We start from the raw sequence: 72089 nt of genomic DNA, 5'->3' as shown, positions 1-72089 counted from the left end.
AACTTTGTCGAGGCGTTGTTGGGTAGAATCTGAAGTTGAGTTTGTGGTCAATGAGAGTAGGTATCCCCGAGCTTGACCGGGACATTATTAGGTAGAGCTCAGGATCGTCGTAGTAGGGTGTTTCGAACCGGTCCGGGGCGTTTGAACCGGGATAGGCCTCCGAACCGAGTCGGAGGGTCGTGTGCGAGGCCGAGGGTGCTCGGGCTCACAACTGGCTCAACAGGACGTCCCGACCTTGGTCGGAGGATTCCGAGCCTAGTCGAGACCTTGTTGGGAATACACACGATAGGTGGGCCCCGCCCGATGATCGTTCTGCAATATAACCAAGTAAGTGCATAGATGTAGATGCCGAGTAGGATATACCTCTCACACAATCGGAGCTGGATGGGTGTCCTGGGTTGAGCTAAGCGACTCCGCTTCGAGGTTGACTTTCAGCGGCGTTCTTCGGCCTGTGGTCGACCCGGCGTGATGCCTTTGTTCAGATTGGGGCATATTGCTATAAGGGGGTGTCGAACAGTTGCGAATGTCGTCGAAGCATTGTGGAGATGTCGCGGAGATGTCGCCGCGAGGTCGAGGGAGACTTGGCTCGCGGTTGACTTAGCATTGTTCGACGTTGCTTCCCGAGGTCGAGGGAGGTTGGGCTCGCTGTCGACTCAGCGGGGCATCCCAATCTTGGTCGGAGGATCGTGCATGAGGTCGAGGGAGCTCGGGCTCACTGTCGACCTCGCAGCGCTTTCCGAGATCGAGGGGAGCTTGGGCTAGCTGTCGACTCAGTGGGGCATCCTGACCTTAGTCGGGGGGACCGGTGCATTAGGTCGAGGAGCTCGGCTCACTGTCGACCCTGCGACGCTTTCCGAGGTCGAGAAAGCTTGGGCTCGTCGTCGACTCAGCGAGGCATCCCGACCTTAGTCGGGGGACCGTGCACGAGGTCGAGGGAGCTCTGGCTCGCTGTCGACCCTGCGACGCTTCCCGAGGTCGAGGGAGGCCTGGGCTCACTGCCGACTCAGCGGGGCATCCCGACCTTAGTTGGGGGACCATGCACGAGGTCGAGGGAGCTCGGGCTCGCTGTCGATTTCGCGACGCTTCCCGAGGTCAAGGGAGCTTTGGGCTCGCTGTCGACTCAGCGGGCATCCCGGCCTTAGTTGGAGGAACCGTGCACGAGGTCGAGGAAGCTCGAGCTCGCTGTCGACCCCGCGACGCTTCCCGAGGTCGAGGAAGCTTGGGCTCGCTGTCGACTCAGCGGGGCATCCCGACCTTAGTCGGAGGACTTGTGCATGAGGACCGTGCACGAGGTCGAGGAAGCTCGAGCTCGCTGTCGACCCCGCGACGCTTCCCGAGGTCGAGGAAGCTTGGGCTCGCTGTCGACTCAGCGGGGCATCCCGACCTTAGTCGGAGGACTGTGCATGAGGTCGAGGGAGCTCGGGCTTGCTGTCGACCCCGCGACGGCCTTCTCGAGGTCGGAGGGAGCTCGGGCTTGCTGTCGACCTCGCGACGCTTCTCGAGGTCGATGGAGCTTGGGCTCGCTGTCGACTCAGCGGGGGCATTCCCGATCTTGGTCGGGATCTTTGATGGAGATCGAGATTGAGCTCGACGTCGACGCAGCGAGGCATCCGAGCCTGGTTGGCATCCTGGAAGTTTACAAGCGTCCAATATCAGGAAGAGTATGGAATAATTAAGAGAGAGCTGCAAATAAATTAACATAACGAGGGAACGAGAGTTGTGTTTTCCAATCGTCGAGGACCCCTGGGGGCCTCTACTGATAACACATCTGAAGGTTTTTGAAATTCCAGCTTCGTGGAATGAGGGTCCCTTTGAGAGACTCCAACTGTACGGCGTCCGGACCGCTGGACTCGAGCAATCCGATATGGGCCTTCTTAGTTCGGGGCAAGCTTCCCCTGCTCGGTAGGCTGAGAAGCTTCAGCTCTCCTAAGGACGAGATCTCCCACCTTGAAAGCTTGGCCTTTACTTTGGAGTTGTAGTACTGTGCCGCTTTTCGTTGGTACATCGCCATGCAGTTTCAGGCGGCTTTTCTTGTCTCCTCGACGAGGTCCAAGTTGTTCCTGAGTTGAGAGGAGTTGGAGGCTGCATCGTAGTGCTCTACTCTTGGTGAGGGGGAGTCCGATTTCTAGGGGGATGACGGCTTCCGTTCCCGTACGCCAGGTTGAAGGAGATCTTGCCAGTGAAAAGTCGGAACGTGGTTCTGTAAGTTCTAGAGAACATTGTATAGGTCTTCGACCCATTGCCCTTTGGATCGGTCGAGCCTAGCCTTGAGCCCCTGAAGAATGGTGCGGTTCGTCGCCTTGGTTTCTCCGTTCGTCTGTGGATGGGCGACCGAGGTAAAACGGTGGTTTGATGCCGAGCTCGGAGCAGAATTTTCTGAAATGGACGTGGTCGAATTGACGACCGTTGTCAGATATAAGGATGTGGGAGAGTCCAAATCTGCAGATTATTGGACTTTCAAACAAAGTTCCGCCATCTTCGGCTCGGAGATCCGGGCCACTGGTTCAGCTTCGACCCATTTGGTGAAGTAGTCGATGGAGACAACCAGAAATTTTTCTCTGCCCAGTGGCTAGAGGAAAATGGTCCCAGGATGTTAATCCCTCATTGGGCGAATGGCCAGGGGCAATGATCGAGGTCAGCGGGGCCGATGCTAAATGTTGGCGTTCCGCTGACACCGATCGCACATTCGGACGAAGTCGGATGCGTCCTTTTGAAATGTGGGCCAGTAGTATCCTTGGCACAGAATTTTGTGGGGCCAGTGCTCGGCCTTTCAAGTGGTTCCCGCATATTCCTTCATGAACCTCTCGCATAGCTTAGTCTGCCTCTGACGGGCGGAGGTATTTGAGGAGGAAGAGGTGAACGACCTGCGGTAGAGCTTGCCTTCATATAAGATATATTTGGAAGCTCGGCGCCCAATTTGGCGAGCTTCGAGCTCGTCACCGGGGAGGATTTCGTTCTGCAGATAGCTGACGAACGCGTCCATCCACTTGGCTCAGTCTCAATGCAGAGGGTTGGCTCGGGCTCCTCTGTACTGGGCGTTTGGAGGTATTCAAGCACTGTTGTTTTAGGAAGCTCGCTCATGCGGGAAGTCGTCAGCTTCGACAATTGGTCTGCCCTTATGTTCTCTGCTCTGGAAATGTGCTGGATATCGAAGGAGCCCAAGATGGACGTGAGGTCTCGCACCTTTTGGAGATATCGTTGCATCGATGGCTCTCTCGCTTCAAAGTCTCCCAAGATTTGGCTCACGACCAACTGGGAGTCACTGAAGACCTTCAGGTCCTCCACTTTCAGCTCCTTCGCAAGTTTTGAGCCCGGCAATGAGCGCCTCGTACTCCGCTTCGTTGTTTGAGGTAGGAAACTCGAAGCGTAGAGCCTGTTCTGGCCCATCCGGGCTAGTGAGAATGAGGCCTGCTTCGGTACCCCCCGAGGTTAAGGAGCCATCCACATGCAAAACTCATGGTTGCCTTGGGGTCTCTTCCGCTGGTACGAGCTCGGGCTCGGGATCGTCTGGCAGGGTGCACTCCACAATAAAATCAGCGAGCACTTGAGCCTTGACTGCTGGCCTTGGGCGATATTCGAGATCGAATTCTTTGAGCTCAACTGCCCACTTTGTGATCCTCCCCGCACGATCCGAGCGTTGCAGAATTTGATTCATAGCTGGTCGGTAAGTATGGCCACAGTGTGGGCCTGAAAGTAGGGTTGGAGCCTTCGGACTGAGGTGACCAGTGCGTAGATTATTTTTTCCAGTTTAGAGTATCGGATCTCAGCGTCCCTCAGGACCCGGCTGGTATAATATATCGATCTTTGAAGCTTATTTTCTTCTTGGACCAGGGCCGAGCTTACCGCGATCGGGAAGACGGACAGGTACAAATAGAGGTGCTCGCCTTGCTGGGGCTTTGTGAGTAATGGAGAGGAAGCAAGAAGGCGCTTGAGCTCTTCGAAAGCTTGCTGACATTCCTCCGACCATAGAAAGTTCTTCGGCCGCTTGAGGATTTTGAAGAACAAATCTTTCCAGAGCCGCGACCCGCCCAGTGAGCCGTTGTACCTCTTTGACTGTCTTCGGTGGCACCATCTCTTGCAGTGCTCGGATCTTCTCAGAGTTTGCTTCGATTCCACGTTGGGTTACCACGAACCCAAGGAACTTGCCCGAGGTGACTCCGAAAGCGCACTTGGCAGAATTGAGCTTCATTTGGTACTTCCTAAGGGTAGAGAATGCCTCGTTGAGGTCAGCTATATGGTGCTCTGCCATTCGGCTCTTCACCAGCATATCATCCACATAGACTTCCATGTTTCGCCCTATTTGATTTTTAAAAAACTTTGCTGACCAGCCTTTGATAGGTCGCCCCGGCATTCTTCAGCCCAAATGACATCATTTTGTAGCAGTAGAGGCCCCTGTCAGTGATGAAGGCTGTCTTCTCCTTATCCTCGGGCGCCATCTGGATCTGATTGTACCCCGAGAATACGTCCATAAAGTCCAGCAGCTGATGCCCTGAGGTAGAGTTGACAAGCTGGTCGATGTTGGAAAGAAAAAAGCTGTCCTTCGGATAGGCTTTATTCAGGTCGGTGTAGTCCACGCACATGCGCCATTTTTTATTAGCCTTCTTCACGAGGACTACATTGGCGAGCCAATCTGGATAGGAGACCTCTCGGATGAAGCCGGCCTCGAGAAGTTTGTCCACCTCCTCGGCCGCCGCTCACTATCGTTCTGGCGCAGAGCTCCGCTTCTTCTGCCTTATGGGCTTGCAAGTCGATTTCACCTGGAGTCGGTGGATCATAATCTCGGGATCTTTCCCCGGCATGTCTGCGGGCGACCAGGCGAAGACGTCTGCGTTGGACTGAAGGAACTCGACCAGGTGGTTCCGCTTGCGAGAGCTCAGGCCGGAGCCGATTTGCACAGTCAACTCTGGACGGTCTTTTTCCAAGGGAACTGGGATGAGGAGATCACCGGGTTCTACCCGTTTTCTCTTTGGTTCGTCTCGCACCTCCAGGGTCTCGATAGGCAGCGCCCGATCGAAAACTCGCGCTGAGTCTTCGATCGATGGTCCTGCTTGGCTTGGCTCTTTGGTCGGTTGCTTTGCTTTGGGGGTGGCGATGTAGCATTGCCTGGCCGCCATCTGGTCCCACGGACTTTGCCCACTCCTTGTTCGGTGGGGAACTATACGAGCAGGTGGCGTGTCGAAACCACGGCCCGAAGAGTGTTGAGTCCCAGTCGCCCGAGGATGGCGTTGTAGACTGAAGGAAGGCGGACCACATGAAAGCCTGTCCTCACGGTGCTCTCTCGAGGGGCGAGCCCAACCGTGACAAGAAGGCTGATCTCACCCTCAACCGGAACCGAATCTCAGGTGAATCCAACCAATGGAGCATTCATTTTTCGGAGCTGGCTCTCTGTCATATTCATTTTTGGAAAGGCATCATAATACAAAATATTTGCTGATCTTTCATTATCAACCAAGACATGCTTTACATCAAATTTATTTATAATCATGGAGATGACCACAGCATCATCATGAGGAGTCTCAACTCTTTCTAAGTCCTCGTCCGAGAACGAGATAGCTTCGGAAGTACGTGGGCGCTTCAGAGGGGTTCCTCGCCCGGTTGGCTCTTTAGCCGAGCTCCCTTCGGCCGAGCCTCTTCCGATGGTGTTGATGGTGCCGGCGATGGGCCTGTTGTCATTTGAATTTTCGGGCGGTGCGGTATTTTCTACCGGCCTTCTTTCCTCATGCCGGTTCTGCACAAACCGGTTGAGTACTTCACGGAGAATGAGCGCCTCGATCTCATCTCAGAGCTGGAAGCACTCCTTCGTGTCGTGGCCGTGGTCCCGATGGAAGCGGCAATATTTCCTAGGGTTACGCCGAGCCCCTATTTTCCGCATCGGGGGTGGGGGTCGGAGATAGTTTTGGCCTTCTATCTCTATAAGGATCTCTGTCCGGGGTGTATTGAGGGGAGTGTAGCTCTCGTACTTCCCTGGGGGCATCCGTGGCCGCAGTGGAGATCTCGGTCGAGGTGGGAACCTCGGTTGGAGCTGCGCTCGCTGTTGATGTAGATTCCTTAGCCGAGGCAGGTTTTTATCTTGGCGGGGGGATCGGCTTCTCGGTGGTGCCCCGCCTGGAGGCGATAGCCTCCTCGGCCCTCGCATACTTCCTTGCTCGGGCCAACATCTCAGTGAAGTTGGCGGAAAAATTCTTCTCAATAGAGAAGAGGAACCTGTAGGATCGAGTCCCAGTTTTTAATGCTGATATGGCTATTGATTGGTCGAGCTCGCGGACCTTCCAGGTGCGGCGGTAAAACAGTCGAGATAGTCTTTCAGGGACTCTTCCTCCTTCTGCTTGATGTCAAGGAGGGAGTCCGACGTTCGCCGCTGGCATCGGCTGGCAGCAAAGTTGATGGCGAACTGCCTGCCGAGCTGCTTGAAAGAGGATACCGTGCTCGGCTTCAGTCCAGAGAACCAAAGCCGAGCCGTTTCTCGAAGAGTTGCTGAGAAGGCCTTGCAAAGCACAGCTTCCGAGGACCCCTGCAATGCCATGAGGGCCCGGTAACTTTTCAAGTGGTCGAAGGGATCAGTAGTCCCATTGTAGGGCTCCACTTGGGGCATTTTGAACCTTGGTGGGACCGGTTCATCCTCGATCTGACGGGAGAAAGGTGACTTGGTAGTAAACTCAAAGTCACCCTCGTGCCTCGCCTTCCGACTATGGAGCGCCTCGATCGGGTGCTCGAGCTTCTCGACCTTCTTATCGAGTTTTCTGTCCTGGAGGATTGCCACGGTAGTCTGCTCCGATGCGGGTTGACCCGGGGTTGACTCGGCTTCTGATAGTTACGGCCTTCTATCTAGGCCTCTCCCTAGCGGCTCTCTCCGGGGAGATGCTCGGGTTGAGCCTTAGTAGCAGCATTGTTCTTCATTGTTGGCCCTCGAGGAGCCATGGAGATTTTGGCCTTGGGGTGCCGGTTCGTCTGGAAGGAGCACTGACTGGACCTGGACTTGTGGAGGCGGCATAGGGGGGGCTCCACATGTTGCAGGGCCTTGGACCGCTGCAGCCAAGGCTTGAACTTGTTGCACCAGAATGTTGAACTGTTCCGGCTGGACTTGGGGAACTGGGTCCATCGGAGGTCTTGGTGGTGAGTTTTGGACTGAGTGTCCAGAACTTAGTGCGGGACGCCCGGAGGCATTGGAGGCTCCTTTGCTCCTTAGCTTCATGGCCGCAATTCGGGCCCTTCCTCTAGCGTCAACTGTTGCTGGAAATTGGACCCGGGGGCGACCGCTCGACTGAGAAGGAGGAGCTCCGGCGGGCGGTATGGTACGTCAATGAACTGCATCCTCCGGGGGACCTGCAAAAAGCCGGTGGCCGGGGCTTCTGGCACCGACTCTCTGATGCTTAAGTCAGAGGGGGCTTAGTTTGAAGAAGGACGACCAGTATATTGTCACTGGGAATCAACGGGAAAAAGACCCTTTTCAAGAGGAAGAAGTTCCCCTTTTATAGGGGGAATGCAGAGTTACCTGAGATGTGATTAGACGAATTAATGAGTTACCATCATGATTCCGCATGATCGTGTGCATTAATGAGTTGCCGTAGATGATTGAGCAGGGAGGCGTGAGTCAATGAGTTGCTGTGGATGGCCTGAGATTTTGAGTAGGCCGGAGATCTGTAGAGGCCATGCGCATTAATTGTTAAGTAAGCCGGAGATCTGTGAAGGCCATGCGCATTAATTGCTGACAGTTGCTCAGGGCATGGTCCTAAGTTGACATGTTGTGGCATGGCTGGCGAGCTAAGCATGGTGTGGCGAGGTTGTCGCAAGGCGTGGCCGCAACGTATGGACGGCAAGGTCGGCCTTCTGAGGCTGGCTCGACATTTTGGAGTCGGAGATGACGAGATCGGGCGCCATCAGGTTGGGCGCCTTCAGGTCGGGCACCTCCAGATTGGGCGCCTTCAGTCACATGCTGGTGATGCGTTCACGTGTTTCGACGCGATCCATTTTTACTCCAACAGGACACACCATCCATGCTCGTGCCTATTCATTGGGATTCAAGATAAATACTAACCCCAAAATGATAAACACTTAGACTGTGCAAATAATTACAAAAATCATAAAAATAAATAAAAAAATCTGGCCACTATCGATCAGGTGAGGATGTGTCATAGTAAACAACAATTGAGTAGGATAAATAGAAAATTTGGAGGAAGTAAATACCAAGTGCTCAAAAATAAACACTAATTTGATAGGAGTAAATACTAACCCCCGGTGATATATACCTAGTCTGTGAAAATAAACAAAAATTTTATTGAATTTTTTAAAAAATCTAGGCTAGGGCGGGGCAGAGAGAGATGTTCTGAGGGATGGGCACGTGCGTCACGGTGCTTCATTTTTCATACCATTAAAGCCCTGTTTGGGGGAGCTGTTGACAGTGGAGCTTTTGAAAGTAGAACTGTCGGAAGTAGAGCTTTTATAAAAAGATGTTTGCTGTTGATAACTATATTTCTAAAGTGCTGTGGCACTTTAACATATATTTGGTAAACAAACTGAGAAAGTATTTTTGTATAACAAAATGACCATAAAAGACATTACAAAGAATTATGCAACAGAGCACAATAAAATATAATATGTATTAATACATAAATATATGATATAATATAATATTATCTTAATGTAATATAATATATTATAATATAGTACTATAACATTATATACTATAGGATAATAATTTAATATAATATTTAATTATTTAATATAACATATCAATGTATTATGATATAATGTAATATAATATTATATTTATAGTATAATACAATAATAAAGATATAAAATATTATAATTATAAGCGTAAATTAATTTTCCATAATATAACATAATATTAAATTATTTAATATAACATATTAATATATTATGATATAATGTAATATAATATTATATTTATAGTATAATACAATAATAAAGATATAAAATATTATAATTATTAGTATAAATTAATTTCTCATAATATAACATAATATTAAATTATTTAACATAACATATTAATGTACAATAATATAATATAATATAATATTTATAGTATAATACAATAATAAAGGTATAAAATATTTTAATTATTAGCGTAAATTAATTTTTATTCTTCTGATGACCATTTATCTCTCTAACAAATTTTCTATCAGATGATAAAATTGGTTAAAACAATTACTAATATTTATTTTTATTTATTTATTTATTTTATCTTCTCTATTTTTTTTCATTTCCTTTTCTTCTTTTTTTCTTTTCTTTATTTTTCTTTTCTTCTTTTTCTTTTCTTTTCCTTCTCTTCTTTTTTCTTCTTCCTCCTTCCCGAAGCTCTTCTCCTCTCCCTACTTCCTCCCTTATCTCACTTCTCCCGCGCGGTCATGGAAGGGGCGATCAAGCTCCCGGCGGGCGCGACGACGGGAGGATAGGCGGCGAAGTCGGAGGGAGAAGCTTCGGGGGAGAGGGAGAGGCGGTCGGGGGAGGGAGAAGAGGTGAAGGGTATCGAGGGTGGCGGCGGGGGAGAGGGAGCAGCAGAGGAAGAGGGCGTCGGGGGAGGCGGCGGGGGAGAGGGAGCGGCAGAGGAGGGAGCGGCAGAGGAGGAGGGCATTGGGGGTAGCAACAGAGGAGAGGGAACGATAGAGGAGGAGGAAGAAAAGGCGGAGGGCATCGGCGGCGGTGGTGTGGGATACAGAGCAGCAGAGGAGGAGGGAGAAGAGGGGGAGGGCGTCGCGGGCGGCGGCAGGGAGAGGGAGAGGAGGGGATGGGTGGAAGAGGAAGAGGCAGCGGGATGGGGCATTTTGGGAGGAAAAAAGTTTTAAATGGGGGTATTTTGATCAAAAAACAGCTTCTTGACAAAGCTGAAAACAACTTTTCGAAAAGCTCCAAAATAGAGCTTCTCTCAAAAAGCTGTTTTCAGCTTTTTGGAAAAGCTAAAACAGTTTTTCGAACTTTTTATCAAACACTCTTTTTCATTCAAAAGTACTTTTGGAGGGCCAAAAAGTGCTTTTTGGCCCTTCAAAAGCCTTCCCAAACAAGGCCTAAGACATGAGTGTTATATCGAAGAGAGGAGGAAAAGGCATGAATTCTATCCTATTCTATTAATGTAATACCACTTTTTATTTTTAATGTTTTGGATGTAGCTGTGGGGGGCTGCTTTTAATAGCTAATTTTCAGGCTTCAGAATGCACATTAGTCGAATGGGGCTACACTCGAGTGTAGCCTAGTGTAACAACCCAGGACCTCATCCAAAATGGCTAGCCGAAAGGTATTGTTTGGGTTCCTTGATCCTGTATAAGTACCCAAGATCTACCCAGCGAATAACTGATGTAGGACTAAACACACGCCCGCACGGGTCCTCACATACTCCTCTTGTTCAAGCCCTGACGTCCTCGTCAGGCTAAGGGTTCAAATTCATTCAAATCTAATCACAAACACCACGATCGGTCCGTGGTCAACCCCAATGGATCTGTGCTGCAGTGTTCCCTAGTCCACATAAGTTATGGGTCGGGTCCGCTCTGATACCATTTGTAACAACCTAGTATCTCACCCAAAATGGCTAGCCAGAAGTTATTGTTTGGGTTCTTTGATCCTGTATAAGTACCCAAGATCTACCAAGCGAATAACCGATGTAGGACTAAACACGCGCCCGCACGGGTCCTCACACCTAGTCTACCCCTCTCCCTCTCTTTCTTTGTATACACACGCACATACAACAATTTTTAAGCCAATACTAGGAACAAATTTATTATCCCAAAGCAACATAAATAGGAGGAAATTACATTTCCAAAAAGATGGATTTTATTTCAAGAAGTTGAGCCTGAGAAAATATAGGAAACTGAAATATAAAAAAAATCCTTAACCCCCGGAAAAGCATGTTGAAATATATTTCTTGTCTAACAAAAGAATATTTATAGATGCCCAAGTCTCTTCTTCTTTTATATCTAACAAAAGGTTTAAGCTAAGCCAACAAATATTGCTTATATTATTTATGTAGATAGCTTTAAATCATCTATCATAGATTTTGAAATAAATGTCAAATACTAATAGAAGAAACTTAAATTGGTAAAGGACTTTTCAAAGGGAATTTTCATTCTGAAGATGATCCGATTGGGCAAAAAGAAGAATTTCTCAATCTGCTCAACTCAAATCTTTAAAAACATTAGAAGAAGGTAAAAAAAATTGCGAAAGTCGAAATTACATCACCTTTTCTTTCATTGGTAACAAAAAACCAAGATACATAATCACTATTTATAATGGTGAGATCTATTTTTATACAATTTAGATCGAATTTCTCTCCTAGTTTTAATAAGATTCACTTTCCTAAAATAAACATGATTAATAAAAATAAACTTATAAGAGCTAAACTTCTACATGAGGTAGATCTCGACTGTTACAGTAACTTTGTCTTCTGTCGTTTTATCTAATTCTTCTTCAATTAGGAGATACGTTAGGTTAAAATCTTTTTTGAAAATGAGATTTTTGGTTTGACCGACTCGTTACAAGATCCAAATGATGGAATTTAAGTATGATTTTTTCGGACACAACTAGGAAATGGCGTCACATCGTAAAGCTCAAAATATTATCCGATTTAAAAAAAAAAGAGATCATCTTAATTGGGCGTCGTATGACTAAGTCATAGCCTCCAGAAATTTGGCTCATCTCGGCTTCCTGATATGGTAGATCTTGCCCCTAGACTTTATCAGCCATATTCATAGTGGCCAAAGTGGTCGATATTGAGTCTAATGATCCTCTCGAATAAAAAAAAAATGAGGATAAAAGGAAATGATTTTTCAAACATTATAAGGAAAAGAAAAGATATATGGGGAATGTGATACAATCAAAGAAGACAAGAGGAAAGAAACATTTTTCTTTAACTGTTCTTGAGTCTATGCTTGAAAATTTGTCCCGATAAAAATAAGTGATGATGATAAAAAGGTTTCCTAATACTTGGAAGACCGCTCTAAGGGTGGAAGTGGAGTCAATCTATCCACCCTTTAAAACTACGCAGATAGTGGAAGAGTTAAAGCTAGTCCTTTAAAATTATTTTCAAAAATCTCAGTGAAGATGTTAAGGTTGAAAATTTCAAACAATTATATGAACAATAAAACTTTACCAATTTAACTATTTAATCTAAATGAAAACAAATAGAGAGAATAAAAATTATTTGTTAGAAAGAATGAAGAGAGAGAAAAATCAGTCCTAAACATATTTGCAGTGACAAAACGGCCGAAGTTGAACAAATAAAGTTATCTAATCCAGTAAAACAGCATCCTCGGCTAAAAATATCCCTCCCATGTTCACAGTCCATGAGATGGATCCAGATGCCAAACTAGGTAAATCTTTTTTAGATGATGTAGTAAAAGAACTAGTCGCTAGCTAGATTATCATCTTTCAAAATTAAAGACTATTAATCATATATCAAATAAAGACTCTAAGAGAAATTCTGATTCTGCTTACACCATATATATCTAGGCTAATAATCAAGAGATATGGACCGGCCATATACAAATTTTGTGACGTCAACAAAGAAAAGCCAAGAAGTGATGAATTCAAGAAAGGATGTGAACTGCCACGTATTTAAAGATCTTGTCCGTAGTATGAAAAGTGGGAGCCCAAGGGACAAGCATAGAAGGTGTACCAAGCAGAGGCTAGGCACCATGTGGCAGATTGAGCATGGATCGAGCATCAGAGTATACACCGAGCACAAACCAAATACTGAGGAGATCGAGCATAATTCACATATAAAATGATAGATTGAGCATGAAGTGCCAGAATGCAGACCGAGCATGAAGTGCCAGAATGCAGTTATGAAGTGCCAGAATGCAGACCGAGCATGGAAAAATACCATGCTTGCCGGCCGAGCATCGATCAAGTGATAGGATATGAAACAATCCCCAAAAAGATTTGATTACAATTAAAGAAGACAAAATACCCCTAGTCGGATAAGAACAAGTCAGAAAAGAACAAAGTATTCCGATGAAAAGGAACAATTGATAATTGGTAACGAAGATAAAGATTGTGAGCAATAGAGAGTAAAGTGATGGGAGCATGAAATGATATATAGGGGCATCTGTTAGAATAGAAATGGACCGTCTATCCTAGCAGTTATAGAAAGGGATGTATAAATATTAGATTGTAACTGTGAAAGTGGGATTTTCAATGAAATTTTTATCCTTATTTTCTAGTGAAGTTTATGTTTAGATTGAATTCTTAGTTCATTACCTAATCTATTATCGTCGCTTTCTACGAGTGGGCAGCATCCTAGTGGTAAAAGTCTCTGAAGGTTTAAGGTGATAGAATACACAGTTTCTGCATCGCCTTTCCGGTGAGGATCGGTGGCATGCCCGAGCATTTATTTAGCCAATTAACCTACTGCACTCTTATATCTACAAAAAAGCCCAACAAGTCTTCTAGCACGCCAGGAGGGACCCGGGTAACTATTAAGATGCTGGCCTAGGAAGAAAAGAAAAAAAAAATCAACCATTGCCCAATTATTCTTAGACCGGCAGGTTTGGTGGTGGTGGTGCTGCTGTTGATGCATAGCCAGCATAGCAAAGTGAACCATCGGGACATAGCCTACAGGTTCCCCAAGGACAAGTGACTACCCTTGGTAAACAAACCAATTTTAGCCTAATAGGTGATCGTAGTCCCAAAAACAGGTTCCCCATGCAAAATCTTTTTAGTGGATGACAGTGAAATCCTATGATTTGTCACACAATTCAAGTTTCATTTGGATGAGAGCTAACAAGATATGTTGGGCATAGTGACTAGCCAAGGGGATACGGTGTTAAGGCAATTTGTTGACCAACATGAGACTTCTTAGCTATCGTTATGTAGTTTGTAATGTTTGAGAGGGGTTTTAGTCCCACATTGCTTATGTAGAGTTTTTTAGATACCTTTATAAGCATTCATATCCTACACATGTTCAAGTAACATTTTGGTGAAAATTTGTGGAGGGAAAGCCAATATTATATTAATCAAAGATTGGCACTTTGGCACTTGGAAATGGCTATTTCTCAGCCTACGTATATTAATCAATATTATATTAACCAAGGTGACTGCATAAAAATGTCAGTTTATGCATGCTCCACGCTCTACGCACTATGCAGCAGTCCTACGTATTCTTCAGTACGTTAAGGTATATTGTTTCACGGTCTTCATTTCTCAGCCTACTCTACTTTAGATATATAGGCCTATTCTGATGCTGATCGCCGTTCTACCACAGGCTATTGTTTCTTGCTCTGGTCATCTCTTATCTCTTGGAAAAGCAAGAAGCAAATAATTATCTCTCGCTCCAGTACAGAGGCTGAGTATCGTGCACCGGCAAATACTACCTCTGAGTTCTTGTGGCTTCAATGGCTACTGCATGATATGGGTGTTTCTTTGACTAGCAGTTTTTCTTTTTGTTGTGATAATGTAAGTGCCATGCAGATTGCTCGTAACGATGTGTTTCATGAGCGAACGAAGCATATTGAGATAGATTGTCACTTTATTCGGCATCATATCAAGCAAAGTACTCTTCAGTTGATATATGTTACTTTTGCGGATCAGCTTGCTGATATCTTTACAAAGGCACATCCACCAGGGTATCATCGTGATTTGGTTCGCAAACTCAAGATGACATCTTCACTCCCATCTTGAGTTTGAGGAAGGATGTTAGCTTAGCTGTACATTAGCTTAGCTAGTGACGTGATTGTATATGACCTGATACTATAGCCGTTGTAACTGTATGCGATAGCCACCTTCTCCTTATAAAAGGTGGGCTATAGCTATTTCCTAATGTAACAAGGAAGGATCTTTTTCTTCTCTTCATCTCTTTCTCTCCTCCCCCTCTTTTTTCTACGGTTGTGTTGATATGCTGAGGACTTGCTAGTTTAGAGGTGGTTTTGCTTCATGACCTAGATGACATGGCCTAGTTATGCTTTCATACTTGACCATAAATATTGTCAAACTTCATGAATTAATCTGATTAGTGCTTCTCAAATTATTTCAGAGACACTGAAGGTGCCAACCAGGACAATTTTTATTGATGATCTGATTCATACAGTTTCAGCGTAAAAGAGAAGAAATAAAAGAAGATGGTGAGGACATATTTCCTCTCCGAACTCTTTCCATTAGCCTCTGAATTTCATTTTAGTCGGGACAAAAGAATGATGCTTTGCTTCCCCTACCACCACCCATTTTTAACATGGAGAACTGTCTAAACTTTCTATGTTATTTTGCAAATTCGAAAGTTAGTCATTAATTACTTATTCTATTACAATATTATGAACTATTTGCCATGTTTTGCTTGTAGTTATTGCTAGTTTCTTACGCCCTATTGAAAGCAAAAGTGTCGGTATTAGGGCAGGAGATAGAAATATAAAAGATAGAATCTTGTTCAACTTGGAGTAGGAGACGGAGTCCTCCATCCCAATTTCTTACGGAGCTAGAAAATTTGACCTCCCATGGCTATTTAAAGACCCCACACCCTACTGACAAGTTTTGTTGATCACCACTATTGAACCATCATTAGTTCCTTCTCCTTCTTCTCTTGACTTCCAATGGTCTTAACTCACAGTGTTTATTGGAGATTTCAGTCTCTTGACTTTCAATTGAATCTTGAGTTCTAGGATGGATTGTCAAAATTATTTGGACTTGTAGTTTGGTTTTACTCACAAAGTAATAATCTGCCTTTTCTAAATTTTTTATTTATATAGTATTATTTTTATATCAAATAAATTGTTAATCAATTTATATATGATTTATAAATTTTATGAGAGTGTATTTAATTAAAAATAGATATATAATTTGGAGTAATATTTTTCGGATTATTGTTATATTATTTATTGATCTTACATTGTATATGCATGTTTTGATTGGATTATGATGTATATGTTATTTTGTAAAAATAACTTTAACATGTATTAGATTTGAACCCTCAGTCTAACTATGTATTGGACCCTGGCAATTGGGGACGAGCTCATTGATTTTGCTTCTAGCCCTGCTGTAAGGTACAAATATGATATTCTAGCCCACTCCACAGGATATAAGTGCAGTATTGCAGCTCACTCCACAGGGTATAAACACAGTTCTATTTCTGACCTAGCCATAGGATAGAAGTGTGGCCATAATTAAATACTTTTGAGTTGAATGTGATTTGTTTCGAATCAGATTTATGTATATAAATATTTGAAAGATATAAATTTGTGTTTTGAAATGAAAATGATTATGTCCTTATATTGATTTATTGTAATTTGTATTTTACTACTGGATCTTATGCTATTACATGAATTATCTAGTTAGGATATTCATTTCTTATTTGGCTGTCGACCTTATTGTCCCTTTCTTTTTTTTTCAGATTCTGAGAATTAAGCTGGTACAAGATTATGATCAGAAGAGTGACCAAATGCAAAGTTTGACATATTTAGTTTAGGTCAGAATTTGGCTAGAGTTTGATATAAAACTATTTAAATAATGCTAGTCCTGTAAGACATTAAAATTAGATTTTAGTTATTTAAATTAAAGTTTGAACATTACTTATTTAAACTTATTCCGCTGCTTATTATAATATAATGATGAGATGCCTTGCATGTATGTGGAGAGAGTTCTCATTGAATATGCGGCGATCACGACCCCAACTTGCGATTTCGGGTCAAGGGTGTGACAACACCAATGAAAATTTCTCTACTCAGAACTCAAGCAATTAGAGTGCAGTTCTTGTACTAGCTACCTTGGGGGTTCTGACCAACATTTTTTTATATATAAAAATTATATTGGAGGGGAACCCACCCAATTCTTTATTCGATCTTCAGTTATAAGGCGAAACTGACTAAAATGCGCTCATCTGATTGTAGCCCTCTCCATCTTTTATGAGTCGGCAGACTGAGAAGTCTCAACTGACTTTGAATATCACCAATATTCTGCTGCATATTATCATATCACGTATATAACTATATATGTTTTTTACCTGTTCTTCCCTACAGAGTTTGGGCAGTTTTCTGAGTGACTGTTTCTTATGCCTGTTGGTAAATAACCAAAATCAGCAAGTTATGCATGAAAGGAGTTGCACTCTTTCCTGAATCAAAGTGGGGAATGTTTTTTTTTTTCTTCCAGTTATTGCAATGAAAGGCCTGCATGACTGGACTGGACTAATGCAGCGGAGGAAGATGTATTCATGCTCATTGAGGGCTACCATTTCTTGGACCGCCCTGGTATATATGGACATATCTCATGATGAGATGTTCTCCTTACTGCAACTCCCAGCTCCTGTTCTGGAGCTTTGCATCCAGGCTGATGTTCGTAACAGTATGACTTGTCCGACCCCAAGCCTGATAGATTTAAGAAGCCAATTCTGATGCATCTCCACCATCTATTGGCATGCAAGGTGACCGCTTCCCTTGCGGAGGACGGGAGCTGAGAGACTGATGAGGAAGTATACAACAAAGGTGTGCAGGTACCGTCCGGTGAACGTAGGAGCCAGCAGGCACAAGGCACAAAATTATGGGGCGTACAAGCACCATGTCAGTCATAGTCCCGGATCGTTTAATAAGAAGGGCTCCACGTTGAGTTCATTAGTTTATTAGCCTCATGAGCAGGTCCTCCGTCCAGAGAACTTATAAGAACCAGCATCATCATCTCCGGTGAGCGGTGTATTTTACGCGTGGAGCGGCAGCGCCAGAACCTACCATGGCGCCAGACGTTGGCATTCCAAAACTCAAGATCAAATCAAGCATTCTCATTCTTAAACAAAGCTAAAAATTTTATACATGACATGATTTAATTCATAATTCCTAAGAAAATTTTCAAGAAAGGTGTTCATGTCCATATTTGAAACCACCACAGTTTCACCACAATCTCAAACCAACCATGCAAGAAAAAAGGAATTGTATTCGCATGGAGAGAATTATAAACAATCTTATTCTTCATAAAACATAGGTAAACTTACACATAACAAAAGCTTCCATTGCCAACCTCCAATCTCTAGAAGAGCATAGAGGGGTGGTGGGGTGGGGGCTATCTGAAGGAGAGTAGGGGGAGCTCAGGGCACAATTAGTTATACATCACTCGCTTCTCCATCAGCAAGAGGTCTTTAGGAGATAGAAATCGATGGTACAATGGATCATGGAGGGAGATCAGAATACTAAATTCTTCCATCAATCGACAAAGGAACAAAATCATAAACATCAGGGATAGTAGTGGTCAGATGACAGATGACTCTAGTACTATCAGGGTGAAGCTTCTGCAGTTCTTTAGATCGAGATAGACGGATTGAATTGGTAGTAGTAGGTCGCCTTTCGGGCCAACACCGATGGAGAGGGTATCAAAAGAGGAGAATGCTATACTAGTCAGCATGATTTCAACAAAAAAAGTCCAGAAGGCTCTTTGGGCCTTGGGCCGAGGATAAGGCCCCGATGTCGAATGGTTTTTCTCCAGTCTTCTTCAAAATATATATTGGTTCATTATTAGGCAGGAGGTGACCGCGGCCATTCATCAATTTTTCAAGATGACCATGGTGCCCAGGGCTTGGAACATGACCTTTACTCTAATCTCAAAAAGTAGGACGCCATGGAGCCGAGCCACTATAGCTTGATCAGTCTATGCACTACCTTGTACAGGGCCACTACAAAAATTTTGGTGACTAGGCTGAGGAGTGTCTTGCCCTAGCTCATTAGCCCTGAGCAAGGGGCCTTCATCGGGGGACCTAGTATCTCTGACAACATTCTCATTGCTCGGGAGTTTATATTTGAACTCTAGAGAGTCTCGTGCCGAAAAAGCTTGATGGGTGTCAAGCTCGATATGGAGATGGTCTATAACAGAATTAGTTAGTGCTTCTTGACTCACTCCCTAGAGAGTTTCAGTTTTCACGAGATATGGATCAGATGGACTATGGACTGTGTTCAAACTTCCTCCTTTGCCATCCTGGTGAACAGTATGCTTACACAGTTTTTCGAGTCTTCTATCAGACTTCGATAGGGATGCCCACTCTCTCCCTTCCTCTTCATTATCTGTGCAGATGTCCTGTCCAAAGCCCTTTAGGTTGCTTTAGTATCTCAGGCCCTGGAGGCCTATAGGCCTGTGCTGACTTTTGTTCAGATTTTACACCTTATTTTTGCTGATGATTGAATGCTTTTGGCCAGAGCGACGAGACAGTTTGCATAGCTGAATTAGAAGATCTTAGCAAAGTACTGCATAACTTCTAGGCAACAGGTCAACCTAGCCAAGTTAGCTATCTGCTGCAGTCCGAGGATCAAACCATGACTGAAAGCATCTATCAAGAAATTACTAGGTGTGGGCGAGCAGGAGAGCACTTTGAGATATTTGGGGGTGCCTATCACTGGTCGAAGAGGAGATAGAGATATTAAGCGCATTCAGTTTAAGAAGCTCGCCTTCACAGGTTGGACTACACCACATAGAATAGAGCATCGGGCAAAGGCTAAGGGTTGGTAGTTAGGCGCTCTTTCTATGATGGACAGAGTTACTTTGGTACAATCTGTCCTCAGGTCAATTTCGGTATTTTTGTTGTCCAATGCTATTATGCCCATGGCACCTCTGAAGATCTTGGAGCAGATGTTAAGAAGCTTCATTTGGGGTAGGTGGGAGGGCAGAAGCAGAATTCACCTGATGACCTGGGAGGTGGTTTGTCAACCTCTTAGTAGTGGAGGACTGGGAGTTCACTCATTGCTTGTGGGGTGAGAGCTCCTTGTTGTCAAACATGTAGCCAAGTACCTCCCTAAACCTGAGAGTATTTGGAGTACCTTGATGAGGGCCCTCGACTTGCAGACTGGGTGACACATTTCTTTCTGCTAAAGGGAGATCTATGCCCGCACCCCGGTGGTGCTCCTCTGGATCAGATAGTGTATAGGTGATGGTCGGTCTATCAATGTGATGGATGACAGATGGCTGACAGAGCAGCCACTTGGGTTGTTGATGAGAGCACAAAAGTGCGATCTACATACCACTTAAATTAGTCTTATTGTTAACAGATGATGATAATTTCGTCGAGTTAATATTATACTTTTGTTTCGTATAGGTTATCGTAAATCAGAAATAAAATGCATATTTGATACAGATTTGGTTCAGGAAGATGCATAGCCCAAGCTGTACGCACCCGATCTCGCCATGGCCTAGTCGAGCCCATCATCTCGCAAGCATCTCACGCGTGCATCCCCTATTTCCGCTCACCCAAATTTCATCCGCCTCACGCGTCTCCTAGCGTCGGCGAAGCACCCGCGATCAACTCCCTTCATCGTCCGCCCGCCTCTTCCGCCCGTTTAAGGCGCCTCCCAGCTTCCTTCTCCCAGCGTCCGTCCAAGATCCATCATCCCGTATCCACAGCGTCCGCCCGAGCCCGTGAACAGCAGCCGCGATCACCTCCCAAGCATCCGCCTCCCTCACCGTTTCAAAGATTCCGAGTCCATTTTTTCAGCATGTGATCCCGCCTCACAGCCGCTCTAGCCGTCCGCAATCAACTCCTTTCCGGGCGTCTTCCAGATCTACGACTCATCCCATCCATCCCAGCCAGCCGTGAAGCATCGCGACGACCGCAAGCCCATGATCTCCCAGCCGTCTGCCTCCTCTTCTTCCGCCCGAGACCGAGATCCCATGCTTCTGGGCCAGCGTCAGTTCATCCCACCTTCCGCGATCAACGCCCGATCCCGTGAAGCGCCGCAGCAGCCGCGATCACCGCCCAGCCATCCGCATCCTCCTCCTTTCCAACGCTCATGAGCATCTCGGCTGTTATAAGAAGCTGCTCTCACGAAAGCAGAGAGGAGGAGGAAGAACAGAGGAGGCGGGGGCTGTTGCGGTTGAAGGAAAAGAGAAGAAGGAAACAGGGTATGCCCTGTTTCCAAAAAGAAAAAGAAAAAAAAAAAGAGTGATGAGAGGGAGGATAATGTTTTTAATGGAAGGCTAAAGTCCTAGGTGATGGGTGAAGGAAGATTCTTTGATGTACCGAGTTTATGATGTAAATTCTAATCCTTTGCTTTATACGATTTATTTTTTGATTATGTCATGATTCTTATATATTGAAAATTCTTTTATGATTATGCTTATTGATACATGTCTTCCTCGATTATTTGATTCATCGTTGACGTTATAAGGCACGTTGAATACTTAGAAAGAGAATTCGTGTTATCAAGAACATACTCCATAATTAAATTTTATCTGCCTATAATTCTTAAAGAAAACAAAAGAATCATAGAATTTATCGCATGAATTTGATATTATCAAAGGAGATTCTGGATCCCTACACCATCTTAATCTATCCAAACTTCGATTCTCTATTTACTGATTTATTTTCTATTTGCAAAACATCATCTTAATCCACAAGTTTATTGAATTAATTAATCTAAAATTACGCTAATAATCCATATTTCGTTCCCTGAGGAATCGACCTCGGACTTCCGAGTATACTACTTGTGCGATTCTCCTGCACTTGGGAGAGCAGTTTTATTTTTTGCACCAAGTTTTTGCGATAATGTTTTTAATGGAAGGCTAAAGTCCTAGGTGATGGGTGAAGGAAGATTCTTTGATGTACCGAGTTTATGATGTAAATTCTAATCCTTTGCTTTATACGATTTATTTTTTGATTATGTCATGATTCTTATATATTGAAAATTCTTTTATGATTATGCTTATTGATACATGTCTTCTTCGATTATTTGATTCATCGTTGACGTTATAAGGCACGTTGAATACTTAGAAAGAGAATTCGTGTTATCAAGAACATACTCCATAATTAAATTTTATCTGCCTATAATTCTTAAAGAAAACAAAAGAATCATAGAATTTATCGCATGAATTTGATATTATCAAAGGAGATTCTGGATCCCTACACCATCTTAATCTATCCAAACTTCGATTCTCTATTTACTGATTTATTTTCTATTTGCAAAACATCATCTTAATCCACAAGTTTATTGAATTAATTAATCTAAAATTACGCTACTAATCCATATTTCGTTCCCTGAGGAATCGACCTCGGACTTCCGAGTATACTACTTGTGCGATTCTCCTGCACTTGGGAGAGCAGTTTTATTTTTTGCACCAAGTTTTTGGCGCCGTTGCCGGGGAACGGCTGAGTTATTAGCATAATTTTAGATTTAATTTTTTACCTTAGTAGTTAGTATTTTTCTTTTGAAAAAAAAAAAATTGCATCTTTACTACTATTTTTAATTCCCTGCATAGTTTGCATCAAACTCTGATATCATAGAAATTAGCCGTCGGATTTGACTCAAATTAGGTCAGCTAGTGCACGACACATTGTTGAATAATCTGAACGGTCTGATTGACATTCTGAGACTTTTAAGACCATTAGATTAATATAAAGTCTTGCTGATTTCTGTTTTGAATTTTCTGCATTTATTTTTTAGAATCAGAATTATATTGTTATTATATCTCATTAACCCTTGTTGCTAATTAAAAATTGAAGAAAAGAAACCTTAAGAACAGATCAAGGGTGATTATTCAAAAATAAAAAAAAAGGGAAAACCTAAAATTTCAAATTTCAAATTTCAAATTTCAGAATTCAAATTTCAAACTATAACTCATAAAATTTAAAAAAAAATAAATAAATAATTTGCTTGATCACCTATTCAATGAAATTTAATGTCATGTCATAAAATATTAAAAAAAATATCTTGATTGTTGCATATAGTATAAGGCATCAGCATAAAATATTCTAAGGGCTGAACCCATTTAAAAAGATAAGGTCGGGATTTCATCACTCGTCCTTAGCCCAAAAATCACCCCAGTGCATAAATGTCCCAAGCTTAACTAAAATCAACTAGACGTTGGCCCCTAAGGACATTCGAGCTCAATAGGACGAAGACCACCGAAAGTTGCACCAATTTCGCTCTGTGGCTTAGTTGATGTCTAGGCAAGCTTTGTCCCTATAAGGGAGACAGTTCATCTGTTCGAGGCAAGTGGGTTTTAAGTGGGACCTTTGCGAACGCATCGTGACCCCTCCACTTACCTGGGAGCTTACCTGGTCAACTCGGTTCATTAGACCGGATTGGAGGCTTAGGTGTCCTCTTCAAACCAGTTAGGAGCTGTCTAGAAATTTAAGAAAAATATTAGAAATTGAGGTGTAATGTTTTGTTGCATGTTTGATTGTGAATAAAATTTTTGTTTTAGGATATCGTTTTAGGGTAACTTTAGTTGGTACTTATATTTATTTTTTATTTTCTTTTATTTTTTTAAAAAAAAGAAAAAGAAAAAAAAAGAGGAAAATATTTTGCATGCTAAAGTGGAATAGGGACGACACCGGTCGATTAAGTCGTACAACTTTAGATCATCCCTTAGGACATACCCCTGAAATTCCTTCGCAGTATCTCACACCTTGTGAGATGGCTGATTTAAATGAAGATGCGGGGAGTCACCACAATCGAGAACGAGAACCCCATGTTATGACTCTAAGACAATACCTACAACCGGCTAGGACTAGTCAGCCTTCATGCATAATTTTTCCTGATAATGTAGGACATTTTGACATCAAACCCGGGGTAATCCAATTGCTGCCCAAGTTCCACGGGTTAGAGTCCGAGAGTCCGTATCTTCATTTAAAGGATTTTGAAGAACTGAGCATTACATTTAGAGTGCCAAATGTCACCGAGGATGTCCTCAAGTTGACATTGTTTCCTTTCTCTCTAAAGGATAAGGCCAAAACATGGCTAAACTCTTTGCGACCTAGATCAATAAGAAATTGGCAAGATATGCAGAGAGAATTTTTAAAGAAGTTCTTCTCCACACAAAGGACTAACTTTTTGAAAAGACATATCAGCAATTTCCAACAAAAAGATAATGAAACATTTTATGAATGTTGGAAAAGATTTAAAGACCTTCTTCTCTCATGCCCTCATCACGGATTCGAAACTTGGAGAACCATTAGCTTCTTTTATGAAGGTTTATCTCCACAGTTGAAACAATTTGTAGAGACCTTGTGCAATGGTAGATTTTTAGAAAAACAACCTGATGAGGCATGGGAGTATTTGGATTCCCTTGCTGAGACTGCCCAACTTTGGGATAACGGGGATAGAAACAATAAGTCTTTGCCTAAGCCTACTAGCTCTGTACAGGGAGGCCTTTACAACCTTAGAACTGAGGATGATCTTCATGCTAAAATGGCAGCCCTCACTAGGAAGGTAGAAGAAATTGAGCTTAGGAAGGTTGAACCTGTCAAGACTTTAGAGCTTAGAAACGAGTGTTGTGGTATCTGCGATATGTCGGATCATACTACTACTGATTGTCCCACCATACCGGCATTCAAAGAAGTCTTGCACGATCAAGCAAATGCTATGAACTCCTACCAAAAGCCTTATAACGATCCATACTCGAATACCTATAACCCTGGTTGGAAGAATCATCCAAACTTTAGGTGGAGAAACGATCATCCTCAACAGTCACACCATTCAGCTCCTCCACCTGCACATCCTACTTATGCACCATCACCTTCTCAAAAGCCAAATATCGAGGATACCTTGCAATCCATACAAACTTTTCTACAAGGTCAAGCTAATATCAATGCTCAAAATACTCGAAATTTTGAAGATATAAGGAACCAATTGTCAATGTTGACTACCGTCCTAAGTATTCAAGAGAAGGGTAAGCTTCCAGCTCAACCCCAACCTAACCCACAAATGCACGGTAGTAATAATACGGCTCCTTCTAGTTCGCATACAGAGCATGCAAAAAGCATTATGACTTTGCGTAATGGAAAAGTCATTGATCAAACCGTCCCATTGAGACCGCAAGTCACTTCTAATTCTGATGCTCCCAAAGTCGATGAAAGGGACAAAGAAGAAGTTGAGGTCCCAACTTCTACTAAGAAAGTTGAATGTCCTTTTTCTCCACATTTTCCACAACGGTTAAAGCCGTTGCAAAAGCTCGAACCTAATTCTGAAATTCTTGAACTTTTTAAACAAGTAAAGATCAACATACCTCTTCTTGATGCAATCAAACAAGTACCCTCATATGCCAAATTTTTGAAGGACTTGTGTACTGTTAAGCGCCGACTAAATATTAAGAAGAAGGCATTTTTAACTGAAAATGTGAGTGCTATTTTGCAGCACAACATTCTCCCTAAATATAAAGATCCAGGTTGCCCAACCATCTCGTGCATCATAGGTGACTTTAGGATAGAGCGAGCATTGTTAGATTTAGGGGCGAGTGTGAATTTGTTGCCATATTCTGTATATGAGCAACTTGGTTTAGGTGAGTTGAAGCCAACCTCCGTCACTTTGCAATTAGCTGACAGATCAGTTAAAATTCCAAGGGGGATTATCGAGGATGTATTAGTCCAAGTAGACAAGTTCTACTTTCCTGTCGATTTTATTGTATTGGACACACATCCGGCTTCGAACTCACAGTCTCAGATTCCGGTCATTTTAGGACGTCTATTTCTTGCAACTTCTAATGCATTGATTAATTGTAGGAATGGCGTCATGAAGCTTTCTTTTGGTAACATGACCTTAGAACTGAATATTTTTAATGTGTGCAAACAACCCAATGATCCCGAAGAGAGTAAGGAGGTTGATTGGGTTGAAACCATCGCAGAAGATTATTTGTTAGCTAAAGCAATTAACGACCCATTCAACGATAGCTTGATTGATTGGTGTCCTAATGGCACCAATGATGGTGATTTGTCAGTCACACCTATTGTGGATAATCAGGATATCAAGATGGTCAATGGGTGGAGACCAAAAGTAGAAGAATTTGAGGGATTGTCGCCTCAAGAGGTGAAAATAGTACCATCCCATGAGCAAGCACCCAAGCTCGAATTGAAACCCTTACCAAAGAAACTTAAGTATGCTTTTCTTGGACCCGAAGATACTTTTCCTATAATCATCTCGTCTGGACTTGATCATACCCAAGAAAGAAAATTAATTGATGTTTTAAAGAATCATAAAGGAGCCTTAGGGTGGTCTATTGCCGATTTGAAGGGAATTAGCCCCTTAATTTGCACGCACCGGATATATTTGGAGGACAATGCCAAAACCACAAGGCAAATGCAACGAAGGTTAAATCCTACAATGAGAGATGTGGTTAAGGCAGAAGTCCTCAAGTTGCTTGACGTGGGTATTATTTACCCAATTTCCGACAGCAAGTGGGTAAGCCCTACTCAAGTCGTTCCTAAGAAATCGGGTTTGACGGTAGTAGAAAATGAACAAGGTGAACTAGTTCCAACTCGTGTCCCGACGAGTTGGCGCATGTGTGTTGACTACCGAAAGCTGAATTTGGTCACACGAAAGGATCACTTTCCTCTACCCTTCCTAGACCAAGTATTGGAGAGGGTTGCAGGGCATAATTTCAATTGTTTTCTCGATGGCTATTCGGGATATTATCAAATTAAAATTTCACCGGAAGATCAAGAGAAGACTACCTTCACTTGTCCTTTTGGCACATTTGCTTTCCGACGAATGCCATTCGGGTTGTGTAATGCACCTGCAACATTCCAAAGATGCATGCTCAGCATCTTTGAAGACATGAACGAGAAATTTTTGGAAGTGTTCATGGACGACTTCTCCGTTTTTGGCGACACATTTGATGATTGCCTGTCACATTTACAAGCTGTCTTAGCTCGATGTATGGAAAAGAATTTGATACTGAATTGGGAGAAATGCCACTTCATGGTGCCAAAGGGAATTGTCTTAGGACATATTGTTTCATCGAAGGGCATGGAAGTAGATAGAGCTAAGACTGATTTAATTGCTAAGCTACCTGCACCCAAGACGGTTAGAGATGTTAGATCATTTTTGGGTCACGCCGGATTTTATAGGAGATTCATCAAGGACTTTAGTGTCATATCTCGACCATTATGTAATCTCCTATCCCTTGATACACCGTTCAATTGGACTGAAACTTGCCAAGATGCATTCGAGAAGTTAAAGTCTATGCTTAGCACTGCACCCATCGTTCGACCACCCGATTGGTCATTACCTTTTGAGATTATGTGCGACGCTAGCGACTATGCAATAGGAGCTGTCTTAGGACAACGCAAGGATAATAAGTCATATGTCATTTACTATGCAAGCAAAACCTGAAACGATGCTCAAATGAATTACACTACCACCGAAAAGGAATTGCTTGCAGTAGTATTTGCCTTAGATAAATTTCGCTCTTATATCCTTGGTGCTCCTATTGTTATCTTCACGGACCATGCGACACTAAAATATTTGTTGGATAAGAAAGAGGCCAAACCACGCTTAATACGATGGATACTTCTACTCCAAGAATTTGACATCACTATCAAAGATAAAAAAGGAGTAGAGAATGTGGTTGCTGACCATTTATCACGATTAGTTTTTCATGATTCAGTGCCACAATTTTCCATCAAGGACTCATTCTCTGAAGAGCAGTTGTTTGCACTTTCTAGTATACCATGGTATGCAGATATTGTAAATTTTCTTGTTACTAGCCGGATGCCGGAGCATTGGGGGTCGACAGATAGAAAAATTTTCTTGCGCGAAGTAAAGAATTATTACTATGACGAACCCTATTTGTTTAAATATTGCAATGATCAAATCTTTAGACGATGCATACCGGATCATGATATACAAAGCGTACTTTCTTTCTGCCACACTGATGCTTGCGGTGGACACTTTGCCTCTAAGAAAACTGTTGCAAAAGTTTTGCAATGTGGTTTCTATTGGCCCACTATGTTCAAAGATGCCCACGAGTTCTGCAAGACATGTGATCCATGTCAACGTATTGGAAGTCTAACTCGTAGGCAAATGATGCCTCTTCAACCCATTACTATTATCGAAATTTTCGATTGTTGGGGTATCGATTTTATGGGCCCATTCCCACCGTCTTTTGGATATGAGTACATTTTAGTCGGTGTCGAATATGTGTCCAAATGGGTAGAAGCTGTTGCTTGTAAGACCAATGATCACAAACCCGTCCTGAAGTTTTTAAAAGAAAATATTTTTTCACGATTTGGGATGCCTAAGGTCATAATTAGCGATGGTGGAAAACACTTTTGTAATAAGCCTTTTGAGACATTATTAAAAAAGTATGGTGTCACCCACAAAGTTGCTACCCCATATCACCCGCAAACTAGTGGCCAAGTAGAATTAGCCAATAGGGAGATCAAGCGTATTTTAGAGAAAACGGTGAACCCATCACGAAAAGATTGGTCCTTGAAACTATCAGATGCATTATGGGCCTATCGTACTGCATACAAAACCATTCTTGGCATGTCTCCCTACCGTCTAGTCTATGGAAAAGCGTGTCATCTGCCTGTAGAAATAGAACATAAATCGTATTGGGCAATTAGAAAATTGAATTTTGATTTACAAGATGCCGGTCTAGCTAGAAAATTGCAATTGAATGAGCTTAATGAGATTCGCAGAGATGCTTATGACAATGCTAAAATTTGCAAAGAACGAATGAAGATCTTACATGATAAATCAATTTTAAAAAAATCTTTTGAACCTTTGCAAAAAGTTCTTTTATATGATTTCCGCTTACATCTGTTTTCTGGTAAGTTGCGATCGAGATGGACAGGTCCTTATATTATAAAAACTGTTTTTCCATATGGGGCGGTTGAGATTGAGAATCTACGGGATGGTAGAATTTTTAAGGTAAATGGACACAGACTTAAACCTTTTCTTGAGAATTTTGCAGATGAAGAAGACTCCTTTTTCTTGGGGGAGCCTTCTTATGACTGAACATGAAGGCAAAGGTATGTGTATATTAGTTAGGATTATTTTTCTAGTTTTGTAGGTTTTATTTTCTGGATATCAACAGCTCAAGGTATTCCTCTTCTCTCCAATATTATTTTCTCTACTGTATTTCATTATAATTTTCTTGTATCTATTACATTGAGGACAATGCAATGTTTGAGTTGGGGGGAGGGAAGTATTTTGCAAAAAAAAAAAAAAAGTTTTTGCATTCTTTTCTAAGCAAATGCACATGTATTTTCATATTGAGTTTGTGCAAACTATTAAGGCAAGGAATACATGCGTACTATGACTGATTAGAGACCTATTATTAGATCCCCGCACATGTATTTAATGATTATAGGAAGGCCTCAGGAGTTCACATTTGTTTAATGCATTTTTATTAAGCCATATCTGTAAAAGAAGTACGAGTATCCTTGTCCGTACTATAAGGTTCTTGATTTGGTTTTCACATAAAGATAGAGGTTGAATACCCCGGCTAGATCATCTAAGTGCCTTATGTTCCGATCTTGGTTGACCTATAGTCACGTTGCAGTCACATTATATGGTTCAGTTTACCTTCTCTATTTTGAAAAAAAAAATAATAAAAAAAATTAAATAAATAGATAAATGAGGAGATGACAAGTCTAACCTCGTGGCGTAGTTTGGTTCGAGTAATTAAGCCCGAGGGGTGTTTTCACCTAATGCCTTGAGCCAACTGGATCAAGAGTCATTGGCCGAAAACTCGCTACATGGACCTTGCTAGAGCCTAAGGGGGTTGGACTATTGTAATCACCATATGTGTTTTTTTTTTTTTAAAAAAAAAAAAACAAAAACATGAATAGGGTTGGTCGGGCTGAACCCAGTGACATGTGGTAATGGCTGGTTTGACTCCATTGTATTGGACCTTTGTGTACTTTGGATACTTAGTTGGGATTGATAGCTCTTTCTTTACATACGAACCATTCTTGACGAATGTAGACAACATGTGATATTCCGAGTTATTTTTCTCCGGCAACAGCGCCAAAAACTTGGTGCAAAAAATAAAACTGCTCTCCCAAGTGCAGGAGAATCGCACAAGTAGTATACTCGGAAGTCCGAGGTCGATTCCTCAGGGAACGAAATATGGATTATTAGCATAATTTTAGATTAATTAATTCAATAAACTTGTGGATTAAGATGATGTTTTGCAAATAGAAAATAAATTAGTAAATAGAGAATCGAAGTTTGGATAGATTAAGATGGTGTAGGGATCCAGAATCTCCTTTGATAATATCAAATTCATGCGATAAATTCTATGATTCTTTTGTTTTCTTTAAGAATTATAGGCAGATAAAATTTAATTATGGAGTATGTTCTTGATAACACGAATTCTCTTTCTAAGTATTCAACGTGCCTTATTGTTAGATGTATGCCCTAGAAGCCAATTTGGCTGACACATTGTTGATTCTAGGGACATATTTTTGTACTTGACTATTTATTATTGAATAAATAAAAGGCATCTTTTTCATTCATATTGTTTATGTGTCTATGAATCGTCCAAGAAATTAATAAGATGATGATACATATTCTCAAGAGTTGAGAATTTGAGCCATGTATCATTGGTGATTAATTTCTAAATGCTCCTGATCAATGGATCATCACGAGGACGGTGATCGATCCGATCAGTGCACAGATCACTTTCCTTCTGGATGGACGAGACTTGAGTCCACAATGTAGGGACACTGAAGTGATAGTGCAGGTGCTTGTTAGAGAACAAGGGTACTGAGCGTGACCAAGACAAGAAGTCACTTGGATGTCTATCCACTCGTCAGTGACTTACTTGATGTTGCAGTAGTGTGACTGGTCCTTTGACCTGCGGTGCTTCGGCTACTCACAGTGAGGTTATTGTAGTTTGACTGCACACATACATGGTCTCTAGCCATATGGGTCCATGCAGTGTAGATTGGCTGCAGTAGGTTCACTGTAGGAGTAGGGTATGCACCTATAAGGAATCTATCGACCTTGATAGAAGAGGAGTGATCCTATGTGATTTGTTAGACTGAGTTCTAAGACCTTGGCCAGGGCAGTAAAGTGGAGAAAGAGTTTTCCACTATCGAACTCAAGTCGAATAAATCTTGACATATGACAGACGATGGGGTTTGACGAGTTGTCCATGACCTCCGTCCTGTAGGGATCCACGATAGTAGGACTGTATCACATGTTAACTGCACCTAGAGGTTCATCATTCCATTCTGCTGGGTAGCCACTACATGCTGCTAGGTGTCACTGGTGGATGGTGGGACTCATAGGGATTATCTTGATGATCGATAAACCCTAATGAGTTGAGTTGGAATCGTTCCAACCCATTGAAAGGAGTTTTCAATGATATAGTGATAGAGATCACAATATATCTCACTACCAGTCAGAATAGAACCTATGGGGTCACACACACTAGAAGTATTGACCGATCCGATGGTTGAAATCGTGATTAGGAATCACAAGAAATCAATTTGATTGATAAGAAGTTGAAGAAGGAAAAGGAATTAATTAATTGGACTTGAAACAAGAATCCTACTTCGGGTAGGATACCTAGAGTTCTAATTGGATTAGGACTGGCATTCCTACTTGGAATAGGATTCCTCAATCCTAATGAGATTAGGAGTTTTGAATTAAAATTGGATTCCTACTTGGAGTAGGATTCCTAGAAATCCTAATTGGATTAGGACTTCGGATTCAAATAGAGTCCTAATTGGATTAGGACTAAAATTAAAACAAATCCTAATTGGATTAGGATTCCTTAAGTCTAAATTAATTATTAATCTAATGAATCAACATGACTCCTAATTGGATTAGGATTGAAGAGTTCAATTGAGTCATGGTTCATTCAAGTCCTAATTGGATCAGGACTAGCATAGATTGAACCCAATTTGGCCAATCCTAATTAGATTAGGATTAAACCATGAGAGAGGCACCTAATCCTCTTTGGAAGAGGATTAGGTTAACCAAGTAAGAGGGGCATCAGCCCCTCTCATCTTGGATGGTGCGGATTGAAGAAGAGAGGGGCCGGCGCCCCCCCTTCTTTCTTTGGAAAACCATCTAGGGCTCCTACTTTGGAGGAGCCCATGATGGCTATAAAAAGCACCATGAGGCCGGCGCCCTAGGCATTGGAGTCCTCTTCCTCTTGCTGCCGCCACCCTCCCCTCTCCTCTCTTGGTTCAGCCGCAAGCAAAGGGAGAGCAAGGTCCAAGCGTTGGTGTCTTCCTCTTCCTCCAATCCTTCTTCCAACGCAGGGAAAAGAAAGAAGGCTGCAGAAGCTGTGTTCTTCTTCCTTGAGTTCCTTCTTCTTCTTCCTCCTCTCAAGCACTTTCAAGAGTTGAAAGAAAGAGAAGAGATCAGCCATCATAGGAAGTCTTTGCAAGGGAGCTAGCACCCCGGGAAGACAAGAAAGCTTTGATCGGTTCTCTACTTCGTGTGGATACCCGTAGAGGCCGGACGTTTGAACGGTTTCAAACGAACCCTCTTTCAAAACCACGAATTCAGATTCGCGGTGATCATCTACCCGCGCAAGGTGAAGATTTGATCTTCCTATTAGTTTTAAAAGTTTTAATTCTTGCCTAATTACGAAAGGTCTCGAAACAACGTTCATGCGATGAACGTCGAACTCGTGCATGCCGATTCCGCTGCCATCTGAAAATTTTTGAAATATCAGCGGCATGGGCGGGTTCCCAACAGTGGTATCAGAGCCTAGATTTCGTAGATTAAGGTAAGAATTAAATATCTAAAGGCATATTAGATCTGAAAATTAAATGATCATGCATGCTGAAAAATTCTGCATGCAGATTTTTCAGGGGTGCTGATTTTTTACATGCTGATTTTTATGTGATAAAAAGATGATTCTAATTGCATTGTTAATGGGATTACAAAGTTTAGAATCATGATTAGCATGATCAGCAACCTATGTCATGATATAATCAGTTAAGTTTCAGATCTGAAAATTATAATTGTAGCATACGGTGATGATCATAGGATTCAATCCCTTTTGGTATCAAATGTAATGACCTGCGATGTGATCTGCGATGTCATGTAATTTTTCAGATGCTTGCATGCATCTTATTTGATGTTTTGAGAGGCCTGCGTGCCTCCTAAAAGGAGATGTAAATTATTTTTATTTTTATTTTACATCTGGTTGTATTTCTGTGATGTGATGTACATCAACGATCAAGTTGAAGCAAAGGCATGAGATGAAAGGTGATCTAAGCGGTTGATGGCGATGGGATCAAGAGTTGATCAAGGATCGAATCAAGGAAGCTTGGAATCAATTCAAGAGTTGAAGACCACTTGATCGATTGATGTGCATGTGCTTGTAATACGACCTAATTAGAATCCATGATCATCACCTAGTTAAAGTTTAGCTTTAATTATTGCCGCGATTATAACTGCCTGCAATGCGCCGTTTGCATGTGATGTGAATGAGAGTCGGGTAGATAGGCTTACATGTGATGTAGCAAACCCAATTGAGACCTAAATCAAAACCTCCTCAATCAAGTCGAGAGTGAACCGACATGAGCAAGTCATATTAGATTAATTGATCTAATTGGTGTCTAGGAAAGCATGAAAGGTGGTTACTTAATTAGGACCTTACTCTCTGAGTAAGGGGAGCCTCCCACCTGCTTACCTGGCCAATTGTTCGATTACCTCTTATGAAAGGTTCAAGTTGCAAACACTAAGACCTGATTAACCAATATTAAGTCAATAGGTCTTCCACTGTAGTAGAGCTGCTAAGGCCTTTCTGATGTTGACTTGTCTCGGCTGGATACAGTGGTCAAGTTGCATTGGGGGCTGGACCTCTCTATAGACATGAGATGTTGTAGGGTAAAGGTGGGGTTGGGCACCAATAACTGTTAGGTGAGGACCCAATGACGACTTTATTCCTACGGTTATACGGTGGGTCTGACTTAACTAAGAAATGGGACCAATAACTATTAGGTGAGGTCTTCATGGCTTAGAGACCAAGTTACACTGCAACATGCTTGAGAAGCATTGTACAAGAGTTGTACACTCATCCATCTATGTGTCACCAATAACTGTTAGGTGAGGTGGCATGTAAATCGGTGGGACCGCAGTACCCACTAGAAACCCTAGTCGTGTGGGATTTCCGTTTTCCTACCAGGGGAGTGTGAGGAATTCGAGAAAATAGTGGGAGTCACAATTTGTTCTAAAAGACCTTAGGACAGATTAGGATCAAGTACAAAAGTCTAACTAGAATCTTTACTCTCTGCAGATACAATGTCGGCTTCAAACCCTTTGACCCGTATTCTTGAGACCAACCGACTGACCGGAACCAATTACAAGGACTGGCTTAGAAATCTCAAAATAGTTTTGGACTGTGAGAAGATAGGCTACATACTCGATTCAGATATCCCCACATTACCAGCACGTCCCACTGATGTTCAGCGTGAGATGCATAAAAAGTGGTTGGACGATGACATTAGAGTAAAATGCTATATGATGGCATCTATGTCTAATGAACTCCAATGCCAGCATGAAAATATAAAGACTGCTAGGGACATACTGGCACACCTGCAAGAGTTGTATGGTGAGCAGAGTCGCACAGCTCGTTTTGAAGTGTCCAAGAGGCTTTTCAAAGCGAAGATGCGCGAGGGGCAGTCTGTCCATGATCACGGTCTGACCATGATCAAGGACCTAGAGGAGCTTGAGAAGCTCGGTATGGACATGCACAAGGAATTGCAAGTGGATTTGATCCTACAGTCACTTCCTGATTCATTTGGTCAGTTTATAGTAAACTACCACATGAATAAGATTGAATGCACTAAGACTGAACTAATCAACATGTTGGTAACTGCTGAGGGAGCCTTGAAAGGTTCAAGGGGCAATGTCCTTGCTGCTGAGTTGACTTCTGGTTCCAAGAGAAAGTCTACTTGGAAGAAAAAGAAGCCTGCTAAGAAGCAGAAGAAGGACAAGAAGCCAAAGAAGGAAGTTCAAAAGAAAAAAAGGCTAACGACAAAGGAAAATGTTTCCACTGCAATGTCGAAGGCCACTGGAAGAGAAACTGTCCTTCATACCTCGAGAGCCTAAAGAACAAGAAAGGTGACATACCTTCAGAAGGTATAGACTTGCTCATAATTGAAACTAATCTAACGGTTTCTTCTACTTCTAGTTGGGTTATAGATTCTGGTTCTAGTGCTCATTTGTGCACTACCATGCAGGGTCTAAAGGAAAGTAGAAGGCTGGCGGAAGGTGCGGTAACCCTTCGGGTTGGCAACGGGGCAAAAGTTGCTGCTGTGGCTGTGGGCACCTACCATCTGCGACTACCGTCTGGATTTAGTTTAATACTTAGAGACTGCTATTATGTACCTGTTGCTAGCAGAAATTTGATTTCTGTTTCATGTCTAGCACAGGAAGGTCATGTTTTTACATTTGACAAAGATTGCTGTTCTATTTATTTGAGAAATAAAATAGTCGCACGTGGTTTCATGATTGACAGTCTCTATCATTTACATATGGATGTATCTGTGAATGTTACCGAGCAAGATGTGAGTGCCAAAGGATCCAAAAGATCCAGAGATGAGATAAACCAAAGATATTTGTGGCACCTCAGGCTTGGCCATATTGGAGAGGACAGAATGAACAAAATGGATAAAGATGGGCTTTTAGGCTCATTGACTTCCGAGTCATATCCAGTTTGCGAGTCCTGTCTTCAAAGAAAAATGGCTAGACTACCCTTTGTAGGACATGGGGAGAGGACCACTGAAATACTTACCCTGATACATACAGATGTATGTGGCCCATTCGATGTGCTAGCCAGGGGACGTTATTCTTACTTCATTACCTTTACCGATGATTATTCACGGTATGGGTATGTGTATCTTATGAGACACAAGTCTGAATCCTTTGAAAAGTTCAAAGAGTTCAAGAATGAAGTAGAAAAACAAACTGGAAAACCTCTTAAGGCTCTTCGATCAGATCGAGGAGGAGAATACCTTAGTGGGGAATTCCGGGACTATCTCAAAGAAAACGGCATAGTCTCACAATGGACACCTCCGGGTACACCTCAACTCAACGGGGTGTCAGAGAGGAGGAATCGGACCCTATTGGATATGGTCAGGTCCATGATGAGCTTCACTGATTTACCTATGTTCCTTTGGGGAGATGCCTTACTCACAGCGATTTATTTATTGAATAGAGTTTCCTCTAAATCTGTTCCTACCACACCGTATGAGATATGGCATGGTAAGAAACCAAGTCTGGGTCATCTCAAGATTTGGGGATGTCCGGCCCACGTCAAGCGACTACAGGCGGACAAGTTAGAGGCTAGGACCATAAGTGCTCGTTTTATAGGATATCCTAAAGAGTCATTAGGATATAATTTTTACGTCTCAGAGGATCACAATGTGTTTGTGAGCCGTCATGCCATCTTCTTGGAAAATCAGTTTATCCTTGATAGAGGCAGTGGGAGGAAAATTGAGCTTGAAGAGAAAGTCTCTGAAAAGCAACGAGTCATGGATCCTATTGAACCCGTTCATACAGAGCCAGTACACGATGTCCCTCGACCACCTCGTAGATCTAGTAGGGTCTCCCATCCTCTCGATAGATACTTAGGTATACTAGAAGAGGATACCGAGGAAATGTTCCTAGTGGGAGATAGGGATCACATACAGGATCCCAAAACCTACAGCGAGGCGATATCTGATATCGATTCCGAGAAATGGCTGGAAGCTATGAAGTCAGAGATAGACTCCATGCATTCCAACCAAGTCTGGACCTTAGTAGATCCACCAGAAGGTATTGTACCTATTGGATGCAAATGGATCTACAAAAGGAAAATAGGTTCGGATGGAGAGGTAGAGACCTATAAGGCAAGGCTTGTGGCGAAAGGGTATAGTCAGCGCGAAGGCATTGACTATCAGGAGACCTTTTCACCTGTAGCCATGCTAAAATCCATCCGAACATTGCTTGCCATTGCAGCATTTCATGATTATGAAATCTGGCAGATGGATGTAAAAACTGCTTTCCTGAATGGATATCTTGATGAAGATATCTATATGGAACAGCCTTTGGGTTTCACTTTCAGTGATGGAGATCACAAGGTCTGCAAGCTGCAAAGGTCCATCTATGGACTAAAGCAAGCATCTCGGAGTTGGAACACTCGTTTCGATGACGCAATCAAAATGTTTGATTTTATCAAAAACGAAGAGGAACCATGTGTTTACAAAAAGGTTAGTGGGAGTGCTGTCGTTTTTCTCGTACTGTACGTAGATGACATTCTCCTGATTGGGAATGATATTCCCATGCTAACCTCGGTCAAGGTCTGGTTGTCAAAAGAATTCTCCATGAAAGACCTTGGGGAAGCATCCTATATTTTGGGAATAAAGGTCTATAGAGATAGATCTAAAAGGATGCTTGGCCTTTCACAGAAGATGTACATAGAGGAGGTGCTGAAGAGGTTCAGCATGGAAAACTCCAAGAGGGGTCTCTTACCCCTAAGGCATGGAATTCATCTCTCCAAGAAGATGTGCCCCAACACATCTGAGGAGATTCAACGCATGAGCAAGATTCCTTATGCATCGGCAATAGGAAGCCTCATGTATGCCATGCTATGTACACGACCTGATATAGCTCTTGCTGTGAGTGTCACAAGCAGATATCAGTCGAATCCAGGTGAAAAGCACTGGATAGCTGTGAAAGAACAGTCTTAAGTACTTGAGAAGAACTAAGGACATGTTCTTGGTCTTTGGGAGAAGATCAGAGTTGAAGGTAGAAGGATGCACACATATTGATGATAGAAAGTCTACATCAGAATATGTGCAATTGTGGTTCAGTAAATTGGAAGAGTTCCAAACAACCGATCATTATAGATTCTACCTTAGAAGCTGAATGTTAAGCCGTATCTAAGGGTGCAGTGGAAACCTTCTGATTAAAAGTTAATTGCAGAGTTAGGTGTAATGTCATTAGATGCCATAATACTTTACTGCAATAACATTGGCACCATAGCACTAGCTATGGAGCCATGGTCTCATCAGAAGTCCAAGCACATAGAGCGGCGCTTCCATTTCATACGCGACTATGATGTAGAGGTGCAGAGAGTAGACTCCACGGATAACGTGGCAGACCCGTTCACTAAGCAGCTGAGTCAGCAAAAGACTGAAGCCCACCTTGAGAAGATGGGCCTAAGATATATAACCAATTGGTTTTAGTGCAAGTGGGAGATTGTTAGATGTATGCCCTAGAAGCCAATTTGGCTGACACATTGTTGATTCTAGGGACATATTTTTGTACTTGACTATTTATTATTGAATAAATAAAAGGCATCTTTTTCATTCATATTGTTTATGTGTCTATGAATCGTCCAAGAAATTAATAAGATGATGATACATATTCTCAAGAGTTGAGAATTTGAGCCATGTATCATTGGTGATTAATTTCTAAATGCTCCTGATCAATGGATCATCACGAGGACGGTGATCGATCCGATCAGTGCACAGATCACTTTTCTTCTGGATGGACGAGACTTGAGTCCACAATGTAGGGACACTGAAGTGATAGTGCAGGTGCTTGTTAGAGAACAAGGGTACTGAGCGTGACCAAGACAAGAAGTCACTTGGATGTCTATCCACTCGTCAGTGACTTACTTGATGTTGCAGTAGTGTGACTGGTCCTTTGACCTGCGGTGCTTCGGCTACTCACAGTGAGGTTATTGTAGTTTGACTGCACACATACATGGTCTCTAGCCATATGGGTCCATGCAGTGTAGATTGGCTGCAGTAGGTTCACTGTAGGAGTAGGGTATGCACCTATAAGGAATCTATCGACCTTGATAGAAGAGGAGTGATCCTATGTGATTTGTTAGACTGAGTTCTAAGACCTTGGCCAGGGCAGTAAAGTGGAGAAAGAGTTTTTCACTATCGAACTCAAGTCGAATAAATCTTGACATATGACAGACGATGGGGTTTGACGAGTTGTCCATGACCTCCGTCCTGTAGGGATCCACGATAGTAGGACTGTATCACATGTTAACTGCACCTAGAGGTTCATCATTCCATTCTGCTGGGTAGCCACTACATGCTGCTAGGTGTCACTGGTGGATGGTGGGACTCATAGGGATTATCTTGATGATCGATAAACCCTAATGAGTTGAGTTGGAATCGTTCCAACCCATTGAAAGGAGTTTTCAATGATATAGTGATAGATATCACAATATATCTCACTACCAGTCAGAATAGAACCTATGGGGTCACACACACTAGAAGTATTGACCGATCCGATGGTTGAAATCGTGATTAGGAATCACAAGAAATCAATTTGATTGATAAGAAGTTGAAGAAGGAAAAGAAATTAATTAATTGGACTTGAAACAAGAATCCTACTTCGGGTAGGATACCTAGAGTTCTAATTGGATTAGGACTGGCATTCCTACTTGGAATAGGATTCCTCAATCCTAATGAGATTAGGAGTTTTGAATTAAAATTGGATTCCTACTTGGAGTAGGATTCCTAGAAATCCTAATTGGATTAGGACTTCAGATTCAAATAGAGTCCTAATTGGATTAGGACTAAAATTAAACAAATCCTAATTGGATTAGGATTCCTTAAGTCTAAATTAATTATTAATCTAATGAATCAACATGACTCCTAATTGGATTAGGATTGAAGAGTTCAATTGAGTCATGGTTCATTCAAGTCCTAATTGGATCAGGACTAGCATAGATTGAACCCAATTTGGCCAATCCTAATTAGATTAGGTTAACCAAGTAAGAGGGGCATCAGCCCCTCTCATCTTGGATGGTGCGGATTGAAGAAGAGAGGGCCGGCGCCCCCTTCTTTCTTTGGAAAACCATCTAGGGCTCCAACTTTGGAGGAGCCCTTGATGGCTATAAAAAGCACCATGAGGCCGGCGCCCTAGGCATTGGAGTCCTCTTCCTCTTGCTGCCGCCACCCTCCCCTCTCCTCTCTTGGTTCAGCCGCAAGCAAAGGGAGAGCAAGGTCCAAGCGTTGGTGTCTTCCTCTTCCTCCAATCCTTCTTCCAACGCAGGGAAAAGAAAGAAGGCTGCAGAAGCTGTGTTCTTCTTCCTTGAGTTCCTTCTTCTTCTTCCTCCTCTCAAGCACTTTCAAGAGTTGAAAGAAAGAGAAGAGATCAGCCATCATAGGAAGTCTTTGCAAGGGAGCTAGCACCCTGGGAAGACAAGAAAGCTTTGATCCGTTCTCTACTTCGTGTGGATACCCGTAGAGGCCGGACGTTTGAACGGCTTCAAACGAACCCTCTTTCAAAACCACGAATTCAGATTCGCGGTGATCATCTACCCGCGCAAGGTGAAGATTTGATCTTCCTATTAGTTTTAAAAGTTTTAATTCTTGCCTAATTACGAAAGGTCTCGAAACAACGTTCATGCGATGAACGTCGAACTCGTGCATGCCGATTCCGCTGCCATCTGAAAATTTTTGAAATATCAGCGGCATGGGCGGGTTCCCAACAGGTTATAACGTCAACGATGAATCAAATAATCGAGGAAGACATGTATCAATAAGCATAATCATAAAAGAATTTTCAACATATAAGAATCATGACATAATCAAAAAATAAATCGTATAAAGCAAAGGATTAGAATTTACATCATAAACTCGGTACATCAAAGAATCTTCCTTCACCCATCACCTAGGACTTTAGCCTTCCATTAAAAACATTATCCTCCCTCTCATCACTCTTTTTTTTTTCTTTTTCTTTTTGGAAACAGGGCATACCCTGTTTCCTTCTTCTCTTTTCCTTCAACCGCAACAGCCCCCCGCCTCCTCTGTTCTTCCTCCTCCTCTCTGCTTTCGTGAGAGCAGCTTCTTATAACAGCCGAGATGCTCACGAGCGTTGGAAAGGAGGAGGATGCGGATGGCTGGGCGGTGATCGCGGCTGCTGCGGCGCTTCACGGGATCGGGCGTTGATCGCGGAAGGTGGGATGAACTGACGCTGGCCCAGAAGCATGGGATCTCGGTCTCGGGCGGAAGAAGAGGAGGCAGACGGCTGGGAGATCATGGGCTTGCGGACGTCGCGATGCTTCACGGCTGGCTGGGATGGATGGGATGAGTCGTAGATCTGGAAGACGCCCGGAAAGGAGTTGATTGCGGACGGCTAGAGCGGCTGTGAGGCGGGATCACATGCTGAAGAATGGACTCGGAATCTTTGAAACGGTGAGGGAGGCGGATGCTTGGGGTGATCGCGGCTGCTGTTCACGGGCTCGGGCGGACGCTGTGGATACGGGATGATGGATCTTGGACGGACGCTGGGAGAAGGAAGCTGGGAGGCGCCTTAAACGGGCGGAAGAGGCGGGCGGACGATGAAGGGAGTTGATCGCGGGTGCTTCGCCGACGCTAGGAGACGCGTGAGGCGGATGAAATTTGGGTGAGCGGAAATAGGGGATGCACGCGTGAGATGCTTGCGAGATGATGGGCTCGACTAGGCCATGGCGAGATCGGGTGCGTACAGCTTGGGCTATGCATCTTCCTGAACCAAATCTGTATCAAATATGCATTTTATTTCTGATTTACGATAACCTATACGAAACAAAAGTATAATATTAACTCGACGAAATTATCATCATCTGTTAACAATAAGACTAATTTAAGTGGTATGTAGATCGCACTTTTGTGCTCTCATCAGTTGTGGCCTACCATGATCGATCCAGAGAGCTTGTTCAGCCATAAAGTTTGTGACCTAATCATCCCAAAGGAGAGAAGATGGAATGAGGACACCATTCGACGAGCCTTTGGGGTGCAATTGACTAAGAGAGTCATGGCTCTACCAATTACCAATGGGGAGGCCACAGACAGGATGGTCTGGAGAGCAACTGGCATATCGAAGGCTACCTTCATGACTTGGTCAATGTGGAGGCAACTCGATTGATTGGCGGTGGCTGGATCTGGAGGCCGCACATCCACCCTCATGTTCCCTTATTTATCTAGAAGGTGTCATGAGGTTGCTTACCAACCAGGAGGGTGCCGGCTAGAAGGAGATTGAGGATCAATCTTGCCTATGATGGATGCCAAAAGGTGGAGGAATCCATTGCTCATGTTCTGTTTAGGTGCCTGCGGGTAATTCAGATTTGGAGGAGGGCCCTGACTTTCTTGAGCCTGCTGCAGCCCATGTCCTTGGTTGAGGACTTTTTCGGCTACCAGAAGGATTCTTTGCGAAGACTCATTACTACAGATCGGGATATCAAATGTGCCTATGTAGCCTACCCCATTTGGCTTGACGAAAACAACCGCATTTTTGAAAATAAAAGGATGCATTCGAGGATCGTGGTAGACAAGGCACTTCTATATGCTTCTAAAATCACTCAGTCTACTGCTTTGATTTCATCTAGGACGGCTAGAGACATCTGGGATTTCCACTCAACTTCTATAGCGACCTAGGCTGTTTTCATCTCCTAGGAGCCCCCACCCCAATCTTTCTCAAGGTGAACTTTGACGGCAGTGTAACTGATGGCTGCAGTAGAGGAGGTGTAGACTTTGTGATCAGGGGCACGACTCAAGACTAGTCACGACCGGGGTCGATGCATCTTCGACATGACTATCCTTGGATTAGAGCTGAGAGCTACCTTGAAAGCCTAACTTATGCGAGGCACTTCTTGGGTGTGGACAACATCCACCCTAAAGGGAATTCTACCATGGTGATCGAGTGAATCTTGGGTGTGCAAAGGACTGGCAATGAACAACCACTGCTATGAGACATCTATAGGCTATTGAGAGATTGTGGCATTTTTTGGGCCACTCACATCTACCGAAAGGCGAATAGGTCTGCTGACTAGGTAGCCTTCTTTGTTGCCTAGCATTCGGGTGGGGTTCTCTCGGAGAACCATGATGCTATTCCTCCTTCTTATATCCTTTTTTCTGACTTTCTTCGTAGTTCTCATGTTAGACCAGTGGGAGTCACCATTGTATTATTAAAACAAAAATCCCCACTAGAAATAAAAGAAAAGGTAATGTGGCAGGGGTATACTTACCTCAAATATGCTAAACACTTAAACAAGCTATGCAATCCAAGTCAATAGCACCTAACTATTAATAAAATTGAGTAACATAAATTTGTAGGAATTTATAAGAATTTATTTATTTCATGGAAGCAAGATTCACTACCACAACCTAAACTCCATAAATACAATTGCTCGATTAGCTTATCTAACCCAATAAAACTTTTCCAGATATCACCATGCATCCCAAATCTCTAATTCTTAACTTCTAAGATTAACTCTAACCCTAGGATTTTGTCTACTCCATCCATACATCTATGACTGAATCTATGACATTATCACGATTTAAAAGGAACATACAATTAGGCTAGGGATTAACCCTACTTATTGCCCACTTCCTACATAAATTAAAGCACCATTGAAATGATGGTGGATTAGATAGATAGAATGAGGAATTAGAAGGAAAAATACTCCAATTAGAGAAAGGAAAGGGTGAGAAGAAGATGGGAAGAAGAATGAGAAGGAAATGGGGTATTTTAGAGAGAGAAGTCAAGGCAAAAGTATGGTTGGGTTCTAGGGGAGCGTGGCGGAGATAGTGGCTCTGAGTTGTTGGTGGTGTAGGTAGTAATTTGAGGGAAAGCTTGTCAAAGGATGAAGAAGAAGGATACAATTTCTCAGGTGCATGAAAAGGAGATAGGAAGCTCGACATGGATTGTGCCAAAGAGAGATAGTTGGAACAAAGAGAGAAGAGCACCCAAAGGCGAGGCACAATGAATGAAAAGAAGAGGAGAGGAGGGGGGTCACGACCATCTAGCTTGGTCGCCTGCTCGCCCAGACTAGGTGAGATGTCCATCAAATGATATCTATTGTTTGCTTTTCGATTTGCTTAATCATACCTAAATGTTTTGATGTTATTTGGTGTAGAGTTTATGTTTTCTTGGTGCATTAACTAGTATTAGTTGTACCTATATTTAATAGCTAGGTGTATTTGGATGTCCAACTATAATATCCATTGAGTAGTTTGCATGATATAATGAGATGTAGATAATAGATGGCATTAACCGATTATGGTCCTAGCAACCTGTAGTTTTGTCCTGGAAGGAGCAAACTAGGGATATACCTAACAATTGGCATATTATTTTGTATGTAGTGGTTGTTGCAGGATTTGAAGACATGCCATAGCGCTTGTTAGCCTAAGCTTTTACCATAGCACCAAGAAATCAAAAGGATAACACTATCCATTTAAAGAGGATAAATTAATTGAGAAGAAAAGGAGATTGTTGCCATTCTCTCTCCCTCTGTTGCTCTCCATGATGTGATAATAGGAGGCTTTTCCTCAAGGCATATGTTTATATTGTAATCAATTTGCTATTCATGAGGGAGCATATAATTTGATAAAAGAATTTCCAAGTGATTAAATCTTGGCTCCATGCATGAGCCCTTTCCATCCCATTATGACTTGAACTCTAAGTCTGAAAATTTAGTTAGACTGGAATCCTTTCAATGTAAGAGAATCATGATCTTGCATAAGATATGCTTTCTTCTCCTCTCCATAATGAAGTATAGCATGATATATGGTTAGTCTCTACCCTTTTCCTTGCAATATATATTGATCATAATTAGGACTTTATTTGTCCATGTTTTTCTTTTTCTTTTGTTTTGATGCAAAGAGAGGCAGTTCCACTCAAAAATTTATTAATAGAAACATAATGTACAACAAATAGTGTGAATAGAAGAAGAACGAAGGGCTATGTACTAGTCTATGATTATGGAGATATGGATCCTATTTTCTTCCAAAGTTTGGAGAAACTTAGTAGCTATTCTTGGTTATCGAGTGTAGACTAATCACTGAAAGACATGAGGATCTAGTCCCCAAGTCAGTATCTATAAGCTGGAGTAGCTGATGAGGAATTTTTTTGAGGTTTAGATAGCTTAAGAAATGTGTACTTCTAGCATGGAATGCAGTAGACCAATCACTAAAAGGCATATAGGACCTGGTCCCTAAGTCAGTAGGTGATAAAGCATTTTCTTTAAGTCATGGATAGCTTAAGAAATGTGCACCTTCTAGCATGAATGCAGTATGCCAATCAATCCAAGATGGGGGCATGGGAGTTCATTGCTTCATAGAAAAATAGGATGCCTTACGGGCCAAACATCTTGTGAGACTTGTAATTTGTTTAGATAGCCTTTGGTGCATTTTGATGACTATGGCACATTAGAGGTGCTTCCTAGCCTAGGTGTTTCCCATATGAGCTCCTTTATCTGGAAGGCCATTATCTCTTATGTCTAGCTAGTGTTGCCCTCCTTTAGGCTAACTATTGGGGATGGCAAATCAATTAGTGTTCTTAGTGATCCATGGATTGCAAAGACTCTTTTGGCTCACACTCCATTTCAAAGATTGCGATACTTTGTCTAACTTGTGGGTTTAAGACTCATTGGTAGGGACAAAAGATGGGATGCGACCCTTATAAACCGAGTTTTCGGGGATGACTTGGCTGAAGGAATCTTATCTCTGGCGATCTCAATGAGGGATGTGCTAACTAGAAATGTTTAGCCTCCGACAAGGTCAAGTTTTGCGATCTCCACAGTCTATTCTGGAGTCCACCATTATATAGGAACGTGGTGTGGGTGTGGAAACTGGATATATATCCTAGAGTTGCTTTATTTCTTTGGAAGGTTGCTTGGAATAACCTTCCTTGCTACAATGTGTTGACATCCAGAGAGGTTCAGATTTTACCTTTTTGCGATTGTTTCCCAAATCTTGAGGAGACAATGGACCATGTCCTTGTATAATATCTAGGGGCGGCATAGATTTAGGTACTAGCACAAATTCTTATTGTGGCATCCATTCCAAACCTACCCTTAGAGTCCTTTCTCCAAGAACTCAAACAAGGGATGACTAATGCATCCATCCATGCAGTTGAGTTCTCCCATTAAAATTCTACTAAAGTGTCTTAGATAGCTAAGAAATTTTGGGACTCTCATCTAGCAGTTTCTGCACCATCCAATGTGATCCAATTCACCCAGAAGCTCCCTATGGCTGCCTCAAAATCAACTTCGATTGTAGTGTTATGATGGTGAAGTTAGTGGTGGATTTGGTTTTGTGGTTAGAGGGCCTAACTCATTTCTAGTAGCGGCATGTGGTGTCAATCTCTATGGCACAACAATGCCTCTAGCGTAACTTGAGGGAGGCTTCAGAATGCCTGATATATGTTATTACTGTATTGAGGGTAACAAACTACTTTTAAGGGTGACTCCAAGACAATCATTGGTTGGATTGTGTGCCTATGAACTCAAGCCACTCATGGCCACCCCTTTCTCCTGGATATATGGAGGATCAGTTCATCCTCAGTGGATTTTAATCCTACTCATAATTATGGAAAGCCAAATAGTGTGGTAGATTGGATGATTTCTCGTGCTTCCAAATATGCCTAACCACTTTTGTGGAACTCTACAAGTCATGCTCCTCAATTTTGCGACCTTTTGTATTCTAACTCCATTAGTTGCATCTACTCCAGGGCTGTATAATTTGGCCATGTTAGAAAAAAAGAGACATAAAAGACCTGATTACCAAAGTATTCAAGCTCATTTTATTGAGGATGATCCTTGTGTTTCTTTCTTTCCAACAACTCCAAAAATATGTCGTAGCTAACATACAGAAGCTAGATTTGATTTCTCTTGGAGTAGATGACTTAATCCAAATAGTCTAGAATATGATAATATGGCTAGCGAGAGGGTGAATATTTAATATCTACACCACTATATTCTAAACCTTCTCGATAAAGGAGTAGTGAAAGAAGAGGTGGTTTGAACTCTCCGAGCTACTTTTACATAAAAACAAATCCTACAACATTTCTTCCATCTTCTTGGGCAAATTTTCTCTTGCCTTCAATTTGTTGTTGCATCCCAACCAAAGGAATATCTTTACTTTGAGTGTGGTATTGGTTGTTTCTATAGTTTTCTAGCAAAAGGACATTTGATACCTTCCCAATTTGTAAATTTGTAAATAAACTTGGATGTGAATTGTCATGATGAGTTCTCTCTCCAGCTTAAACTATCAGCTTGTGAGGAAGGCCATAAGGACGTGAGCATTTCACTCAAAAATTAAAAATCTAATATGGCTATCCTCGACAAAGGAAATTATACCTTAATTTTCCATTGTGAAGAAATTGAGACTTATTTCCTCCAACTATCTTCATGCAAATTTGATAAAAGCAAGCTAAGTGGGCACTAACCAAGTGACGTGTCCCTCACAACCTAATGACTCAACCATTTTCGAGGTTAATTTTGATTTTGCTTCATAAGAAAGAGTTTCTAGGACCCCTTTCCACACATCCAAAAGTATTTTTCTTGGCTTCTATGTTGAAATTTTTTTATTAAAATATCATATCTCTCTTAATTTAATATTGTTATTTTATTTTGATCTTTTAATTAATAGCTTTCTGCAATACAGAATAAAATAATTTAAGTTTTAAATATTATCCAGTTCAAGGCATGCTATGAAGGCTCTTTCTTTAGAGTAGAATTCGCTCTATCCAGGTGCAAATAGTTGATGATGGTCTACTTCCAAAATATAACAAACTACTTCATGTTCTCCTTGAAGTGCACTCAAATGAAAGAGAATCAAGATACAACCAAATCCAGATGAAATGAAAATCAACAAAATAAATTGAAGAAATCTGTCTCGATCTACTTTTATATGGACACAATCCTCTCTTCTCAATTGCCCAAAGGGTGCACTTATGTTTGCTCATTTATTGCTCAATTTGTGGTGTCATTTAGATGGATGGGAAGTACAATCCCCTTCCCTATTTATTGATATAAAAGGGAGAGTATGAATGGGTGCTTAAGCATCCCTTTATTGGATGCATCCCTCACCACATGATCCATCAATTCATTGAGGGTTGTGTTCGTTGGATTCATCATCCGATCGGATGCATCGGATCACATACATCGAGATACATTTTCCAATGAGAATGCATCCCTTTATATATTGGAATCTTCCGAGGCATTCGTTTGTAAGACTTTCTTCACATAATCCATCCATTGATTAAGGGTTATGTCCCTTGGAATCATCATCAGATTGGATGCATCGGATTAGATGCATCGAGGTGCTTCTTTTCATAAGAAAGTATCTCCATATACATGAATCTTCCAAAAGATCCATTTACAAGACATTCATTCAACATGCCTTATGAGAAGCGAAAGCATCTCTTCACGCTTCTTTTTAAGATACCACATGAGAAACAACTAGAGGTGAGTTCGTAGAATTTTAAGAGAGAAAAGAAAAATTAAGATAAAAATAAAGTCTTATCTACTCAAAAGACCAAGTTATTTAGGTGTCTAAGATAAGAAATTATATTTTGGTATGTTTATATTTATTTTAATATCCAATGTGGGACTATTCTAAAAATGTCAAAATTTTGAATTAAATATACTATTAATAAACCAACAATCTTCCATATAAATTAAAATTGTGAAAATCATATAACACATATAAAATGCATCTAGATTAAGTATATTATGCAATAAGTAAAGATACCTTGTAGGTTTAAACCTTTATTTAGTGTTGACATATTCTATTTGTAAAGTCCATAGTAAACAAAATCTTAAACTGGGCTCTTTTATACAAATTTCATATGCCACACACATTATACGAGCTATTGTTGAGTCCATTTAGGCTGCTGCTTTTCGGCTTTGTGCTAGTATCTTTATTTCATGAGTGCTCTAGATGTAGTCCAATTCCATAGGTTGCGAATTCACAACCACACTCACATTGAGTCTTTTAAAGATGCCTGTAATGGATGAACATCTAGCATAATTGAACACGGACCTATTAAGGATAATTATCTTTCCTCCTATCATTGCATTGAAAAATACTTTTACCAGAATGGGGCTATAGAGCAATTATCTCCAAATTATATAATGCTTTTCCAGTCATCCTGAAATAACTTGTTAGTACCCATTGAACCTTCTTTTGGGATCTCTAATCGGATATATATATATATATATATATATATATATATATATATATATATATATATATATTATATATATATATAATATACATATGTATATATATATATATAATATACATATGTATATTATATATATATGTATATTATATATATATATATAATATATATATACATATGTATATTATATATATATACATATGTATATTATATATATATAATATATACATATATATATATATACATATATATATCTATATATATATATAATATACATATATATGTATATATATAGCACTAGGTTGATTGGAATACAGATAAGATGATTTATCCGACAGCAGCTTGGAGAATATATATTTCTTCCCATGCATCTGCAAGAATGAAACTCAAAGGAATTGATGGGAGCCCGCACAAGCAGTGGAGTATGTGGTCAAATTCAACGCAAAGCGAAGAACCTACCGGGGCATATGTTACGAATCCTCTCAAAAGAAAGAGGTGCCTTTAGGAACATGGACTCAGGTGGTGCATGACTGTCATCAACTCGTGTCGTAAAGTATTTGGTTAAGTCCTGCAACGGGGACAACCCTTGTGCTCAATTGCCACCATTGAGTTTGGAACTCTAAATAGACTATCGGTGACAAGTCGGAGAAAGGTGACGATGACGTCAAATCATCATGCCCCTTATGCCTTGGGCGAAACATGCGCTATAGTAGCTCTTGATATTGATACTTATTTTCTAGTCTAAGAAAAGCTGATAGGGTAGTTCAACCAAAGCTTTCAAGCAAGCAAGCAAGTACAGTCAACAATGATCTCGGTGAGAATAGTCAGAGCATTGGGGTATGCAGCAATGAGCTTTCACATGCTGATCTTTTATCTTGTATTGTTTGAACCCGTTGAAGAACTTGCACTTTCTTTGGCTTCAACAAATAAGTTGGTCTGATGAAATGGCTGTAGAAGCAGTATGGCGTGCACCCTAAGCACAGCTGTATTTTTAATCAGCAGTGGCGCGTCAATTAAGAATAACCTTCTCTGTTTTGTTAGCACTACCAAATAACCTTCTAAATCCAAAAGAAATTCAAGAGACCATCAAAAAGAAATGCGAATATACTATGCTTGGTAATTTGGTAATGGAGCTGTGTACAAGCAAATGCTCTCACGCAGCCAAAACACCAGATGCACGTCCGCTGCCTCAGGGGCAAGCAGATCTATGTAGAAGAGGAGGAGGAATACTGGTTGGTCTTGGTTACCACTATATCCAACGACAGATTGGCATTATTTTGTTAGGATAGCAGAGGCCGTCATCAACAAATCCAATTAGTCAAAGGAGTCCCCATCCATGATATCGTAACATGCTGGATAGAATTGCATGTTTGTCAATTTGCTTGTAGATATTTCAGCCCATCGGTCAAGGGGAATTTTGGGAGTGCAACCTAGTTTGCTTATCGCTCGTCACTGGCTAGGATTACTTTGGGTCGAAAGCTAGGATTGGAAAGGAGGGGTCCCAAATGCATGTAGAAAAGCCAGAGGACAGGGATGAGGGAGGACTTGGATGAAGGTCATGAAGGAATGAGATGTGATTTATAGTGGAGCTCGCAGACGGTAGGAGGCACACATGTTTCACAAGAGCATTTGAAAAAACCTGCGATTCAAAACTGGAGGCCTCTCAAACGAACGGAATTAATCGATCCTTATGCTCCCTCCCGCAACAAAAGAAGGGGAAAATATTGCAAGGGACTTCCCCTGTTGGGAGACTTCTAACTCCGGGTGGAATTTGCGATGTTTCTGTAGAATTGGTCATACCAACCCCCAAAGATGGGATAAGGCTGGTTTGTTTCTGTATCTAAAAACTAGAATCAGCCCATGGGAGCTAGCAATTACGATCTCTCGAGAATGCAGGAATTACAATCAAAAGAAGAGCCAAAATGGGAATTATAGGTGAGAGGAAAAGATAATGATGGGCGTAGAATGTTGACTGTATGCGGTGCCTGTCTCTGTGACTAATCTCTCTCTGCATCTCTCGTTTTTTTGGGGATGGAATATTTCTCATACAATATATATATATATATATATATATATATATATATATATATATATATATATATATATATATATATATATATATATATATATATATTTTCTTCCAAACTACACGCAGGAATATGGAAAAGGTGGCAAAGTTGGTATTTAGGGGTCCGACGGATCGTGGAAATGCAGCTTCATGAGTTAGAGCGCCCTGTGAACTTTCGAAAAGATCAGAGCTCCTGGTTAGCTTTGGAAAAGATCCATCTCTTAGCCGCTCGACTGTAGAAGATTGCAGCAAGAGCAAAGGAGAAAAGGTTATCCTCGAGCGCACCAAATCTTCTACCGGCTTTTCACCCTCTAGTTCAAGGCCGACGCCGCCTCACACGGAATTTCCGTTTTTGTATGGTAGAAGAAGAAGCGGACAGCGTTCCAGTAATTAATGTGCAGGGTTGAAACCACCAGCGTTCAGTAGTCTGACTGATCTAAGATAAGAGCATTTTTCTAAAGAAATAATCTCAACTCGTGAAGGCAATCGGCGGAAGACAGCTAGCATGGCTACTGGCATACAATTATGATTGTGCAAGCCCCACCATGACAGTTACAAGACAAGCAAAACTATCCACCCTTGACATGAGCATAAGGATGAATGAATTGATCACTGTCTTTATTTATTTATAGCGACGCTTCTGGACAGGGTATTCTGACGAACAGGAGAAACAATTTCCGGGTTGCATCTTTCCATGAATAAAAACAAACGGTGATAGCTGGCAGAAACTAATCCCTCCAAGTCTCGAGCTAATTGATCGTCTGCACCGCCCTGCAAGGCTGCGAGGGCGGAATTATCTGCATGAGGTTCCACAATGCATGTTTATTAGCTTATTGTCATCTAGTATTGTCCCGTACCAAGATGTTTTCTCGAGGCATCCAGCTTGTGCAACAATTCTTTTTTATTGATTCGAAGAGGCAATGTCAAATCACTGACTTCCCTCATATTACGGCACCTGGATGCAAAGGTAGAAGAGATATACATACAAACTATAAAAAAACATGCAATCCAAATTCCAAGGAGCCTGTGAAACAGGGGAATTGCTAAGGAGTCAGATATGTCCTTGCATGCTTTGCTTTGACTTCTGATCATTAAGATTAAGCATGGGTTATCATGGCACACGGAACCCTGACATTCCACAGTCTCACCAACTTCTCCTTAACGATTACACCTTCGAATCCTCTCGAGAAGAGAAGGAAAAGAAAAACAAATACTATGTTGATTCAGTGATTTAATCTGAATGTCTTGACACCCTTCATCAAATTTCCTTGGTACATGAATTGAAAGGGGCCTGTACAATTTGTTCAATGCCTCCTTGTCACTTGTATGTGGTCTCTTTCCTCGAGAAATTGCAATCAGTTCTGATTGCAAGTTCGTCCTCCTATCTGTGAAATATCACCACCATTTGAAGCCGGGTTTTCTCTATAACTGGCGATGATTACAGTGACTGACGCTGTCTGGTAGGGCAAATCTATCGTCTCTATCTTCCGATCATGCCTTGCGAGAGAATCTCATGGGCAACCCGTGCAGGGGCAGTACGAAAGGTCCGTACTGGATTCCGCTTTCGGATCCCGACATAGACCACCTGAAAGATGTATGTATATACCATCAAAAGAAGTTATTGATGGATCCATTCCCCCACCTAGAGGAAGAGATCTTCCAACTTGTGCGAGGATGGTCCAACTAAACTTAAGATGGAGCAGAGGTGATGCCTCGAGTCCGGTACCTACCTGTATTTGGTGGTCAGATGATGGAGGAGGACCAGCATCTCCAGCTTCGCTAGCTCATTTCCCGGGCAGGAGTGGGTCCCATTCCCAAATGGCATGAAGGTGTTGGGCTTTGGAGCAACCTGCGGTGGAAAAAGACGGTTGATTTTGTTTGCAGAACAGGGCCTGGAATTGAGTGAAAGTAGGGGACGATCGGTTCCCTTTTGTTACCTCAAATCTGGAGGGATCAAATTTTTCTGGGTCGGTAAAGTTATCTGGGCTGTGGTGAATGTTTCTGAACAGTGGCAAGACCTTCCATCCCTTTGGAATGAGGTATTCTGCACGAGCAAAGAGAGGGAAGTTCAACAAGCTGCAGCAAAACATGGAACAATCCACAAGAAGAATCAATACACAGCGCATGCTGATGCTCACCCACCTTCATACTCGACATCTTCCACTGCTTCTCTGAAGGTGAAAGACAGGATCGAAGCAACCCGCAATGTCTCCTGAATCACCCTCGAAGTCATCGGCATCCTCCTGGTATCAGCCCAGGTTAAGTGCTTCTCCCCTTCACCCATTTCCTTGCTCCTCATGATCTCCGCCTGCTCTTCCTACATGCGGCGGCAGTCCATACAAACGATCAATTGCTCGGTTCCTCCTTTCAAAACGCACACTGTCGAAGAGTAGGGAGACGGGCAGAGAAGGGAGAAAAAAAAAAAAAAATCTTACGGTGACTGCCTGCAGGATGCTTGGGTTGTCTCCGAGGTACTTGACGACCCAGGTGAGGACGCTTGCGGTAGTGTCACGAGCGGCGAAGATGACCCCGATGATGTTGTCGGCTATCTGGTCGTCGGTGAGGCCTGCCTTGGCTTCCATCAATGAGCCAAGGAGGTCATCGGCCTCTGCCTTGTTCCGCCTCCTGGATGAAAGGATGTCGGCCACCATGTGGCCCAGCTGCTTCCTGGCCTTCATTGCCTTGTGGAAGAGGGTCCCTGGGAGGTTGATAGGCATGGAGTTATAGCCTCTCTCCAGGGTGTAGTAGCACTGCTTCAGCTCGTCTATGCAGGAAATCTCATCCTTCCCGAATATAGATAGGAGTGCCACATGGAATGCGTACTGCAAATCAAGATCAAGGAGAGCAAAATGAAACAGAGACGGGATCAGCGCCGGGTATAGAAATGGTATTCTAGCCTGCTGGCTTCATCCTGAGATAGCGAGACATCATGACTCCCACACCATACCTTATCCACCAGAAATAAGTAAAGGAATGCGGAAAATTTAGTAATAAAAATGCCCAGGTTGTTTATTTTTCGAAATATAAAAAACGCTAATGGAAAAAAAAAAAAAATGGCCCACTCATGTTCAACTTGAAATATCATGGCTTCCTAGGTGATACTTTCCACAAAAAAGGGAACAAAAGGTGGAAAAAAAGAAAAAGGGATAAAAAACAATGAACTTCTATTAGAAGTGGTCGAGCAAATACTGGACTGCCCAGCTCATTTTATCCACAAATACAAGAAAAAAATCTGACACCAAAACAAGAATTGTTTGAGAGGGATAAAAATTGATGATGTCCGGCTGTGATTAGATGAGAAAAAATCATGCAATTCTTGTTGATGAGCTTGAATTTGCTAAGGAATAAAATTACGAAGAAAGCAGAGAGAGGATGCTGCTCACCTTCTTCATCTCCTGGAAGGTGTTGATGTTGCGGCCGTCCCAGGAGTGGAGGGCCTGGATGGCGATCGACTCGATGCCGGCGACCCTCCCCCGGATGGCGTCGGGCATGAAGGCCCTGAGGACGATGCGGCGCAGCCGTGCGTGGTAGTTCCCCTGCTGGAAGAAGATGGCCCTGGGGCCCAGCAGGCGCTCCTTGCTCGCCGGGTACGTCGGCTTGAACAGGTGGGCCTGCGTCACCAGCACAAACCGTGCCGCCTCCGGGCTCGACACCATCACGCAGGGGCATCCCAGTATGTGCGTCTTGAATATACGCCCATACCTACAACAACAGCAGCAACAACAGCGAGAGGATGGATTACATACAGTCACTGCTCAGAATTTAGTTCGAAGCAACTGCGATGGGATGGTGACGGCATACTTCTTTTGTTTGAGTGAGAAGAAGGTGTTGGGGTTGCTGGAGTAGAGCTGGAAGGTCTCGCCGATGTAGGGCCAGCCCATCGATCCGGGAGGCAGGGGCAGCCTATGGGCGGTGGCAGAGGAATTCTTCTTCGCTCTTGCGTGCAGACGATAGAGCAGGCAGAGCAGGAAAAGGACCAGGGATGGTAGGAGAGGAAGCATTGCAATTGTGATGGAAGGCACTCGATACTACTATCACTATAACAACTAACTGGTGTTTTGCTCTTATAAGTACTGCTATGAAGGGTAGAGAGAGAGAGAGAGAGAGAGAGAGAGAGGGAGAGAGGTGGACTGGATTCGAATGAGGTTGGGTGTATGTGTGTGTGGAGAGGAGTGGGAGGGGGAGGATATTTATAACGGGTGGGAGGGATGGAGTCCACCCACGGAATCACTTCCAGCTCAGCTACATACCATGAACACTGGCATGAGTGGTATGGTGATTGGAAGAGAAAAGGGAAAGGGGAGGAGTAAGAAAGCGAGAGGAAGATAGAGAAAGGTGGGGGAGGGGGAGGAGGGAGGGGGAGAGAGCGAGGGAGGGAGGGAGGGAGGGAGAGTGGCATGCGTCACCGGCGCATAAGCCGAAGAAGGTTGACTGCGTGCCCCATGTTTGGCTTGTGAACGGCGCTTAGGCACCTCGATGAGGGATATCCTGATTTTATTGTATTATTTTGAGCCAGCTTCTGAAAGTGATCGTTGCCGCTTCGCGCCATCCCAGATAGGAGAGACGGGGGCTGGGCGCTGCCGGTTTTTCGTCTTCCGGCTAGCCGGATAGGTCTAAATCCCTCTCGGTACTCGCCATCTCTCTCTCCCAGTTGGGACTGGTGGGAGGCACCACCAGTAGTTCTATTAAAATGATGAATTTATCGTCGGTGTCAAATAATTTTATCAATTAGTCGAGCTGATAAAGTTGCAAGAGATTTGAGTGCCCGTGACTCGGATATCAGCCTATTAGTTGGAATTTTTAGTAAAAATAGATTTCTATTGATTATGAACTGATTGAATGTCTAAGAAGCCCATAATTAATTTGTGATTATATAGTTATTTTGAACTCTATTGTCTTAATCATGTAGTGTCGCGGGCATTGGTGTAGGTCTGATTTGGTTAATGAGCTCTGTAATAGGTAGACCCATCAACATTACTAATTGGGCTAAGTCTCCGCTCCAGTTCTATATATATATATATCTGCCTATAGAAAAACTCTAGGGCATCAAGGTGCGGGCATCTATCCCATTGAGAAGACATGCATTAAGTAAGAGATGGAAAGGAAGATCTACTATGTTTTTGTGCTTTCTTCTTCTGCAAGACTTTAACCTACGAGAACCTCGTAGCCGAAAACTACCTCTTATTTATTACACGTCTGATTTTTCTGAGCTAAGAGCTGCAGACTCGGATACAACTCCAGACCTGGAAAACCAGGACTTGCAAAAGGCACGGGAAGAAAACCACCTTGTCGAGCTGGAAGACCGCTCTAAAGCGATCCTGCCCATTGCTTCTGAGCGAGTCCGGGCATATCAAAGGCTTTGCCGAGCTAACCGTTCCTTCGTTGCCTCTTAGTTTGATTAAGGGTTCTTTTTCTTTGCCTTTCGGCTAGTGTGAAATGAAATCCTGGTGCCAGCTGAGCTAGAATCATTCTTCAACCTTCGTCCAGGCGCCTAACTCGAGTGATTCTTCTTCTATTAGCTAGTACAAGATCAGGTGATGCGGCAGATAGACGTATAGGATGAGTGCGCAAGTCTGGACTTCTGATGACCCAAAGATTGATTCATAGATTGATTTTGATGATCACAAAACCTTGAAGTATAGATACTAATGTTTATGTTGCAAGGAGAAAGATATTTATTTTGCAAGGAACATAGCAAGTTGGGAGAACACAAGAAGGCCTCCAAAGCTCTCAAGTTGGAAGAAAGCTACAATTTATTGGCCCAAGCTTAAAGTTCAAAGGATTCAAATTGGAGGAGTAAAATCAAAGGAAAAAATTCAAAAGAATAGTCTTCGAGTCGACTCCTGAGGAATTCGAGTCGACTCCAATGTTTACCGAGTCGACTCCGGGGAAGTATGAGTCGACTCCTAGGAGTCACAGGCAGAAAAGTCAGAGAGCAGTTTTCGGGTCTGAGATTCGAGTCGACTCCAGTGGAACGCGAGTCGACTCCGATGGTTGGTAGGTCGACTCCAAAGAAAGCAAGAGTCGACTCTCAGCGGAACACAAGGAAAAAGTCAGAGAGCATTTTTGGGACTCTGAGATTCGAGTCGACTCCCGCATTGCACGAGTCGACTCCGAGACTCCGCGACCATCAACAGACAGAAAACCAAGTTACTGCCTCTGAGATTCGAGTCGACTCCCAGACAGCTCGAGTCGACTCCAAGGCAGCGCTACACCAAGATGGCAGAAGGCTGTGTTTCGCAAACTGAGAGCCGAGTCGACTCCAAGGAAGTTCGAGTCGACTCCAAGACTGGACGAGCCAAAAGACAGAGGATCGGGAAGTTCGGGCTCTGAGATTCGAGTCGACTCCCAGGACAGTCGAGTCGACTCGAGAGGACAAAATTCAAAATTGGATCCACGGACTTCAGTGGATGAGCCGACTCCGAAATTGCCAGGTCAGCTCCAGAAGTTGGCGAGTCGACTCCAGGTTAAGACGAGTCGACTCCCAGTCAAGGCATGCACTTTAATTCAAATTTGGAACAGTGGCCGAGTCGTCTCCAGTAAAGCACGAGCCGACTCCTGCAACAGGCGAGTCGACTCCTGATCGCGCGAGTCGACTCCAATCCCAACGGTAATATTGTCAGGAAGTGCAGACTGTGTCCAACGGCTCTATTTTTGTCTCTAACGGCTATATTCTTGTTTCCACGCCATCTAAAGCTATAAAAACAAGAAGAGAGCTAGGAGAGAACTTATGGAAGTGGGAGAGATCATCTAGGAAAGAGATCTCAAAGAGATTACAAAGGAAATCTCCCATAAGCACAAAAGGGCCATCCAAAACGAAATAGAGAGAAGAAGAGCATCCAAGTGAATCCGAAAGCTTCCTCTCCATCCGTGTGCTGCCTCGGGGATCCTCTACTTCATGCCAAATCAGAGGAGGATCAAGTAAAGAAGAAGCCGAGCTCCTCCATCTTCAAAACTCGTTTGAGGGCTTCTCTTTACTCTATTTGTTTATATTGTCATATTTGCTTGTTTAAGAAGCTTTGTTTTGTTCTATACTTTGTTTTAATATCTTGTAACTTGATTCAATCAAGGGATTGAATCAAGGGGTTAAGGTTTGTTGGTGAGCCAAAGAAAAACCAACGGTGATAAGGTTGGTTGGTGAGCCAAGTTAAAACCAACGTGTGTAAGGGTTTGATTGTGAGCCCGGGAAAACAATCGGGGTTGGTTCTAGTCGGTGAGCCTGGAAAAACCGACCGAGTTCGTTGTGCGCTCGTAAAACAACAAGTTGGGTTGTGAGCTTGTAAAACAACCGGCTGTAATCGGTAGGATTATAGTGAAATTCCCAAGAGGTCTTGGGGAGTGGATGTAGGTGCTGGGGTGCACCGAACCACTATATGTCCTTTGTGTTTGTAATGCCTCTAGTTATTGTCTAACTAACACACTTACTTACTTAGATAAATTGCTTGCTTAATTCTTATCCGCACTTCCCTTAGTTGCAAGCATATTTAATCAAGTCGAAGTCTATACATCAATCCCTTGCTAAGTTTAACTTTCACTGTGCATCTATACAACTTAGCATAGTTAATCAAAAAGTTTAAGAAGTAGCATAAAAGTTTTAAAAGACCCAATTCACCCCCCCTCTTGGGTTGTATCTACTGGGCAACAAGTGGTATCAGAGCAGGTGCTCAAGATTAATTATTGATCTCACGATCAAGAGCCAAAGATCATGACAACTCAAATAGATAGTTTTCTAGGAGAAGGACAGTTAATTGATAGGCCTCCACTGTTTAATGGCATAGACTACACATATTGGAAAGCACGCATGCGCATTTTTATTCAATCACAAAACTATTATTTATGGAAAATCATAATAAATGACCTTCATACACTCTCTCAAACTATTAATGAAAAGGACTTAGCACAATTGGATGCTAATGCTATGAACATATTATATTGTGCTATTCATGAAACGAAGTTTAATGAAATTTCTGCATGCTTATCTGCTAGGAGATCTGGGATACTTTAGAAACTATTTATGATAAATCTCAGATTAGCTCACATGTGCTTCAATTGCGTACTAACAATGAGATTGCAGAATCCTCCACAGTAGCCGAGTCGACTCCCAGTTTGTCCGAGTCGACTCCTAGAGAAGAACAGTCTGAAAGGCAAAGACACAGTCTTGAAGACCCTGTGAATGAGTCGACTCCAAGTAGTTCCGAGTCGACTCCCAAGCTAGCCGAGTCGACTCCAATAAGGTCCGAGTCGACTCCGAGGCAAATCAGCTTCCTAAAGACAAAGAAAAAGAGGAAGCAAGAAGAAAGGAAGAAAGAGATAAAAAGGAAGAAAGCCTTGACCAAGAAAGAGTCAAGCCAAAAAATAAAGGTTAGGAGCAACAATGATGATATTAGCTCCAAGAAACTACAAGAGGTAACTGATTTGTGCTTTATGGCACAAGAAGACAAGGTAAAATCTGAATCTACTCTTACCTCAAATGATTTTCAAGAAGAATTCTCTTATGATGAATTATTAAATGCTTTTCATGAGTTGTATAGTGAATGTAGAAAATTAACTGTAAAGAATAAAAATCTTAAGAAACTAAATTCTGAAAATGAAAGCTTAAGGTCATTTTCAGAAGAATTGATTCAGAAAAAATCATAGCTTAATTAAAGAAAATCAAAACTTAAGTAAAGAAATTAACCAATTAAGATGTTTTATTAACAAATTCACTGTAAGTTCAGAAAGATTAAAAATGATGTTTGAAAGCCAACATGCTGATTTTGATAAATCAAAATTTAGCTTGACTCCTTCACTTAGCCATAAATCTTTAGAGAAAAAGGTTATCAATTTACCAAGCAAACCATTAAATAAGATAACTTATTTCAAAAATGAAAAGAATGGGAATAACAACTTTACCTATCGTTCTAGTATAATTAAATCAAATGGTAAAGTTATTACTATTAAACAGATATGGGTTCCAAAAGGAACCATATGTCCTAACTCTCAAGGACTCAAGCAAGCTTGGGTACCCAAAATGAGAAAATGAGGATGTACACATAGGTGTACCAAGGTACCTATGGAACATAAAGAAACTTAAAAAGTTATTAACAAAAAAAATAATAATGAAATCAGTAATTCTTGCATCTCATCATTATTTGTGCTTTAGTATTTGATATGATTTGCTAGTAGTGATCAATTTTGTGATATAGAAAATACTTTTGGAAATATAATCAAATCTCTTCATTTTTTAGTATACTTTACTCACTATTGGATAAGTTGCTAAATGATTAATCAATTTATTAAGAATAACTCTATGAATTCTCTATATGCTTGATTGAGAGTTATTATCCATGGCATTATTGTTTATTGATCATAGATATGATAATGTGTACTTGGTATGCTTTTGAATATATGCACTCTGAATACCAAGAAACCATCCTTGGCATATAAAATCAACTCATGCTAGTATGTACTTAATCTCAAAAGACCTTGCCATAGGCTTACTTAGATTATCTACTTAAAGGTCAAAGTTTTGCTATGCATGCTAACTAAGGAAACAAACAAAAATCATTTCTAAATCTAAAGATGTTGTTTCCATCTCCAAGTTTTTCAAAAGCTTACATTGGATTTATTCTTGAAAAATAAAACTGAAGTATTTTTCTGTATTTACTAAATCTTGTAAAAGTGGTTCAAATGATAAAGGTTTCCAAACTGTGAAGATAAAGAGTATCATGGCACAGTGTTGAAAACCAAAATCCTGATAAAGGTTATACAGAAAATAATATTAAATCCAATGATTTCAGCACCAAGGACACCATAAGCAAAATAGGATTAATAGAATTCTTGAAGAAATGAAAAAGACAATTATGTATGATAGTCATCTACTTAAATAATTTTTAAAAGATTATCATCACTGCTTGTCATACATATGATTTCTATTTTTGATGAAAATTTTGATCTTCTGAAAAATGGAAAATGAATCATTGCATATCTTTCATATTTTTCAGTCGTACATGTTATTATGAAAATAATGCCAAATCTGATAAAGATACTTCTATCCTTGGATATCATTCATCAAGCAATGCATATAGAACATTCATGAAAAATTCTAGTTGTAGAAGTATCAATTCATTTTATTCTTTATGAGACTAATAATTTATTATCAAAATACTAAAATCAAATTATATGGTTAATCTTTTACATATGCACTTAATGAAGAAAAATTGATGACTACTAAAAGACTAAATCAAGAAAAGAGGAAATAGATCTTGATAAAGATTCTTGCATGATTAGAAGTAAAGATCATCATTATCATGTGCTTGCTTCATGAGCTTTATATTCTGTCAAATGAATGTGTAGAATTCACTCCTATGTGGTTACTTCATTAAAAAGGAGATCTATGAAAAATAACCACCATATTTAAAAATACACATTACATATATGATAAAGCAATATGTGATTTAGAACAAGCATCAAAAGCATGATATATAAAAGCTTAAGCAACCTTTTTGATAGAAAGTAATAGTGATAAATCTATGCATCAAAAAGATGAATTTGTGATATCTTATTTGCTCAAAGTATGCATTGATGACATCATTTTTGGTTCTACTAATGAAGAGTTATATTGCAAAGTGAGTTTGAAATATGATGAATGAATTAACATCTTCTCTCAAACTCCAAATTAAGACAAACAGGAAAGGGGATCTTCATTGACCAACGTTAGTCCACAAGAAAACTCTTATAGAAGATTGGCATGAAGAAGGTATATCTATGACCCCATCTTGTAGAATTTGAAAAGGATGAGCAAAGTAGATCTATTGTGTTAAAGCTGTATTGAAGCATGATAGAATAATTATTTTATCATACAGCTAGTAGACCAGATTGTATGCTCATTATGTGACCTTGTGCAAGACTTCAATCTAATTTTAATTAATTATATTTTATTGATAACAAATAAATCATAATCTGAATTTTGATAGAAACAAACGTTTAAGATAAGTTGATTAACACTAGGCTAACTTATCTTATTAATAATTATCTTAAGCAAATAGAATCCAAACTAAATTGATCTTGAAAATAAGAAATTGATTTGACCTCGATAAATCTTTCTATTGCCTCACATGCTTGTCCTTGAACTATCTTGGTTAATGAAACTATCTCATTAGTTCAAGTGATATGTGCTTGCTTATATTTAGGCATTCTCTTGAAGTAAAGTGACTCAATATTCAACTATTGTCTTACCTTATGTTGAGTCATCTAGTTTTAAAAAATATATATGTTGGATGAATGCTTTGTATCTTAAAGAAACTAATGACCTTCCTTCAAGAAAGAAAAATGAGAAATTTCAACTTGAAGGATATCTTCATGTAAGATACACTAAACATTCACATGCAAACAAGAGAGAGGATCTTCTTCAGCCAAAAGTTCACACATAAGAAATCTAGTTTGGCTTGAAGAACATATAATGAATAGGTAATTTTAGATACCTTTCTCACAAATTAATTGAGCAAAGTCAATAACTTAAATCCTATTATGGCATGATTAAATTCTTTAATTATTAATTTTTGATATCATGTCTATATGTGTATTGACTGACTTATACTTTTAGAAATTGTTTCATGGTTTGCTCAATCTAAAATATTTCTATGGCTGTATCATAACCATGAAATACACAAGTATATGATTAAAACTCTGATTTAGAATGACTTGTGAGAAGCTATGAATCCTTGAGCATAATGAAAATGTTGTTTGCATGATATACATATATATGATACGTAAGATTAATTCTCTATTCTGCTCTCTCATGAAAATTACTTGAGAATAACAAAAAGAGAGAGAGATAAAGAAAAGAAAATGGATATTATTCAAGAGAAGTAAAATCCAAGTAGAGGCAAACACTTCAACCTTAAGGAAAAGCAAAACAAACTTAATATATTCGACACATTTGTGAGACTTGTGTGAGCATTCTTTTGGAAGGGATAAAATCCATAATTAATTACACTTAAACAGGGAGGTTTTGAAGTAAACATTTTAACCTTTCTATATTGCTCATCATAGGGATGGTGCCAATGGGGAGGCTAGTGGTAGTACCCGGCACTATTTGACCCAACTATTCGGTGTAGGGCATATTAGGGACGGCACAAGAGGGAGGCTAGTGGTAGTACCTCGTGCCCCTTCCCAACTCCACCGGATAGGGAGCAAATAGAGTATAGAGCATAAGAAAGTTATAAATGAAAAACAAAGTAAATGAAAGTAGAATTAAGTCAAATTTTTAATCACTTGAAAACACACTTTAAGGATGAAATCATTGCAAGATTATATTTAAATAGGGGGAGTTTATTTGAAAAGAATTGATTTTGATCCTTGACATTCTTGTTCTTAGTATTTTAATGCATGACTTAACACATGGTATATTTTGCATATGGTAGATGTCTTGATTTATGGATTCTCAATATTTTGTAATGTTTCATACTTGGACAATTTGATTGAATGTTTGAATTGCTACATAACATCTTTTGTTTAGTTTTATTGAAAAGAAATTTCAGATTTGTCATTCACAATCATTGTTAAAATCTGAAAGCTAAATAAAATTGTAGAAAGGAAAAGAGAAGAACATCTCTATTTAGGAAAAATAAATTGATATTGATCTATCTTTCTACTTGCCTAACTTTGATACATAATGTCCTAATACTTGTTAAAATATCCTTTATTTTGTATCGAAACTCAAAATTAAACACAAAGATTCTGAAAGTGCTTTAATGTTATTGAAATATGTATTTTTCAATCGTAACAATTTAAGATGAGCTACATTGTGAAAGATACATATCTCATATTATGACTTAGAAAGCTTCTATTGAAAATCCTATGTAATTCAGAATCCGATTTTGTATAAAAGTTTAAACTCCATATGATTATTAAATAAAATGTTAATGTAAGAAAAACAGAATTTATTTTGATTGCTCCGATACGCATCCGAAACATATCATTTCTTACCTTCAAAGTATACTAATTTTGATTCAAATGATGTGTCTTACGATGATCTTGATTGCAAGTAAATATTTTTAAATATATGACTTTATTTTAATATTTAAAAAATTTATTGAGCTTCATGTATACATTGCTGAAAAACTGTGATTAAGAAATTGAGTTCTATAAATACACATACCTCAATGATCATCTATATGTTTTTCTCTCCTACATTCTTAGAAACTATCATCAGAATATATATATATAGAGTGAATACTATAAATTTTGAATAATTCTAGATCACTCTACATTCTCGATAACATAGAATTTCAGTTTTATTCACGTTTATTATTAAATTCTGAAATTCAACCAAAGAAAAGAATGATTAAAGAAGAATGCATCTTTTGAGGGGGAGCTTTAGATATTCAGTATCTTATCCTAAAGAAACTTTAATTTGATGTATACCTTAAATTTTATGGATTGATTTTGATGAACCTCCTTATATTACAAGACACGCTTTAATTACCTTGAGATGAGTTCTATAAAGGTTGTCTTATCTCAAACCTTGAGTCTTGTGAAAATAAGCTGAAACTTATAGAAAATATAGTTTTGAGATTGACAATTTTATTGAACATTATCTTCAAATTCTAAACTCTTAAATGGAATGATCAATAGAGGGGGAGAAAGAAAATTTCAGAAGGAGAGGTCTCACGGAACTTAATCGCGTATATCTATAACTAAAGGAGAGAGGAAGAATACAAAATGAAAAATGATCCTAATACTCTCCAATATGTATCATCTGAAATTTAATCTGAAAATCTTTATGATACACCTTGAGGCGTGTTATTTGGTTAGTATATCTTATGCATAAATCATGAACCAAATTGCAAGTTGAGCTTAAAGAGCCTCTAACTTAATGAAAAAGGGGGAGAATAACGTGTAAAATTTTCTTGAGTATCTTTTAGAAAATCTATTTTGATATTCACTAATGAGTCCTAATTGACTTGATCTTTAAAACTTAAATTGTGTGCCAATTCATATTTTTATGTATCAAATTGTGCTTACTTACTAAAGAAATAAAAGAAAGTCTTTAAAAGAGCTCTAAGATGTATCAAAATATTGCATGATTTCATATTTTGGTATTTGTGCTCCAATGCTCTTATTATCATAGAAGAACTTTGAAGTCATAGAAGAATTAATGATCCAACATGATGATATGTCTTTCACATATATAAGTTTTGATCTTTTACTCTGAAACTTAATTAAATTGCTCTCAAAATACTTAATAGATTGGGCAAAAGGTCTTAAATGAACAAGCTTTCATACTTATTGAAGAGGTTAGATTTCCACTCATGTCTTGAATTAACCTAAGGAAGATTCCACCTACACTTGATTAGAAAACTATCTGTGGTATCAAATTAGAAAACCTCTTGAATTCACACTCGATGTGTTCTGCTCTGATCTTTGTGCTTAATGTTTCACTATCTTTTTGATGTTGTCAAAAAGGGGGAGAAATATCTAAGTATATGCTATATATACTCATAATGCTTTATTACTTTGAATTGAATACAAATCAGCTTAAAATTTAAATATGTTAATTGTGTTAAGCTGATTAAATCTAAAGCATTATCATGAAGTATGTTTTTACATATATATGTTTTCTACTTCATGCAACTTAGCTATGTATTACTTCTAGAAATCAATATCTTTTATATTGCATATACTCCAAGTTTTGTCATCATCAAAAAGGGGGAGATTGATGACCCAAAGATTGATTCATAGATTGATTTTGATGATCACAAAACCTTGAAGTATAGATACTAATGTTTATGTTGCAAGGAGAAAGATATTTATTTTGCAAGGAACATAGCAAGTTGGGAGAACACAAGAAGGCCTCCAAAGCTCTCAAGTTGGAAGAAAGCTACAATTTATTGGCCCAAGCTTAAAGTTCAAAGGATTCAAATTGGAGGAGTAAAATCAAAGGAAAAAATTCAAAAGAATAGTCTTCGAGTCGACTCCTGAGGAATTCGAGTCGACTCCAATGTTTACCGAGTCGACTCCGGGGAAGTATGAGTCGACTCCTAGGAGTCACAGGCAGAAAAGTCAGAGAGCAGTTTTCGGGTCTGAGATTCGAGTCGACTCCAGTGGAACGCGAGTCGACTCCGATGGTTGGTAGGTCGACTCCAAAGAAAGCAAGAGTCGACTCTCAGCGGAACACAAGGAAAAAGTCAGAGAGCATTTTTGGGACTCTGAGATTCGAGTCGACTCCCGCATTGCACGAGTCGACTCCGAGACTCCGCGACCATCAACAGACAGAAAACCAAGTTACTGCCTCTGAGATTCGAGTCGACTCCCAGACAGCTCGAGTCGACTCCAAGGCAGCGCTACACCAAGATGGCAGAAGGCTGTGTTTCGCAAACTGAGAGCCGAGTCGACTCCAAGGAAGTTCGAGTCGACTCCAAGACTGGACGAGCCAAAAGACAGAGGATCGGGAGTTCGGGCTCTGAGATTCGAGTCGACTCCCAGGACAGTCGAGTCGACTCGAGAGGACAAAATTCAAAATTGGATCCACGGACTTCAGTGGATGAGCCGACTCCGAAATTGCCAGGTCAGCTCCAGAAGTTGGCGAGTCGACTCCAGGTTAAGACGAGTCGACTCCCAGTCAAGGCATGCACTTTAATTCAAATTTGGAACAGTGGCCGAGTCGTCTCCAGTAAAGCACGAGCCGACTCCTGCAACAGGCGAGTCGACTCCTGATCGCGCGAGTCGACTCCAATCCCAACGGTAATATTGTCAGGAAGTGCAGACTGTGTCCAACGGCTCTATTTTTGTCTCTAACGGCTATATTCTTGTTTCCACGCCATCTAAAGCTATAAAAACAAGAAGAGAGCTAGGAGAGAACTTATGGAAGTGGGAGAGATCATCTAGGAAAGAGATCTCAAAGAGATTACAAAGGAAATCTCCCATAAGCACAAAAGGGCCATCCAAAACGAAATAGAGAGAAGAAGAGCATCCAAGTGAATCCGAAAGCTTCCTCTCCATCCGTGTGCTGCCTCGGGGATCCTCTACTTCATGCCAAATCAGAGGAGGATCAAGTAAAGAAGAAGCCGAGCTCCTCCATCTTCAAAACTCGTTTGAGGGCTTCTCTTTACTCTATTTGTTTATATTGTCATATTTGCTTGTTTAAGAAGCTTTGTTTTGTTCTATACTTTGTTTTAATATCTTGTAACTTGATTCAATCAAGGGATTGAATCAAGGGGTTAAGGTTTGTTGGTGAGCCAAAGAAAAACCAACGGTGATAAGGTTGGTTGGTGAGCCAAGTTAAAACCAACGTGTGTAAGGGTTTGATTGTGAGCCCGGGAAAACAATCGGGGTTGGTTCTAGTCGGTGAGCCTGGAAAAAACCGACCGAGTTCGTTGTGCGCTCGTAAAACAACAAGTTGGGTTGTGAGCTTGTAAAACAACCGACTGTAATCGGTAGGATTATAGTGAAATTCCCAAGAGGTCTTGGGGAGTGGATGTAGGTGCTGGGGTGCACCGAACCACTATATGTCCTTTGTGTTTGTAATGCCTCTAGTTATTGTCTAACTAACACACTTACTTACTTAGATAAATTGCTTGCTTAATTCTTATCCGCACTTCCCTTAGTTGCAAGCATATTTAATCAAGTCGAAGTCTATACATCAATCCCTTGCTAAGTTTAACTTTCACTGTGCATCTATACAACTTAGCATAGTTAATCAAAAAGTTTAAGAAGTAGCATAAAAGTTTTAAAAGACCCAATTCACCCCCCCCTCTTGGGTTGTATCTACTGGGCAACTGGACTTCCCTCCTAATCATAGGCATCAGACGATCCAGACGTTATATTTCTTTCGTCTTCATCGTCTGTATGGTCTGATATGTATGAGAAAATGGAGTTCTTGAGCTTCTGCTATTAGCTATAGTATCATCCATTGCGGCGTATAGGACTGGGTTCGCTTGGCTTTTTCGTCCTTGATGCCCGATTTACTCTAAGTCGAGATAAGGGGTCGCCACCCCAAGGGTTTTAAAGTCAAGTATATGGAAGTACCCCGATAGGTCTAGCTAGCGATCATCAATGACTGCTCGGACACTCAAGGTATGCTTTGATCTATTTTGGTTTAATTTATGTTTTATTTTGTGCTCTAATATTCTGCATGGTGTCCATAAACTCTCACATGTGGTATAAGAGTCTGGATTTTGTAAGAGGTTAGAATCAAAATATTGGATCAAATCAAGAAGAAACCAGATTAAAAAGAAAAATTAGAAAAGGTGGGTTAGGAAGAAATTAAAAAAATAATAACAAAAAAAAATAAGGGAAGAAAAGGAAGAAGAAGAATGGACGACGACGCTCACGTTCCCCGCCGTCCTGCCCTCTTCCTCCTCCCATCAAGTGGCCAGCGAGTTCACTGCCAGCTGCCCAGGATGGACCAACTATGAGCCCGACTAGCAGTCGTGCCGCCGTACGGGGTGTTCTTCCCGTCGATTTTCAAGAAACAAAAAGGGGAGAGGAGGGGGGGGAGGGAAGCCGACCTGTGAACTCAACACTGGAAGCCAGCAACACCAGCATCAAGGTGGGATGGCTGGCCATGGGCTGCCGATTCACCGCTGGGGAACAACAAGCTGATCCTTGATATAATAAAAAAAATACTGGATCCCAATTTGTCGATGGTTCTCCTCTCAATCGCTGAAAAGTCGGACGTCGAAGTGCCGAGGAGAAGGCGATGGGTCATAGATCAAGAGAATTTGGCAACAATCGGCCGAGTTTCGACGAGGAGGGCCACCGATTTTAGCCCCTCCTACTCTGCCTGATCGTGGGTTGAAGACAACAACTTTGGATTTCAGGTTTTCGGTTTCGACTTGAAATCCGAATCTAGTTAGTCAATAAAAGAAATTTTTTAATTGAGCCCAAAAAGTATATTATTTCACAGAGGTCCTTAGGAAATTTTGTTTTAATCCCTATGGTGACATTTTATTATAAAAAGGTCCTTGAATATTTATTTTGTCCGTGTACTATAGTTTTATTACAAAGTGGTACTCTAATAATTATATTGTGGTCCCTATAATATATTTTTATTGTATAAAGGTCTTTCAACATGCTACTTGTAAATTCTATGTACTCTCACATTTGATCTAAATATTGATATGTTTTGTGTTGATCTTTGATATGGATGATTGTAGGTTTCAGTGGATGCTGACCTGTGAACTCAACACTAGAAGCCAACAACACCGACATCAAGGTGGGATGGCCGGCCATGGGCTGCCAATTCACCGCTAGTGAACAACAAGCTGATCCTTGATATACTAAAAAAAATACTGGATCCCAATTTGTCGATGGTTCTCCTCTTAATCGCTGAAAAATCGGACGTCGAAGTGCCGGGGAGAAGGCGATGGGTCATAGATCAAGAGAATTTGGCAACCATCGGTCGAGTTTTGGCGAGGAGGGCCACCGATTTTAGCCCCTCCTACTCTGCCTGATCGTGGGTTGAAGATAAGAACTTTGGATTTCGGGTTTTAGGTTTCGACTTGAAATCCGAATCTAGTTAGCCAATAAAAGAATTTTTTTAATTGAGCTCAAAAAGTATATTATTTCACAGAGGTCCTTAAGAAATTTCATTTTAAACCCTATGGTGACATTTTATTATAAAAAGGTCATTGAATATTTATTTTGTCCGTGTACTATAGTTTAATTACAAAGTGGTACTCTAATAATTATACTGTGGTCCCTATAATATATTTTTATTGTATAAAGGTCTTTCAACATGCTACTTGTAAATTCTATGTACTCTCACATTTGATCTAAATATTGATATGTTTTGTGTTGATCCTTGATATGGATGATTGTAGATTTCAGTGGATGCTGACCACCAAAGTGGCCTATATATTAAAATTTTTAGGATCCATCTATTTGATGTTTCAAGGGATTGAGAGACAAGTTAATTTTTATAAATTGCATGCTATTGGTGCATCAAGATTAATGAATGAATTTATGGGCATGGCTTGTTGATCTCTATTTTTCTATTGGAGAGTTGTGAATTTCAATGGACAGTGACCACCAAAGTGGCCCATTCATCGAGGGTTGCAGTATCCTTTTGTTTGATATTTGAAAGGAATTAAGAAGCATTGTGAAATTGTTGCACATTATCATCTTTCCAAAGAAAGTTTATTGCATGTTATAATTTCGAAGTGGAATATTTTTTGACTAGTGAGTGTGCATGGTCTAGAAATCCATTCTACAAAAGTAGATGAACTCCGAAAGCTGATGATACCTTACTAGTTGATTCCTCTATATGCTGGAGAGGGTACTTTATGTGGGTCACTTTCTTTTTAAAGAAAGTTTGTAGCATTGCACCAAGGGCTCTCATTAAAGTAACGCTTATAAATATTTTCAAGCATGTTAGTTATCTATATTTGTCCATTAGTTAACTGTATTGAGGTTGTTTTGCAGTTAGCACTTTTGCTATGAATAATACTACTGTTCTCGTTGAAACTCTAGCTGAAACAAACTACAACATATAAGAAAGGTATCATTGAGCCAGCGCAGGGTCTGATGGATTTGGATATTGCACTCAGGGATCATCCTCCATCTAAAGTTACTAGTGCGAGTGCTTTAGAACAAAAAGCTATCTATGAAAAGTGGGAGAAAGCAAATCATTTTAGCTTGATGATCATGAAGACGTCAATATTTGATTCAATTCTAGATGCTATACTTGATAATGGTGTAATGCTAGACAATTCTTTGATGCTATAAGTAAAAGGTATGTAGAATTTGATAAGGCTAAGTTTGGAGATCTAATGGATAAATAAATCAATATGAGATATGATAGTACTAGTGGTGTTAGGGCTTACATCATGAAATTAGAGAGTAATGCATCCAAGCTCACTAGTATTGAGATTCCTATCCTTAATGACTTTCTTGTACTTAATTCTTTTCCTGTACAATTTAGTCAATTTAAAACCAAATATAATGCGTAGAGGGTAAATGAAATGTGAATGAACTCATATCTATTTGTGTTCAAGTGGAAGAAAATATCTTAGAAAGAAAGGTGAGAGTACTCATGTGATGTGTTAGTCATATCCTTAAGATTCTGCACATAATGTAAAAAAAAAGGCAATGGATCCAAAAGGAATGGTCAGACTCACAATTCTGGAGTGAAAATTAGAATTCTAGAGGCCCACAAGCTACTATTAAGAAAGGTCTCAAGTGCTTCTTTTGTAAAAGGAAGGGTCATAAGAAATTTGAATTCTTCAAGCATAAGAGTTAGCTAGAGAAAAAAAATGCATGTAGATGGTATCATCTCTAAAAAGCAATTAGCTAAGGATAAATTCTCTATGTTGTGGCATAAGCAATTAGGTCACATTTCTAAAGAGAAGATTCAAAAGTTAAATTAATGATGAAATTCTGCCTTCGCTTGATTTTGGTGAATTTTATACTTGTGTTGACTGTCTTAGAGGCAAATTTACCAAATCTAAAAGAAAAAAGTCCACACAGAGTAATGAACTATTAGAACTTATTCATGCAGATATTAGTGGACCCCTCGATCCAGCTATTCGTGGTAGTAGATATTTTATTACTTTTATTGATGACTTTTCTTGCTATAGGTATGTCTACCTTCTTAAGGAAAAAAATCCAAAGTACTTGATAATTTTAAATCTTCAAAACTAAGATTGAAAAACAACATGGAAAGATAATTAAGGTGGTGAGATCTAATTGTGGTGCTGAATATTATGGTCAATATGAAAAAATTGGCCAACAAATGGGACTATTTACCAAGTACTTGCAGAAATGTGGGATAGTTACTCAATACACCATGGCTGGAACCCCTAAGCAAAATGGTGTAGCTGAGAGACGTAATAGCACTCTTAAGGATATGGTTAAAAGCATGATGAGTGGGTGTAATTTACCAAGATGTCTCTAGGGTGAGGCCTTAAAGACAACCATCTATATCTTGAATAGGGTTCCTAGTCAGGCATTTCTCAACACACCTTTTGAGTTATGGATTGGAAGGAAGCCTAGTATCAATCACTTCCATATTTGGTGGGTTGTCTTATAGAGGTCAAAATTTATAATCCATTAAAGAATAAGTCTAGATCCAGAACCACTTGTTATTTCATTATCTCTCCAGATAATTCTAAATGATACAAATTCTACAGCCCTGATAGAGGCATGAAGATTGTTGAGTCTATCCATGCTAGATTTCTAAAGTCTAATATAGATGATTGTAGATGTTCTCATATTTGAGGTATGACATTAGAGGAAAGATAAGTTATTGTTCCTATTCCTGTTGTCTATAAAATGGTCACATTTCATCTTGTTGAAGGGACAGTAGGAGAACAACAGCAGACAAGTGAACAAGACTATAGCACCTCCACAACCAGTTAATGAAATACCAATAAGAAGATTACTTGGAAAAAGAAGACCTGCCACCTAATGACCATATGGTATATTTAGGTGAGAATGACTATGACATTGGTCATGTGGTTGATACAATTTTATATGTTCAAGCT

General features: G+C 41.0%; 1 protein-coding gene and 1 non-coding gene across 2 annotated transcripts; both read right to left on the bottom strand.

The window, feature by feature from the left end:
- Positions 1 to 23724: 23724 nt before the first annotated feature.
- LOC120107289 lies at positions 23725 to 23833 on the bottom strand. Its single transcript, XR_005509159.1, has one exon. It is a non-coding gene; the product is annotated as a small nucleolar RNA R71 (small nucleolar RNA).
- Positions 23834 to 51635: 27802 nt separating this feature from the next.
- On the bottom strand, positions 51636 to 54951 carry LOC120107288 (abscisic acid 8'-hydroxylase 1-like). Its single transcript, XM_039120495.1, has 7 exons — positions 54424 to 54951; positions 54006 to 54324; positions 53058 to 53444; positions 52765 to 52939; positions 52560 to 52666; positions 52353 to 52471; positions 51636 to 52207 (listed from the first exon to the last, which is right to left on the bottom strand). The coding sequence occupies exons 1-7, from the start codon at positions 54621 to 54623 to the stop codon at positions 52114 to 52116; spliced, it is 1401 nt and encodes a 466-aa protein (XP_038976423.1). The 5' UTR covers positions 54624 to 54951; the 3' UTR covers positions 51636 to 52113.
- Between the last annotated feature and the right edge of the window lie 17138 nt (positions 54952 to 72089).

This window comes from Phoenix dactylifera, unplaced genomic scaffold, assembly GCF_009389715.1.
Source record: "Phoenix dactylifera cultivar Barhee BC4 unplaced genomic scaffold, palm_55x_up_171113_PBpolish2nd_filt_p 000818F, whole genome shotgun sequence".
Classification (NCBI taxonomy): domain Eukaryota; kingdom Viridiplantae; phylum Streptophyta; class Magnoliopsida; order Arecales; family Arecaceae; genus Phoenix; species Phoenix dactylifera.
This window is presented reverse-complemented; position numbering and strand designations above follow the sequence as displayed.

What these genes read in the sequence shown, in the direction of transcription:
- LOC120107288 (XM_039120495.1), bottom strand. Translation starts at nt 54,623, where the DNA reads ATGCTTCCTCTCCTACCATCCCTGGTCCTTTTCCTGCTCTGCCTGCTC. An exon ending in CCTTCCAGGAGATGAAGAAG is followed by an intron (nt 53,445 to 54,005) that starts GTGAGCAGCATC and finishes CTTGATTTGCAG; the next exon opens with TACGCATTCCATGTGGCACT. An exon ending in GGAAGATGTCGAGTATGAAG is followed by an intron (nt 52,667 to 52,764) that starts GTGGGTGAGCAT and finishes TTGCTCGTGCAG; the next exon opens with AATACCTCATTCCAAAGGGA.